Source organism: Sinohyriopsis cumingii, chromosome 11 (genome assembly GCF_028554795.1).
Source record: "Sinohyriopsis cumingii isolate HCF-2022 chromosome 11, ASM2855479v2, whole genome shotgun sequence".
Classification (NCBI taxonomy): Eukaryota; Metazoa; Mollusca; class Bivalvia; order Unionida; family Unionidae; genus Sinohyriopsis; species Sinohyriopsis cumingii.
Genome location: NC_142971.1, coordinates 18,228,341 through 18,300,429, shown reverse-complemented (window position 1 = coordinate 18,300,429; position 72,089 = coordinate 18,228,341). Strand labels below are relative to the sequence as shown.

Sequence of the window (72,089 nt, the reverse complement as noted above, 5' to 3'; positions counted from 1 at the left end):
GCGAAAAATTTACCAGCGATGAAAGAATCACCGATGATAAATTGCGTTGCTGAGCGCGTCATCGAGCACATGAAAAATGCTCGTCGCGGATCCGGTCTAACCCAATTGAGATTAGATAAAATTAATTCATGGGCAAAGACAGTTGTTGATGGCGCATCAATTGACGATGTTGCTGCGCTGAGCAAGAAACTTAAATTTCCTATTACGGTTAAAACGCTATCGGGTGAAATATTATATTCTTCACCATATAGTTCTCGAGGAACACCAATCGAAATCGTTGATCATAATTCACATGCGTGGTCGCAGTCAGTGATGATATTCCCGAAGGATCGTGTTGTTAAATTCTATCCCGCGGAATTTTCCACGGATGGCGCAAAAGACAATTCTGATGCAATGTTCCGATATATCAAATTATTAGCCAAGTCTGATCCAATATCGGTTTGGTTATTTTCTAGCGAAGAAAGATACGATCAATTTATCTTGCCACGCGGAGATATTTACCGTAATGAAATACTGCATGAAGCGATGAAAAATATCGCGGAGAAGTATTCATCAAATCCAAATCAGTTGCTGACAAATTGTTTTACTGTTCCGTCTGTTGCCGCTCATGCTGCTAGAGAAAGAAATTCGTGGAAACCTACAAAGAATGAGTTTCTTAATGATATTCAACTTAGCTGTATCGAATATGGCCATGGAGGATTATGGAATACCAAATATTATTTCGAAGATATGATTTCAGTTGATATGAGCGCGTGCTATCCTGGAAGTTTCCTCGGATATGGCGATTGTGCGGATTACTTTGCTAAATTCGGCCATCCTACCAGCGAGATGACAAGAGTGGCAATCAACGGACCATTACCCGATTTTGTCATGACCGGATTCGCTCATGTTACTTCGTTCGAACTTGCTGAGAATTTACATAGGATTTGCTATATTTGGTTTGGTCGGCATTTATCTCAACGCAAATGGGTCCCTATAGTGCTGTTGAGGTATATGTTGAATTCATCGATGTTACTATCGCTGATGGTGAGTGAAGCGATTATATCCTATAGGAAACAAACTGAAGTGTGGTTACCCACGGACTGCGAGAACGCGAAAGATATTGGAAGAAAAATCATTGGTAAATTCACTCAAGGAGGATCAGTTGATCATAAACACCGACACGCTAGATTATTCATCAATGATGCTGAGATGGATTTTATTATTGCCGATACAGTATCGCGTGGAATATTCTGCAACAGAGAAAATATTATTATTGATGGAGAAAAATTAGGAACAGTGATAACTTATCTCGATGGAGAATCGGCGCAGTATACTCATTTAAGATCATCGATGCTCGCTTATGTGAGTATCAATTTGCTGTCAATGATAAATAAATTTTCTGATATCGCGGTAAGAGTTGCAACGGATTCGTTTTATATCGATAAGAAATATCAGTGTAGATTGGAAAATTTAATTGCCAATGGAGATTGGGGAACTTGGAGAATAAAAAACGAAGATATTCTAGATTATTGCGAAGACGCTGATGTAGAAGATTGCGATAAGTTTCATAAAGACCAATGCGATGAAGTATCAACAGCAGCATCCGCATTTGATCCGATTTCACGAAATAAATTCGTTTACCTAAATGGTCCTGGCGGTAGTGGTAAAACAACAAGAGCAATAAACTTATTTTCAAATTCTGATATGATAGTGTTAACTCCAACTCACAGACTAGCGCGAGAAATAAAGCAGCGTGGTGTTAGTTCTTGCACGTATCACAGTTATTTCAAATATAGTGGTGGATTATGGGATCCGTCTCGAATGGGAAACAAATATATCAACAAGATTATAATATTTGATGAAATTTGCACAGTAAATTTAGTTATACTAAAATCATTCCTGAGTTGGCTAGAAGAAAAAAATACTGCAGTAATAATGTGCGGCGATCATGGACAACCTGATCCTATTGATGGCGAATCTCCTCATAGATGGCTTAGAAATTTTGTGGATTATTATGAAGAGATTGATGCTGATTATAGATCTAATGATATTTTACTGACTGAGTTTAAAAAAATGATTCGGTTGCAACCTAATAAATTTCAATGTGATGTGATGAGAAAAATAATTGACGAGACTTCGATGGATAATTTTCTAACTTTGTGGCGTCCAGATCATTTGATTGTTGCTAGTAGGAAAATTATTCGCGATGCTATTCAGGAAATACTATTCAAGCTTCACTGCGAGAAATTTCCAACGTTGCAGGTTCCGTTGTGCTATAGGCCTGCTGATACCAGAAAACAAAATATTAATGTTACTTTGCCATACGGAGAAGAAAAAATATTAGTTTTGAATGATATTATTTTCGTTGATATTAATCTTGTCAATGATGCGATAAATGCTGAAAGATCTCCATGGAAACTTGGATATGCAGCAACGATACACTCATCGCAGGGATTAACAGTAGATGGCCAAGTTTGGATTGTTGATGATAGAATTTCCTGGTCAAATTTAGTTTATCTAGCCGTGTCTCGAGTAAGAAAATTATCTCAGTTAGGTAGAATTAGATTTCACATTAACGAAGATGGCGGTAATTGAGTATCCTTTGGAATTACTTGTAGTTCCTCTTTGGTAAATCCTCGTTGTGGTGCTAATGAATCTAGAAAATAAATTGCTGGTCTTCCTGATGATCTTGTTACTGCCGATATTTTATGTGTTGTAACACTCCAGTTTGGATCGGTTGCTCTTTTTCTGCCACCCTCGGCTTCTCCTTCTTTATATAAATATCTAACCGTGACACTACCTAACACCGGCGAAATTATTGAACTTCGCTTTAGTGGTATATTTGTTTTTGTAATTGCAATTGCGGGTTTCATTGATATTGTTCGTGTTACTTCGTTATTTAGTGCGTTAATCACGTGAGGTAATCTTGTTACCCAATCGTGAGATCGTTTATCTTGGATAAATTCGCGCGCGTACTGATATCCGAATAATCGTTCTGCAAGAGTTTTATTGAATCTCTCAACGATAGCTTGATTGTGATGAACACCTACAATACCGCGACGGATTTTAACATTATTCTTTTTCATCAGTGAAGTAACCGCGCCAAGAAATTCTCGACCTGGATCAACCTGGAGAAGCTTCGGCCATGTTAATGGAGATCGTGAATAAATTTTCTCAAATGCTTTTGCTATTTCCGTTGCTGTTTTATTCGATAATGGTTCTGCTTCCTTGTACCTACTTGCAATATCAACAACCGTCAGAACATATTTGTATATAACTCCGTCAACGGTATCGTAAGGAAGAAACATAAGATCAGCCTGATGGACTTCATTAGGGACACTGACAGAGAAACTCGCATATGGTATTTTCTTAGGTGGAGGAAGATAAATTTGCCAAACCGCTTGCTTTGATAACCATAATGCAGCGGTGGAGTGTTTTACTTTTGCAGCCTTGGCGAGTTTGGCAATTGCTGATTTTCCTTTCCAGAATCCTCGCGGAGAATAATATATTTGCTCCATTATAAATTACCAGCACCTAAAACTAATTTACCTTTCATTGCTCCTTTTATCAACCAAGTTGCCAATTTTTCTTTGAATTTTTTATTAGGAATGGCGTCTATTGCGTGAATTAGCTTCACATCAGCGAGATGTCGTTGTTCTAAATCTCCACTGCGATATGCGAGATCGTGATAATAGCATGCGTTATCAATAGCATTTACTGGTTCTTCACCAGGATTTGGTTGATTATTATTATTAAGTCTTATATCTAGCCTTGTACCAGGTCCGCAATAGTTGTATCCTGGCAAATGTTTCTCTCCTGGATATTTCGCCCAAGGCAATCCTGGCAGATTTTTCATGGAGGCGGTAATGTCTCCTCCGGTTCTTCTATCTTTTTTTTTACGAATCTAAATTTGCTTGTTCCACAAACCGCACATTCGCCTTTGATTGCATTCCTGTTGTTGCGCGTAACGACTTCGATTGGATTTAGCGTAGCAGTTCGAGTGCGACACTTAACACAATATGAATCCATAATATTCTAATAACATGAATGTAATTGATTTTTCAGCCACGAAAAAACGCGAGCAAGTAAAACACGTCGACGCACTACCGAATTCGATTAGAATGATAATTATTGGACCATCCGGTTCTGGAAAAACTCAGTTATTGCTAAATTTGATAATGAGATGGCTAAAATGGGACAAATTGTATTTAGTTGCGCCGTCCGTAGATGATCAGCGATGTTATAAGGTACTGAAGGAATTTAGCGATAATACTGAAGATGGCACAATAGAATTTATAACGGATATCAATGAAACTCCATCAGTAGAAATTTTAGATGGCGATACTAATAATCTTGTTGTTTTCGACGATGTGATGCTGGATAAGCAAACTAATCCGGCCAGGATATTCTCGCGCGGCCGACACAAGAACACCGATGTGATTTACGTGACGCAGCGATATACGCAAATTCCGAAGGTAATTAGAGATAATTGTAATATTTTATCGGTATTTAATGGCGTTGATACTCACACACTGAGAAATATTCATCAAACTTGGTGCAACGGCGATATGGACATAAATAAGTTCAAAATTTTCTTTAGTCACGCTCAGGCAACACCGCACGGATTTGTCACGATTAATCTTCATGATCCACGTAGTAGATATCGAATCGGTCTTGATCAGATTTACTCATAAAATTGCAACCCAAATTCAATTACGGCAAATAAATTTTACAATACCCCCCCCAAAAAAGATGCCATTTTTTTTGTGTCCAAAAATGCAAATTTGGGGGGAATTTTTCGGATTATTTCGCGTAGGAGGCTTTATTTTTGAATTCTGAGGCTTCTACGGAAATTATTTGTCTAGAAGGGTTAATTTCGTCTGTGCCACCTGGTCTGTAGAACTTCCCTGCTGCTCATATCGCTCATCGTGCTTATGTCATAATTGAGCCGTGTCTTATGCACAGCTCTTTGATGAGTCATTGGGATGTCACTAATCAGATCACCAAATCTATTAACATAATAGCCACTTGGGCTAGCATACATGTCACCAAAGAAGGGTTCGTTTGGGTTCTCCCTCTGTTTTTCCAAATCTTCCTTTTTAAAACTCACCAACTTTTATAGTCAATAATCGTGCTGGATCCCAATAATTTCATATCTAACCATTTCCACAGACCTCAGCGAAATTGCCCTTGGTTGACAACTGCATTCTAGTGATAATATTAGTCACCCTGACATTGCTGATTTTCTCTTGGCCAAATTGATACTGAAACAGAAGTTCATTTCGGTCTAGCCAAATAAGGTCAATTAGCGCGGACAGATCGTCTTTGGTGGCAAATGTCTATGTGTCCAACGCAGTAATCCCCATGATCCGGTGACGTCTTTATTGTCGATAGATATAAGTGATTTTTATATATTACAGCAGTTTTAATTGCTGCAATTAAGTGCCAGTGAATAATTGTCGCCACGCTGTAAACTGACTCTGCGCAGCAACGGGATTAATTGATTTTGTGATCACATCTAGCGCTGAAATGGCTTCCATTTACCATATGGTGGATCTGTGACGGTTTGTGTGGGCTGCATTGACAGCCACAAGGCGTTTTGGAGGCTCGCTGGCTAGCTGGAGACATTTATGCCTTGTCTGACACAGTTGATAAATCTTTCGGAACGGCGCCATCGCATATGAATCAGAACAAATAACCACGCGTGGATCTATCGAGCATGCGACCAGTTGGTACCAGCGCTATCATTGAAATCTAAGTTGTTTATTCACGTTTCATTTGGCTTTGGCAATCTGGTAATTGATCGCGCATAAAAACACCCTCTGAAGTATTTTTTTCTATGCGCCATACATAGTTAATCAAAACTCGACGACGAATCAGTTGCTTCGTCGCCACTGGTGAGTTTTATATTTTAGATGATTTCATTCCCGGGTCCATCACGTGTTGTTGTCTTAATCTCAATCCCTGGCCTCTTTTTCTTCGTTTACGGACCAAAACCTAGCGCCGGCTGGGAACTACTCTCCCCAAGGAAACCCCGTTTCCCGTGGCCTTTTTCAGTGCCAGTTATCAACAGCAAATGCTGATGCGGCGATGAACCCGGGTGACGCGGCGAGAAGTGGAAACAATGCGCCGGTTTCGTCATTATTTGGCGTGTTATTTCCACTCCAAACCGCTTTACTGAAGTGGATCATCTTTTGCTCCATCAGCAAAAAATCTTTATAGAGTATCTCCTTGGTGGGAGACGTTACTGTCAGCAACAATGGGTCAGAGGCAATAGAGCTTCCGTTCTGATAACTGCTAGCAACAGCATCACATGTAAGATTTACCGCGATCATCGATGTAATGTCAACGAATCCAGGTGCTACATGATGTCCATCGCTGCCTGGAAATCATCAAAGATTAGTTTCCCAACGTCACCCGGCTCCTAACCAATCATGGTCCAGATCGAAGACGTTCCACTGTCGATGCGGTACCCCTCAGATAATATTTCAATGGCGTTGGCTCGTGGATTGTAATAGCAATCTTGGAACCTTTTCCTGTGATATTTTATATACACCACATTGATCACGTCAATTTAGTGAACATCATCTGTGATTTCAACGACATTCTAATCGAGCGGAGCGATTTATAACGATTTATCGCCCCTGTCGTTGTCAGCTCCAGGATTCTTCGAATCCCGACACGAAGAAACAACTGAATTATTAGCTGGTAAACAACCAAATGGCGCCGATTGAATATTAGGTCAACTGTAATACTCACGTTGTTGCGCTATGTCAATTTCGAACGCATGTCTGCTATGTACAGTAATCGGTTTGTGAAATATAACATGCCACTTTGGTCCTGTCGTTGACACCGACACCATCGTGGTGGTGCTTGGAGTTGTATATGCAATTATACGGTCAAGTCATGAACTTAGGCCTGCGGACTACCTTATATTCTAATTGTATTTGTGGTGCTGGTCACGGCATACAATCACGAGGTGACTTTAATCACTGTAAACAACATCATTGTAGAATGATTTATCAATCACCTAGTTGATTACACTGGACAACAAATTTTTACAAAAGTCATGTTACTGAAATAAAATTAGTCAATTCTTATCAATTTTTATGTGCTGAACACGAATATGACAGTCAAATTGCAAAATTGGCTCTAGTTTTTTTGTAATCTGCAAGAAATTAATGTTTACATAACGAAATGCATTCCAATAGTAAAAGGTCAACTGTAATAGCCTACCTATAGAAAATCAAGTCATTGACTACATCTTAGATTTCTTCGCCTGTCTCTTGTACAGCTGTTCGGGAGCATCTCTGAGGAGTGTCCAGCAGTAGTCAGCCAGCATTGTAGTGGACCATTTTCCCTGGTATCTTTGTTCCATTGTTGCGATATCTTGATGAAAACGTTCGCCGTGTTCATCACTAACAATACCACAGTTGCTAGGAAAGAAATCCAAATGGGAATGAAGGAAGTGAATCTTTAGAGACATATTGCAGCCAAGTTTCTTATACTTCATCAACATGTCTTCTACTAGTTCCTTATAGTTTTCTGCCCTAACATTTCCGAGGAAGTTTGTAGAAACTAGGCGAAAAGCATTCCATGCTTGTTTCGCGTCACCTTCCAGCAAGTTGTTGAACCGGTCATCTTTGAAAAGCTCTCGAATCTGAGGACCCACAAAAACTCCCTCTTTAATCTTTGCTTCGCTGAGTCGAGGGAATTTTTCATGCAGGTATCGGAATGCTGGCAAAGTCCGGTCAATGGCTTTCACGAAGTTCTTCATCAAACCTAGTTTGATGCGAAGGGGTGGTAGCAAGATTTTCTGAGCCTCAACCAGAGCTGGGTGTTGGATATTCTTCTCTCCAATGGCTACATTCTGCCTGTGAGTCCATTCCTTCCTCATGTAGTGCATTTCCCTTGCTCGGCTATCCCACTCGCATAAGAAACACATGTATTTTGTATATCCTTGCTGCAGTCCCATTAAAAGGGCAACTACCTTCAAATCACCACAGAGGTGCCAGCTGTACTTGTTATACTCAATGGAATTCAGTAGCTGCCTTAAGTTATCGTATGTCTCTTTCATGTGGACAGCATACACTACTGGAATAGATGGAAGAATGTTTCCATTGTGCAAAAGCACAGCCTTGAGACTCAGTTTCGAAGAGTCCACAAATAGTCTCCATTCTTGTGGGTCATGAGTGATTTTTAAAGCATTCATGAGGCCCTCAATATCGGAACAGAATATCAGATTACTTTCCTTTCTGAAGAAAGGCTCCAATTGCTGGTGGCGCTTTCGATATGCAGTAATTGTGACATCTTCTTCTAGAAGATTCCATTGTTGGAGTCTTGATCCTAGCAATTCTGCCTTGTTCTTTGATAAGTCCAAATCACGAATCAGGTCATTTAGTTCTTCCTGTGTTATTCTGTGTGGGGTTGATGATGCACCACAGTGAAAATCTGGATCACTGCATGCTGATGGACCAGGAGAAGAACAGGTCGACTCACCTTTGTCTTCGTCAGATGAATCAAGAGAATATTCTGCTGGAGGTTCTGGAATAGGAAGTCCCTCACCATGTGGAACTGGTCTCAATGCAGACGGAATGTTTGGGTAGACTATTCTCGACTTCTTTCGCTTCGTTATTCCGCCGGAAAGAGGAGGAACCAAGCAGAAGTAACAGTCATTTAGGTGGTTGCTTGGCTCTCTCCACACCATTGGGACTGCAAACGGCATTGATGACCTTTTGCAATTCAACCACTGTGAAAGCAGTGTTGTACATGTAGCACAGCATATATGCGGAGCCCAAGGCTTGTCTTGGTCACCAACCTTGCATCCGAAGTAAAGATGATATGCCTTCTTCACTTGAGAATTGATACTTTTCTTCTGGTTGGCAAATGTCACTTCCCCACAAATATAGCAAAAATTGTCCGCGGTATTAACACACTTTCGAGGCATTACTGTTCTTTATTGTACGTAAATGGATAAAATAATAAGTTTTATGTAACAGTAGCTTGAACTGTCTCGCACAATGTCTAAAATATTTTAAATGCTGAACCTATCTGATTGGGCTTTATATAGTACACTGCTTACGTCAGCTTCAGCAGCCGCCTGGCATTAGTATAATAGGCCTACACATGTATAGTACACTGCTGACGTCAACTTACTTCAGCAGCCGCATGGCATTAGTATTGCATTGCATCAGAAAATGATGCAATCAACTGTGGATGATGTGAGCATGATGGTATTATGCAATGTTACATCATTATTCCGGATGTTGCTGCAGTCCTACTGGAGAAATTTACACAGTGAAACATATAAAATGAGGTATATGAATATCTTCAAAACGAGAGCCAATACAAATTTTTCACGGTTATATTCGTGTTCGGCACACCAAAATACTACAGATTAGGGCCTTTTCAAGTCAGTAATGATTTCACTGTTGACCAGTGTTAGCGCAAAATAGACATGTGGTTCCATGACGCATCACGTGTACAAACTCCGACACATATCCGTTGCTTCGTTGATGATATCGTTGGAGGTGTTACCGTACTTCCATGCCAGTGTTTTCTTCGAATCACTTGGCTGCGCTTGGTTCTACCGTAGTGGATGTGGATGGATATGGGTACACTGAGGTTGGTGTTCGACAGCGAACTGCTCGGGGGGGGGGGGGGTGCGTCTCTCATAAATTCAATCCAATTTCGATCCGCTTTTATGTGGTAAGCGCTTGTCAAACTTATTTGCACCAATCTTCGCATGACTTGGGGTTTCTTTTTCAACCAATAAATGCTGACTTAACAATACTCTTTCCTGGCAAACTCGAGCGTGTTCTCAGAGGTTTTCTAGCGTTCCAACTCGTTCAAATATTGTCCTTTTGTAGTTAATTTTGATCTATACTTGGGTTGCTATCACGCTCCTCCTTGCGCGCTTCCTCGCGTGTTTTTTTCTCTTCTCTTCTAACTTATCAATTTTTTCTCTGATTTGCTGTGATATGTTTACTGTCCCAAGGGCGGCAGTGATTTCCTCGGCACTTGGTATCGCTTCAACGTCGCCTAGAAGATGCTGTAGCGGTTGAAGAGCCGCTGCAGTTGCTCCTACTGCAGTGGCAATTTCCTGCCTCAGTAAGATCGTCACGGGCTGATTGACGGTATTGTAATTGCTGCTTGACGGAATCACGTTGGTGAATATTGCTGTAACGTCGCCAAGCACTCCTGCAATAGTCGTTCTGTTCGATTCATCGCTAATATTTACTAAATTCATCTTCAACTATTTCACTGAATATATTTTACCAATGCCAATCCGCCGGCGTCATCGATATGATAACAAACCTATGCCGGTGGCCATAAATGGCCGGTTGTGCATGTGAAAAGAAACGTTTGAACCGAGTTTTATACCCCATGTCGCCAGAACACCATTTGGGATGAATATTGTGAGCGGGGTTATATTGTATTTACATCATGACATCGTGGTACACCACTAGGTTATTAATATCTCTGTTGAGATATTCAACTGACGGTGGTTCATCAACATCACTGATTTAGACTCACAGGAAGTTATAATGTGCCTGGTCATCTGAGGATCGCGCCATAAGATTTAACATTCCTCATCGGATAATTCTCATAACGATGTTAAGTAATAACTGAGTTTTACCAGACACAGATGTTCCTACTATTAATCGTGCGAATACTTTTTGGCAGCTGCGTATGATGTTTGACCGGAACGATGGCCGTGGGGGTGGGGGGACTCGGGGGTGGGGGTGGGCGCCGGTTCTCGCTGAAAAGCCAACTATATGAAACTATTTGTCGGACAGAAAACTGTCTAAGCCAATGAATTGACTGTTGCCCTAATGATATCAAATGTCCCTAAGTTTATATGGTCTGCGATTTGTGTGTGTGTGTGATTTGGATTTTTAACGTAGCTTTAACAATTTTTCAGTCATATCGCTACGATGTCTGCAGTGTGGCAGTTTTTAGTGATGTCTAGCACTGGGGCATCATCCCGCAGACATGTGGCATGATGTCCCACCCAGTCACATTATCCTGACACCAGGCGACCAGCCCTAACACTAACCTCTTAATGCTGAGCGCCAAGCGAGGCAGCTGTTAGTACCATTTTTGTAAGGCTTTGGTATGACTGGGCCAGGGATCGAACCCACGACCTCCCGCATCCGAGGCGGACGCTCTAACGACTAGGCCACCAGAGCTGTTGTCTGCGATTTAAGGACTACAGAAACAAAGTAGACACACGTGTAGTCACCACGAACAATAAACAGCGGGGTACATGTGCGCGAAAGAAATATAAATTCACTTTGGCCGCCAACAAGTTGGCTGGTGATAATATTTCGGCGGACATAACTGCGACATCTCAATCACGTTGTTGGGTCTGCTAGGAACTACATCCAGCGCCCACACGTGGGTTTGTCCGTGAGGAATTACAAGTGATAACAGTAGATACCTAGTTACCTCCAAGGTGGGTCATGCAGCAGCAGGTCGCAAGTCCGCAAGACGCTAGCTCCTCGACGTCGGTTGCATTTGAGACACGTCAGCGCTAATTTACGGCTTAGATTACCTCGTTAATCAGTACAATCTACGATAAATTGTCTAGAATCACCAGCGGAGTAATCACATAACATTTTGACGTTGCATAGTTGGCTATGATTGTTTTGTTGTTGGCCAAAGTCGATGATGAAATCCACGGAGAGATCACTGCGGTGAGAAATCCTATTTTGTCCTCTTATGTCGTCACAACGTCGGTAAGATATTTTATTTGCGCCAGTAGCTTCTCGTGGGTCGGTGGTTCTTTCCGTGGTTTTCCCGGATTCTTTCTCCACCATTAATACTGGCCGCCATGTATAGGCTATCGTGTGCTGAAAAATGGCGTTAAACCCTACAACAACAACAACAACATATTTTATTTGCTATCATGGTGCGAATTGTCTGCAGCACAGTAACTTGTAATCTAGGCGCCTGTGAGGAAATAGTGTTCTGGCCGCGTGGAAATCGCCATCAATGGCTACTCGTGATAGTTGTGATATGTATTCGAGTCGCGATACGGCGAGATATACGATAGTCGATAATCCAGAAGCACAGAGGAGTTTAATACCTGTGAACTATGAACCGTCCTTGCGTATGCAAGACACCACACATCTACAAAACGGTACATTGACTATACCATTGAGAACCAGCATGAGCGTCGTATTTTATCCAGCTGGCTGGCCAAAAGCAGCCATTTCGTTTATTGCCACGTAGACATTTTGACAAGTATTCCCTTTTCGATAGAGTAACGTTCATTATGGTATTTTGCACAGTGAAGTTTGAAGAACTATTCATGAACTTGTTTTCGAGAAACCACGTTCAAATCAGGTGAGGTCCACGCAGCGTTGAAATCATTCTAAGGCGATTCTGAAATCGACTCATGCATTTATCACACTGTATTTTGTCGGATCGCAAGCGTATTTTCACCTTCAGTCGTCGTAGTAGTTCATCCATGGCACGATATTTAATCAGTTATCGTGTGTGTTCCTCAAATCAAGCAGATACAGTGTCAGTATAAACATTTTAAAGGCTTCATTTATTAATTTCTGTGCATTTTTGTTATTCACCAAAGAAAGACTTTGTAGCTTCTATAAACTAATATCAGCTTAAAAGATTGGGAATAAATCGAGTTTGGAGGGCTATTTATTGTCAGGGACATTTTTCTATTGCCGAATCCAACATTTTTCGATAGATGATGATATCCCTTCTTTTTAACATTATTAGCACACATTTCAAGTTCATTAATCAAGCATAATTTTCCTTAAGCCTGCTATGTCAAAGAGTCTGTCTGTCTGTCTGTCTCGTAATGTATTCGTAAAAGAATGAAATTTCATTTCTGTCTCTATCTTTAACCGATTGTGCAGTTTATTCGGAGGAAATCGTATCGTACAGAATACAAACATTTTCCAGTTCGCAATCATGATTGCTGCCTTCTGTCGCTTCAGCTACTTTTGCAAGTGTAATTTTAAATCTGAAATCCGGAGGAATTGCTCGCTGATAGGTCGAAAATGATTAATGAGAAACTTGACGTCCATTGATATTATAAACGTATTTCCAATAACTATACAGCTTATGTGCTATTATAATTTCTTGAAACTATGAATATTATCTTACTGTTCAGGTCAGTATGTAAATTGTTGTAAACTGGCTAAAACTTGGTATTACGAGCTGGACAACTTATAAATATCCACCGTTGAGGACTGACCAACTCTAAATAGCAATAGTTTTCACAAGTACATCATCTATCAGTATCCACTGTTACCAACTGGAAACGTCAATAGCTTTCAAAGGTACGTCATGTAACAGCTGGCGGATGAGGTTTCGTCGCACGGTAAATCGTGTTAGCAATATATATTTTTGCAGCCGAAATCTTGTAACTTAAATAGCTAGAAAACTATCGAATTGAAGTGTAGTGCTACATTTTACCTAAATTATAAATAGTGTTTATTCGAGTTTTACGTTAGTAACTACAGTGATAGATATGTTATCAGATAAATGCCACTGTGGTATCACGCAGTCGTTTGTAAATTGATTAGGCGATAATAGAATAACAAACATTAAAACTTATTAAATGTCCTTATCTTAAACAACATTTTGAAAACCAAATTATATATTGATCATTTAAGAGTGTTGGGTAAATTGTTTGTTTATAGATGATTACGTCAACTTATTTGTTTAATATTAATGTGTTTAATAGTTGCATCATTAATCAGAGGTGTCACCAAAGCAACGATTATTGCATAGTGTATAGTACGCTATTTGAAAAAGTGCATCACAGCAGCTCCCGCAAAGACGAGTATTAAAATTAATGATTGTCTATTTTATGATCAATATTTTGCTGACGTTTGGAAAGTGTCATGTCAGAGACAATTTGAGGCACAGTATAATTTGGACACCACACAGAAGAATTGGATAGCTGTGCCAAACACATCACCGTCATCACAGTTCTTTGTCTCTGGATAACTTTCTCCCCAACTATGTCTTCGTTTTAGCCTTTTACTACTTCAGATAACTTATCAGCCTTAACAATGCTGTATTTTGTTACCTCAATATAATTGTCTAAACCGTTGTTACATCACATTTTGCTACCTATTTTCTTGACAGTAACACGGGTGTTACTGTATCAAAAGTAAAAATGTCCCCAGCATGGTCGAGCTTAATAGCAGAATTTTGTAAACATTGTTGACTTTATTATCATGTTTTACTCTGTCATGATCTATCTATCCTAAACTTGATAGCTCCATTAGGTTTTCACGAATGTCTGAGACTTTTATGACAGACTGAGTAATGGATGTTCTGCTTTCCAAATGATCACCTAAAATGCTAATTAAATTATACTTTGATCTAGGCTGGCTATTCTCTCATCTGTAAGTCCGGTACTATCTGAAAGATAAAATGATAGCCAGCCTGCTTGCTTGTTGTTGGCACAACATTGCCTGCTAAAGAATTAATTTCAAAGGCTACAGTGTTTCAACGTATTCAACAGTAAGTTTTAGTATGTGTGATATTTACATTTATAAGCAGATAGCACAAATGTGATGGGCTTAGCGACAATATGGTGTACCGTCCGTTGATGTTCTTCTGGTCCATTATGGATCAAATAGTTGTTGTTTCCCTTGATGTATCTGCGGTTATGATATGTTGGAATTTTAACATTTCTTACTTGATATCGAATTATTTTGGAATATTTCAAAGGTGTTGTCATTTGATTTAAACACACTATGACCGAGTATTTTTACAAACAGAAAGCAGTTTGCGGATTTGGAAATATACGTGAAATTTATACTGATTTCACAAAGCAGGACCAGTACCTGGCAAATTTTTAATGTCAAACGCCTGTATGAAATATCTAAAACAGCTGTCATTATCCACACTACCCTATTTACTTGATTTTACCAAAATTTCATGTCACAGTGACATTCATCGATTAATCAGTGTCAAATTTTAAACTGGAGTTTTACTAATATGTTTTGTGCCTTGCATATAGGAAACACAATTTTCAGAGTAGGACATTCATGTTGTTAAATAGTTTTGAAATCATTCAATGGAGCGTTAAAAGAAGTTCAATATCTTTTAAATATAATTGTTTAACGGAGCTTTGAAATGAGGTAAATATTTTTTAAATGTAATGGATTAATGGAGGGTTAAAATGAGTTACTTGACAAGAACAAAGCGCTGTACTTGATAATTATTTGAATCTCAAGCCTGGTTCTCTATGATAAAGAAAAAATAATTTCAGTGAGGCTGTACAGGTAACGTTGTTGAACAATGTTATATTATTACATATACATCCAATATGAAATTGGCTTTTCTCGTGCAAACACACTGATCTTCTATTTAGCATTTTCTCATTCACATTGCACTTTATGTGGAATGTTTTCTTTAACCTATTCATTTTGTACATTTCTCATCCACATTTCTTTCCTTTCGATAACCCAATCTTCGCATTCTTTTATCTTCTATTTGGATTTTTCATTTCCTATATCTGGCTCTATCCATTGCATTTTAGACATTTTAGAATTGACTGTATCATCTTTTTGTGTTTTCAATTAATAAATATAATATCTCTTTGAAACCAGAATCTTCGAAGTCTCTGTATCTACATACTGTGAAAATGGTTTTTAATTCATCAAAATGTAAACATTTTACGTCATCAATCAACTTTAATGAATTTTGTGGTAATTAATTCCACGAACATACTCGGCAGCTTCAGTTGCAATAATAGATGCAATACGTTATCGTTCATCCCAAAGAAGGGTTTTGTGCATCCCAGTGAATATTTTGTTCATCCTCAAACGTACCTAATATCACAAGTATGTTAGGTTCTTTTTGCATTTCTTTGTATCCGTATTTTACGCTCATGTGAAAAGTTTTGTACCGTTTCTGTATTAGCACAGCAGCTCAAAAAGCCCATTACAATCAGATATTTGTTTTTTCTATTTTGTATTTCAGTCGATATCTTTTTCATTGTTTCTAAATTGAACGTTCTCCACACTTCATGATGTTCATGTGTCATCGATTCAGATATATCGTGTGCTGAAGCACAATAGAATTTGCTATTCTGACAGTATTAATCTAGCCGTTGCCTCGAAGGGACTCAATCCTTGTGCTGTAGCTTGATCGTCGCCAAAGGATAGGTATTTCGAATGAATATTGTCATCAGTCTTCTCTACAAATGACATTTGCAAAATTTGATATCATTTTGTCTTACAATCACAAATTGTTTGTCAGCCTTTTGGAATGTCACTCGTATCAATGCTGCGATTTCAATCCATTTTAAACAAGTCAGTGGATTTTTATAAATTGTTGTATCTAACGATGCAACCTGTTTTCAATACTATGTCACGCCTTAACGAAAGAATATACTTTTTTTCAGCGAGATATTATAATTTCACTTTTGAATCTGGTTTGCATTGACTGATTTTCAGTATGATATTGTTGTCTATCGTAACCAGAACTCCTCTACCTTTAACAACTTCATGCACTTTTTAAGCGTGATACTGTTGAAACATGCTTCGTTATTAATGTTATGTTTGATATCAGAACACCTGAAACACAAATCACATACAGTCTTGTATTTTGATTTAATCTTATCACACCCTCATCTTCAGACAAGTGTTATCCTACAGAAAGAAGCAAGTTTCGATACATTCACCTTCGAAATCTTTTCAACTCTGTTTATGTCTTTTTTTGTTGTTATATGGAAATAACCTTTTATATACAACGTGCCCTCATTATCCTTTCCCTTCAAGTCTTTCAATTTGTTAAATATTTGATCACGTACTAATATTTGTCTGGTCTCAAATATTTCCTCCGTAAAATTAGGAGGGTGTTCCTTTAAAAAATATAGCTTTTCATTACGCGAATTTGGCTTTTTTCCAGTTTTGAATGCAGGAGTTCTGTATGTATCAGTGGTCAGCGAACCAAATAGACTAATCAGTTGTGATAAATTTGTTCATAGCCGCTTCGACTGGAATCAGCTCCTTTAATGTGTACTGAGTAATATTTTTTAATTCATTAGACTTAGACTTTTATATGTCGAAATCTTCTTCTAAAATGCTCATATATTAGATCGCTCAGTTAACTATACTAACTCTACGTGTTCAATGTTCTTTCCGTTCCGTTTGAATTTCTCCTCACTCATTTTACATTTGTGTAAGCAACTAACAGAATAGCAATGAAAGGATATTAAATATTGTTCTTTGTTATCACTTTTGAGTCGGTAAAAAACATCCAGGGAAAATACTTTATGCTTTAGAAATTTATTGTTCTTCAGGTGTTATAAACAAGTCAACAAAAAGACCTCTTAAAATACTTCAGTTACTTTCAAATATTTGCTACATTTCTTTAATCCTTCCAAACGTATGAATTATTTCAGATTTATGGTCATCTTTTCCGTAAACATGGTTGATCATATAGTGTATTGGGTCTCCATGTGCTGTTTTTAATCTACATTCGCTTACCTTTTATTTCATCTTTATTTTAGTCAAATCGTTATAAACTGACCTCGTAAAGTTTACAAGATATTTAAGATGGATTGTAAATTATGTTGAATACGAAATTTGCGTATTTATAAATATCAAATTCTTCTTTCTTAATAATGCGATATATTAATTGTCTTGCAATCAGCAAGAAAGAATCCATATAATAATCCTAAAAGCCAGCAATATGAGCATTATTGATATATAATTATACTATTTTATAAACACAAACCAAATCTGAGTCTGATCACATAGAAATACATGGCAAAGCAATGTCCAGTGGAGGAAATACATATGTAATAGTGCTTACAATAATATAGCTGTTAATAGAAGCAATATTTTGAGGTCACTGCTGCTACTTCCATTTATATCTTTACTAGAGCCATCACCAAAGCATCAACTCCCACAAAGCTATCTATCATGCTTTAAACCACAAGTTATAATAGCCTAATTATTTCGGCTATGTTGCGAACTTTCCCATATAAAATGTCCATCCCTAATTACCTCCACGCTTTATCTTGGGCATATTTCAATACTCGCAAACCATCCATCCGTTGTTCATCAGACTATCTATCTGTATGTGACTCTGCTTATTCCTAAACCACTAGAAGTGATTTCATTCATGTTGATACATATTTTGCTCAGTCATGTGGTGACCATCGCCTAAATAAGTATACCTTTGAGTCTCTCTCATGATATCTCGAGGGGTGGGGTAATCAAAAGTCAAACATACAGATTGCAATTACAGTGACAGTTATAGAACATTTTGTGCTTAAACGTGATACGCGTAGTAATAGGAGGGGACACTGCATGCGTGACAGATTTTGGGTTATGACCTCTTTCTCATGATCGGACGAAGAGTGGGGAGGGGGTGTTTAAGAACACGCTTAAAGAGTCAACATGACAACTGGTGAACGCAGTTACAGTGGGGCTCTTGTCACCGCCAACTTTAACAAAGATTTAAGTCGAAGATTATAAATACAGGTGAAATATTACCTTCAGGAATGTAGAACGATGCCACCTGATGTTCCAGAAAATATCCCTCGGAGGCATCGTTTACCTCTACCAAATATCCACGTCAAAACTGCAAAATTGCTGAAACAAATTATGACATATATAATAATGAAAACAATCCCAAAGTATCTCACAAGAAAAATACTGATATGCCATAAGACTCTTAATTAATCAATAACAGAAGTAAAACAATAAGTGAAATAGGTACCGTTTCAAGTATACAGGAAGAATTTCGACGCTTCACATCAAATCGCCTTTTAAATTACTTCTGCGTTAGTCCTACCAACAAGTGAACGTTAATGTGTCGTGAATAATATGTATGTCAGAACAGAGGCCCTTGGTTTCTGAAGTAATTTTGGGTAACTGTTCAAAATCGTAGAACTTTATAAAATAGTATGAAAATATAGAACAAATGCAATAGGAAGTTTCATGGGTAAATATGACATATCGAGGGGTGGGGTGATCAAAGGTCAGACAGACAAAGTTTGGAATTATAGTGAAAATTATGGAATATTTTCTGACTCACAGTGATACTCATAGTAAAAGGAGGAGGACACTGTATGTCTGACAGATTTTGGGTTACGACCTTTCTCATAATTGATGAAGGGAGTGGGTCAGGAGGTATTTAAGAAAAAATAAAATGTATCGCTATGACGACCAATGCATGCAGGTACAGTGAAGCGTTTCTCACGGCTAGTGTTAATAAAGATATTGTTTCCAAGATTTTAGCTAATGGTGAAATATTAGCTCCAGGGATGTTGAATAAATGCTAGTATCTTCAAGCTTATAGTCGAGCGGGACGACTTTCAGGCAAGGAATTTCCTAGCCATAGCAGGCATTTAGTAACCTCTCTTTCAGGTAAGGGATTGCCTAATTATATTAGGCATTTTACTGCATGATATAGTATAAAGCATAATGGTCATATTATGGAGTTTAGATATATTGCAAATAAACATTTTTCAATGAATTCAAGTAAACTGTGTATTATAAAACACAGATATAACCATATGAATTTAATATTAAATATTATTAAAATACCTACCTTGGGAAGGTAACTCCTTGAAAGAAAAAGATACAACCTAACTTATCAGCTAAAGGTTACATGACTAGGATTCGCGTTCAACAAAAATGCCATTTTATAAATATATAAACATATTGATTAAAACTTTTTACACTCGTCTCCTAGGAATGGTTCTTGTAAATATGTTTAATGCTTATACCAGTTGCTTGATGATTTAAAACTCTTTTTGAAAACTGAACAGAGAGTAGTAGTAGTAGTAGTAGTATAAAGATATGATGACGATAATACTACTACTACTACTACTACTACTAATAATAATAATAATAATAATAAAATCGTTGAAGCTTGCGTTAACACTTACAGCAGCCTGAAGCCATTCTCGCTTGTCATGACTCAAACGATAACAGGAGTTTCCGTGGTGAAACCATCCATCGCCACACTGTCCGTATGCTGTCAAATACAAATATATATCTACATTATAATACAAGAAAAATACACTCAAATAGTCGAAGATTTGGACTTACATTGGCAACGTGTTGCAGAAAAGACAACAAAAATTCAAGCCATCAGCACAACTATATATAATGCTGCATAAGAAAGAAAAGTTTTCCTATTTTCCTATCAAATTAGCGCCTTCCTAATGGACAATAAAATACAAACACAATCTCGCACGCATAATTTCGAGTGAAACATAAACATTTATATGATTAATAAAAGTCGTAAAACCTGAAAAGTAAAAGCTACGTTAGTATATATACATCAAACTGCCATAACTGTTGTCTGTGATTTGTATGAATTAGGAGTACTTTGTTTTTTATGGTTGAAGTATATATACATCAAACTGCAATAACAGTTGTCTATGACGCATTAGGAGTGCTTTGTTTTTTATGGCTAAAGTAGATGTAGATCAATAAATGTACAATAAATATTAATTATCAATATTAAGGTCGTAAAGTTACATGGGATCAATAAAAGGATGATTGTGTATGTGTATACAGGACTATCGTTCGGTATCTCTCAAATATATACAAGAACCTAATTAATCAAGCGAACGATGAATATTACACAAGTCAAACTCCCAGATCATGCGTGCATGGATGTATGTAATTATTAAATTATAAAGCGAAATGTTTCAATATGTTAGATCACTTTTAACAATATCTAACTGATTTGTAGTAGAAATATTCATTTTCATACGTTCGCAAAACAGTGAATGACATGAGCTCATCCTCGTCTTTAAATGCTTAACATAAAATCTACACTGTCTGCATTGATCTCTTTGATGACCTACTTACACTTTATATGGAATGATATAGATGACGTAACACGATTTTTGTGTTTGTTCTACTACCCTTGTTGCTGACATAACACAGTTATGATCTTCCCTATCAATCATAGACATGCAGAGAAATTTACCTCCACATAAGTGTTCTGATAAATTGCATGTATATTGTCTCTAATTCTAGTTGTCATCGGAACCAAGCATGTCCTGCCATGGTATAATACATATTTATTTTCTCCATTTTGTTAATTGCTAATAAGTTATCCTTATCTTGGCTTCAATATTACGGATTTCAATGAAAATTTGCCAAAATCTTGCGTCATGTCTATGCTCCGTACATCTTGAGTAGTCGCTCTAAAATTGTAAAGAGAATTTTTTGAAATGTATAAAGGCTTGTATGTAAAATAGTTGTCTTAAGTGTAATATATTTTTATTTCTTAAAATATGTATCCAGTGTTTCGGTTAACTGGAGTTTTAAATTGGATTGAAGGAAAATAATTAGGCGCAATGCTTGTTAATTTCTTGAACATAAAGCCCATTACGTAATCGTCACACATTTTCATAAATAGAATAAATCAGAAATATTCTCTTGTAATCGTTCGCACAACTTCTCTTCATATTCTTTACCTCTCCTTTACATATATCCATTTAGGTGATTTTTGAGTTCTTTTCCATATCCTACCATACTTACTATTAATAATTTACGATTTATATTATTTAATAATAAGCCCTCAAATGTTCATGTTGACTATTTTACATATATAAGCATTGCCCTCGCCATTTTCTGTTTATTCGATACATACATGCATACACACATACATGCACACTTACATCCATCCATCCCTCCCTCCATGCATGCATGAAGTTCCCTCGCCATTTTCCATTTATTCGATATATACATACACACATACATCCATCCATCCATTCGTACATGCATACATACACACACACATACATACATACATACATACATACATACATACATACATACATACATACATACATTACTTCAGCAAGACAAATTTTATCGAAATCGGAGATTCTTCCGCGCGAAGAGTTTTGGATTTCGGATGATTTTGTACGGAACGATCTTCTTATATATTCGAGGATTTTCCACTCGTTAAATAGTAACATATATAGTCAATGGGAATGTCCTGTAATCATAAACCGTCCTCTTACTCACTGTTTATAAGCTTGACATAAAAGCGATTACATACCAGAGTGCATTTATGGAAGACAAACAAATTCAATGAGAATAGTTCTCTTTTTGGTTGGTGTGGAATGGTTATGGTAACTAGAGCCATATGTAAAAGTAATGGTCATATAGGATTTATGATACTGCCCATGACAGTCTATTGTGCTTCACCCAATTTGCTATTATAAACACAATACAGAACGGTATGAACGAAGTCAACTAATACGTTCCATTTGAAGGTTATCTAGTGAGCAAGCTTAACCAGTAATTCATGATTATAAATCCCATTTGTTTTCTATTATATTTTATTTCTTGTATAAACATTTTACAAAATCGCAGCATTGTTCTTTTTATACTTCATCTTGTTGTAGTTCACGTTTACATTTCTTTGGAGACGTTTGTCTAGTTGGAATATTTGTAGAAATCAATTTGACACTTTCCGAAGATGATGGTTAGTTATACATGATTTACGATAATGCACATGACCTTGAACTATTTTCCTGTACATAATTTTGAGCATCTACCTTTCGTTGGCACCATGTAATCACTAATGTGCTGAGTTCCAGTAAATACCAACTACATGTGTGCGTATCATTGCAGTTATTGTATTTTAAAGTTTCCATTTAATTGCCATACTGAATTTACATGGCCCGAAGTTTCAGACATTGATATTAGTTGAAATAGTGATAAAAGGGTTGATATCTGTTAATATCCAGACACTTTCTTTATACTAACATAATGATATATATTGGAGGGCTTTGTCCTCGTGATATATTACCACACAGAGCCAACGGAAACCGTAATCCTACCCACACTTTATATGTTGGACATCTTAGTGAGTACTTGCCAGTCTTCAGGTATAGAAGACAAACAGCTGCGATGAGAACATTTAGGTTCATAGTTGAGTTGCGTAATTGCTTAATGAATCATGTAACTAGAGCCTTAGATAAACTTGAAGGTTGGGCATACACGATTTATGATAACATGCATGACCTTTGACCACTTTGCTGTACAATAAGATGATACAGCACATACTGCAGACAAAGAGATGGCATTCACCTATCAAACTCTAAATGACGAAAAGCTGGAACTTTAGAATCCATACAGAATTAACAAAATGGGGTTTATTTAGTAATCCCTCTTCCTCTTTCACACAAATATATTGTTATGACTCTATTGTCTTAAACTTAGAAATAGAAAAGAGCGAAAACCAGCAAGTTTTGCAAATTTCAACAAATATATTATTTCTCTAGAACATAAAGAGAAATTTTAAAAAGAAAACATACAATACTGTGAATTAAATCCCAAGTAGTCATAAAAGTTATATTACAAGTACAGCAGCAGGGAGGGTGAACAGACCAATAGTCGAGAAACGTCCAAATGTCGAAAATAAGCCTTCCTACAAATGATCGATAAAAAGAAAAGCGTCGACAGATTTAAAAAAGCATCGACGTTACTGAGAAAATCTCTCCGGGGTTTGTCTAATTAATATTACCCAATTGCCGTTGGTGACTTTTTCTAGTTTATTATGCACGCGGTTTACGCAATTACGTCTTCGCGAGGACCCGCCCTCCCTGCTGCTATATTAATTAAATCATTATGTTATAATAAAATGGTACATCCGGAATCTCATACTGCAAGGATAGCTCGAGAACGATTAGAAGCAATCAAAAAATTTCTTCCTGTTAGAGACTCATTAGAAAAAACTTGCAAGCGCAGCAACAATCACAAGTTGAGTACGAAGAAGACACTAAAAGACTATTTAAACCCGTCACTACAGCTACTAAGAAAGCTTCAGCGGCTGTTGAAAAAACTATATGGGGAGATATTGCGGAAGAAGATGAGAAGAGGAAAAAGGGTATTTTTCCAGTATTGGAACAAACTGCAGCGCATACTGAAAAAAATAGCAAGAAGAACCAAATAAACAAAAAAGATTTTACGAGATCTTTCAACTGATATAGCTGCAGCTCAACCTCCACCCGTTGGTGAAGAAATACTTGAAGGTATTGGAAAACTTCGTACTGAGATAGGTGATATGAAAGATCGTGAATTAATGAAACCAGAAGAAGAGGAATATGATGAAAGGGAAATGATTATGCTGAGTAATAAATTTACCAAGGAGGGTATTAGATTCATAAGAGAAATTAGAGATATTGATACGTTATCAAAACTTGCAGCAGAAAGTAAACATAAAAAAGAAAAACTTTTAAAACCTGAATATAGTTCCGCTCGTATTAGTAATCCCGAAATCTGGTATAAATGGTTATATCGTATATATTACAATAAAGACAGAGTTTATTCTAATGATGAGGTATATAATGATTATCGCAGGAAAATAAACATGCATCTTGTAAAAAAAAGAATCAAAATTATCACAGTCTCTCAGAACAACAAGAGAGGAAGAAGAAGGAGCAACTGGAAGTGGTCTAAATATTCTGACACAGCCGGAAAATAATCTTGTTTGTCCTGATAATATCCTCAATGATGTGTCACAGTTAGAAGTTCTTATAGGAGGAAAACGTGCCGGAAATAACTCAGCAGAAATAACCAATGAAGCAGCTGATATTTGTCGGCGATTATTTCAGGGTGGTATCATGGATATCGGTGTTTACCGAGAACTTATAGATGAACTTGTTGATGATTACAGTGACTAGTTGTTAGATAAATGATAAATAAGATAACATGATCGTACACAATAATCATCGTAGACCTGTACAGGTCAGAGCAGTAAACTCACGAATACCAATCTACGGAGCACTTGGCGATGTTGTACGGGGATTATTCACAAGGATAGCTCCAAAAGTAGCACCTGTTGCAAAACAATTATCGATGAAAGTTATTGATATTGTACGTGAAAAAACTCCTGGTGCAATTGTCAATGTTGCTGGTAAGGCGTTCTTGGCGATCAAAGAATAACTACCACGATTAATGCGAAGAAGATCACAACCAGTAAAATTGCCAGGTACTGAAGTGATGCCAGCAAATGTCAGTAAAATAATAAATCAGGCTGCAAATCAAAAACCAGCTGAATTATTTGAAGAAGCAGAAAGAAATATAACAGCAAATTTAATAGCAGGAAGCGGTCTTCGTCGACGATGATAATTTAGATCACCATTTGGAAAAATGGTAATTATAATAAAATGTTTAAACGTATATCCGACTCAGCTTTTAAAATGGATGAACCGGTCATCAAAGATGAATCGGTACGTGATTATCAATTTTATTCCTATGACGCAAGACAACCAAATCAGCGGGGGAGAATCGAATTACAGGTTCAGGATACAAGTAGATATTTCTTGCCCGCTGAGGCGTTTATTGAAGTAGAAGGTAGACTTGTAACGAATGTTGTAGCTTATACGCCATATGGTGCCAATTTGCGTGTTGGTTTTGTCAACAACGGGATTATGGCACTGTTTGATACCGCCACATACATGATTGGTGGCAAAAATATTGAATCAGTTCAGAAGGATATTGATGTTGCTACAACAATAATTGGTCTAGCGAGATATTCTGATGATTACACAAGATCAGAATGATGTTTGCTAAGGATATTACCGACAACGCAGATCATGTTCAGTATACTAAAATACGGACAGCACAGGGTACTGCAGTTGATCCACAACCAGTTGATTTTGAACACGCAGACAGACCAGGTGCTGCTTTTGATATTATAGGAAGTGTTAATGCAACTTACAACTTAGGGTTTGCAACACGCCGAGCAGCGTTGTCAGGAAATGATAGAAATTTTTCATGTGCAATTCCACTGTCTCATATCTTTGGATTTTGCAGAAATGTTAGAAAGGTTATCTTTGGAGCTAAACACACAGTTGTGCTCGTAAAAAAATGTGATGATAATGATGCAATCTGGCGAGGTGCTGGTGTTGCTGATGGTAAAGTAAATATAACGAAGCTTTCATTGTGGATGCCAGTAATGATTCCATCTATTGCTGAAGAACAAAAATTACTCTCTTTTGTGGATCAAGGCAGTAAATCATTGTTATCATGGTTGACAGTAACCACAGATGCTACTCAAAGTTCTGTTAATGGTTTATTTACATGGCATATAGCATCACAACAAGGTGTTTCTGCACCACGGCATATTTTTATTGTGATGCAAGATAATGCTCGGACGAATAATCAAGAACGTTCATATATGATATTTGACAAACTTGGAGTTAATGAAGTTTCCTTGCGGATAAACGGACAACAAGAACCAACAGAGAATATACAACTAAATTTTGATCAAAATCACGTAGCGCATGTATATCATCGTTTGATGTCATTTATGGGACGTGATAAAAACCTGGATACTGGGCTGCAAATATCATAGGTAGATTTTACAACATTATATCCGATTTATTACTTTTCGCTGCAGCATCTTGGTTTATCCAAGCAATCTGTCGTTGATATACACTTTCGAGCTCGTGTTACTGACCCTCCTCCTTATATAGCTGGTCCACCCCTTATTCGCGGCACCTACAAAGCAATCGCTGTTATACTTAGCAATAAAGCAATGTTACTTGAAGGTGGTAGTGGTCGAATGAGAGTCGTTGATGCACCAGTGGAAAATCTTTAATCATTATTTGGAGCGTGGTAAATATTTATCATAAAATGTCATACAGTCATGTTAATGTTGTTCTGACTCCAGGTCGGATAAAAAAATTACAATCAAAAAGCGCCTGCAAATGCGGAACAAAAATATCACTAAAGCGAGATCAAATTTCTAGTGGCGGTCCAAACAAATTATCGTTGACAAATAACCAGATCAAACATCTTAATAAAGCCCTAGAATCAAAAACCGGGGTTAAATTTCATCTTTCTCCGAGCGCCATCAAGGACATGGTTAAAACAGGTGGTATTTTTCCACTTCTCGCGGCTATTCCAGCGTTAATAGCTGCTGCTGCTCCAGCCGTAGCAAAAGCAGCCGCGTTAGGTGCTGTTGGAGTAGCTGCTGGAATGGCTCTAAAGAAAGCAACAGGAAAGGGATACAAAAAAGGGCGCGGCCTAAGATTGCCAGGATCTCGTTGGGGAAGAGGTCTGAGGCTTCCAGGAACACGTTAGACGTTCCAGCATCAAATTTTGATTTACTTAATACTGCTAAACGATTAAAAATAAAAAACCTCAGAGGTGTTTTTATGCGAGATCAATTACCGAAACAACCGAACAAATTCGAAACAGGTATTTTTAATCTTGACTCAAATTCAGGACCAGGTACTCATTGGGTATCATACGCGGTTAATCTACGTGGAATCGTTTATTTTGATTCATACGGGTTAGCTCCACCCATTGAATTTATCAAGTATGTTGCACCACTTCACGCGCAAGTTTGGTATTCAACGCTACCCACACAAACAATGACAGATCCGCCAATATGCGGCCGTGAGGTAATTAATGTACTTAACGCTATATCAAAATCATCCAAACCACCACATAAAGTCGTGCATGATTAAACAAGCAACCGCTTCGTTGCGCGTAAAGTGTTTTAAACAGATCTTAGATCTTATATAATGGTTGATATTTACGGAAGAAGATCTTCCCGCGTTAAGAAAAAGTCCGGCGACGTTGATCTGTCGAAGTACGCGACTAAAGATGAACTCGCTGATATCATGAACCTGGCTGGAGATGACCCAGATGAGATCGTTTTTTTTTTCAGGATTGACATGGAAAACTAAAACCAGCAATATCAAATGGAATGATATAATTCGACGAGTACTTGACGCAGTTACGGATAATATCCCTGTGTTTACTGACAGCGGAAAAATCAGGGATTCGAGTATATCGTTTACAACTATTAGAGATCAAATTACAGCAAGTGTTGCTAATCGCGTGAAAAATACCGGTGACACAATGATGGGAGAACTCAACATGAACGGGAATAAGGTAGTAGTTTTAGCGGATCCATCATCCGACGAAGACGCAGCAACAAAAATGTACGTTGACGTCAACTACAACACCGCAGATGGTAAATTATCCACGTTTCGGGCCGAGTATTACGTTCACGTACACGCGTTCACAAGATTTCGAAGAAACCATCAAAAAACCGATGAATCATGGATAAAATTTTTGGCACTCCGAATACCGTTGACGTAAAACTATTTGATATCAAGACGAACATCGACACGATCAAACAAATACAGCAAAACATCGTAGCGGCGATTCCTGAGATCGTTAATAAAACCAGTTTGATTAAAATGCCCAGCGGGGTTACTCCCGGGCATATTACCAACATAGCATACACAGTATCATCTGGATTCGCAACATGGTCGCAGCAGAATAATACTATTAAATATACCGCAATAGTCACTGGCGTGTACAGGCTATCTGTGTTCAGTGCTGAAAAATTTGAAATATTTACAACGGATCCTTGGCGTCATTCTGATTTCACAAATCAGGACCAGTACCTGGCAAATTTTTAATGTTAAACGCCTGTATGAAATATCTAAAACAGCTGTCATTATCCACACTACCCTATTTACTTGATTTTACAAAATTTTCATGTCACAGTGACATTCATCGATTAATCAGTGTCAAATTTTAAACTGGAGTTTTACTAATATATTTTGTGCCTTGGATATAGGAAACACAATTTTCAGAGTAGGACATTCATGTTGTTAAATAGTTTTGAAATCGTTCAATGGAGCGTTAAAAGAAGTTCAATATCTTTTAAATATAATTGTTTAACGGAGCTTTGAAATGAGGTAAATATTTTTTAAATGTAATGGATTAATGGAGGGTTAAAATGAGTTACTTGACAAGAACAAGGCGCTGTACTTGATAATTATTAGAATCTCAAGCCTGGTTCTCTATGATAAAGAAAAAATAATTTCAGTGAGGCTGTACAGGTAACGTTGTTGAACAATGTTATATTATTACGTATACATCCAATATGAAATTGGCTTTTCTTGTGCAAACACATTGATCTTCTATTTAGCATTTTCTCATTCACATTGCAGTTTATGTGGAATGTTTTCTTTAACCTATTCATTTTGTACATTTCTCATCCACATTTCTTTCCTTTCGATAACCCAATCTTCGCATTCTTTTATCTTCTATTCGGATTTTTCATTTCCTATATCTGGCTCTCTCCATTGCATTTTAGACATTTTAGAATTGACTGTATCATCTTTTTGTGTTTTCAATTAATAAATATAATATCTCTTTGAAACCAGAATCTTCGAAGTCTCTGTATCTACATACTGTGAAAATGGTTTTTAATTCATCAAAATGTAAACATTTTACGTCATCAATCAACTTTAATGAATTTTGTGGTAATTAATTCCACGAACATACTCGGCAGCTTCAGTTGCAATAATAGATGCAATACGTTATCGTTCATCCCAAAGAAGGGCTTTGTGCATCCCAGTGAATATTTTGTTCATCCTCAAACGTACCTAATATCACAAGTATGTTAGCTTCTGTTTGCATTTCTTTGTATCCGTATTTTACGCTCATGTGCAAAGTTTTGTACCGTTTCTGTATTAGCACAGCAGCTCAAAAAGCCCATTACAATCAAATATTTGTTTTTTCTATTTTGTATTTCAGTCGATATCTTTTTCATTGTTTCTAAATTGAACGTTCTCCACACTTCATGATGTTCATGTGTCATCGATTCAGATATATCGTGTGCTGAAGCACAATAGAATTTGCTATTCTGACAGTATTAATCTAGCCGTTGCCTCGAAGGGACTCAATCCTTGGGCTGTAGCTTAATCGTCGTCGAAGGATAGGTATTTCGAATGAATATTGTCATCAGTCTGCTCTACAAATGACATTTGCAAAATTTGATATCATTTTGTCTTACAATCACAAATTGTTTGTCAGCCTTTTGGAATGTCACTCGTATCAATGCTGCGATTTCAATCCATTTTAAACAAGTCACTGGATTTTTATAAATTGTTGTATCCAACGATGCAACCTGTTTTCAATACTATGTCACGCCTTAACGAAAGAATATACTTTTTTCAGCGAGATATTATAATTTCACTTTTGAATCTGGTTTGCATTGACTGATTTTCAATATGATATTGTTGTCTATCGTAACCAGAACTCCTCTACTTTTAACAACTTCATGCACTTTTTAAGCGTGATACTGTTGAAACATGCTTCGTTATTAATGTTATGTTTGATATCAGAACACCTGAAACACAAATCACATACAGTCTTGTATTTTGATTTAATCTTATCACACCCTCATCTTCAGACAAGTGTTATCCTACAGAAAGAAGCAAGTTTCGATACATTCACCTTCGAAATCTTTTCAGCTCTGTTTATGTCTTTTTTTGTTGTTATATGGAAATAACCTTTTATATACAACGTGCCCTCATTATCCTTTCCCTTCAAGTCTTTCAATTTGTTAAATATTTGATCACGTACTAATATTTGTCTGGTCTCAAATATTTCCTCCGTAAAATTAGGAGGGTGTTCCTTTAAAAAATATAGCTTTTCATTACGCGAATTTGGCTTTTTTTCCAGTTTTGAATGCAGGAGTTCTGTATGTATCAGTGGTCAGCGAACCAAATAGACTAATCAGTTGTGATAAAATTTTTCATAGCCGCTTCGACTGGAATCAGCTCCTTTAATGTGTACTGAGTAATATTTTTTAATTCATTAGACTTAGACTTTTAAATGTCGAAATCTTCTTCTAAAATGCTCATATATTAGATCGCTCAGTTAACTATACTAACTCTACGTGTTCAATGTTCTTTCCGTTCCGTTTGAATTTCTCCTCACTCATTTAACATTTGTGTAAGCAACTAACAGAATAGCAATGAAAGGATATTAAATATTGTTCTTTGTTATCACTTTTGAGTCGTTAAAAACATTCCAGGGAAAATACTTTATGCTTTAGAAATTTATTGTTCTTCAGGTGTTATAAACAAGTCAACAAAAAGACCTCTTAAAATACTTCAGTTACTTTCAAATATTTGCTACATTTCTTTAATCCTTCCAAACGTATGAATTATTTCAGATTTATGGTCATCTTTTCCGTAAACATGGTTGATCATATAGTGTATTGGGTCTCCATGTGCTGTTTTTAATCTACATTCGCTTTCCTTTTATTTCATCTTTATTTTAGTCAAATCGTTATAAACTGACCTCGTAAAGTTTACAAGATATTTAAGATGCATTGTAAATTATGTTGAATACGAAATTTGCGTATTTATAAATATCAAATTCTTCTTTCTTAATAATGCGATATATTAATTGTCTTGCAATCAGCAAGAAAGAATCCATATAATAATCCTAAAAGCCAGCAATATGAGCATTATTGATATATAATTATACTACTTTATAAACACAAACCAAATCTGAGTCTGATCACATAGAAATACATGGCAAAGCAATGTCCAGTGGAGGAAATACATATGTAATAGTGCTTACAATAATATAGCTGTTAATAGAAGCAATATTTTGAGGTCACTGCTGCTACTTCCATTTATATCTTTACTAGAGCCATCACCAAAGCATCAACTCCCACAAAGCTATCTATCATGCTTTAAACCACAAGTTATAATAGCCTAATTATTTCGGCTATGTTGCGAACTTTCCCATATAAAATGTCCATCCCTAATTACCTCCACGCTTTATCTTGGGCATATTTCAATACTCGCAAACCATCCATCCGTTGTTCATCAGACTATCTATCTGTATGTGACTCTGCTTGTTCCTAAACCTCTAGAAGTTATTTCATTCATGTTGATACATATTTTGCTCAGTCATGTGGTGACCATCGCCTAAATAAGTATACCTTTGAGTCTCTCTCATGATATCTCGAGGGGTGGGGTAATCAAAAGTCAAACATACAGATTGCAATTACAGTGACAGTTATAGAACATTTTGTGCTTAAACGTGATACGCGTAGTAATAGGAGGGGACACTGTATGCGTGACAGATTTTGGGTTATGACCTCTTTCTCATGATCGGACGAAGAGTGGGGAGGGGGTGTTTAAGAACACGCTTAAAGAGTCAACATGACAACTGGTGAACGCAGTTACAGTGGGGCTCTTGTCACCGCCAACTTTAACGAAGATTTAAGTCGAAGATTATAAATACAGGTGAAATATTACCTTCAGGAATGTAGAACGATGCCACCTGATGTTCCAGAAAATATCCCTCGGAGGCATCGTTTACCTCTACCAAATATCCACCGTCAAAACTGCAAAATTGCTGAAACAAATTATGACATATATAATAATGAAAACAATCCCAAAGTATCTCACAAGAAAAATACTGATATGCCATAAGACTCTTAATTAATCAATAACAAAAGTAAAACAATAAGTGAAATAGGTACCGTTTCAAGTATACAGGAAGAATTTCGACGCTTCACATCAAATCGGCTTTTAAATTACTTCTGCGTTAGTCCTGCCAACAAGTGAACGTTAATGTGTCGTGAATAATATGTATGTCAGAACAGAGGCCCTTGGTTTCTGAAGTAATTCTGGGTAACTGTTCAAAAATCGTAGAACTTTATAAAATAGTATGAAAATATAGAACAAATACAATAGGAAGTTTCATGGGTAAATATGACATATCGAGGGGTGGGGTGATCAAAGGTCAGACAGACAAAGTTTGGAATTATAGTGACAATTATGGAATATTTTCTGACTCACAGTGATACTCATAGTAAAAGGAGGAGGACACTGTATGTCTGACAGATTTTGCGTTACGACCTTTCTCATAATTGATGAAGGGGGTGGGTCAGGAGGTATTTAAGAAAAAATAAAATGTATCGCTATGACGACCAATGCATGCAGGTACAGTGAAGCGTTTCTCACGGCTAGTGTTAATAAAGATATTGTTTCCAAGATTTTAGCTAATGGTGAAATATTAGCTCCAGGGATGTTGAATAAATGCTAGTATCTTCAAGCTTATAGTCGAGCGGGACGACTTTCAGGCAAGGAATTACCTCGCCATAACAGGCATTAGTAACCTCTCTTTCAGGCAAGGGATTGCCTAATTATATTAGACATTTTACTGTATGATGTAGTATAAAGCATAATGGTCGTATTATGGAGTTTAGATACATTGCAAATAAACATTTTTCAATGAATTCAAGTAAACTGTGTATTATAAAACACAGATATAACCATATGAATTTAATATTAAATATTATTAAAATACCTACCTTGGGAAGGTAACTCCTTGAAAGAAAAAGATACAACCTAACTTATCAGCTAAAGGTTACATGACTAGGATTCGCGTTCAACAAAAATGCCATTTTATAAATATATAAACATATTGATTAAAACTTTTTACACTCGTATCCTAGGAATGGTTCTTGTAAATATGTTTAATGCTTATACCATTTGCTTGATGATTTAAAACTCTTTTTGAAAACTGAACAGAGAGTAGTAGTAGTAGTAGTAGTATAAAGATATGATGACGATAATACTACTACTACTACTACTACTAATAATAATAATAATAAAATCGTTGAAGCTTGCGTTAACACTTACAGCAGCCTGAAGCCATTCTCGCTTGTCATGACTCAAACGATAACAGGAGTTTCCGTGGTGAAACCATCCATCGCCACACTGTCCGTATGCTGTCAAATACAAATATATATCTACATTATAATACAAGAAAAATACACTCAAATAGTCGAAGATTTGGACTTACATTGGCAACGTGTTGCAGAAAAGACAACAAAAATTCAAGCCATCAGCACAACTATATATAATGCCGCATAAGAAAGAAAAGTTTTCCTATTTTCCTATCAAATTAGCGCCTTCCTAATGGACAATAAAATACAAACACAATCTCGCACGCATAATTTCGAGTGAAACATAAACATTTATATGATTAATAAAAGTCGTAAAACCTGAAAAGTAAAAGCTACGTTAGTATATATACATCAAACTGCCATAAATGTTGTCTGTGATTTGTATGAATTAGGAGTACTTTGTTTTTTATGGTTGAAGTATATATACATCAAACTGCAATAGCAGTTGTCTATGACGCATTAGGAGTGCTTTGTTTTTTATGGCTAAAGTAGATGTAGATCAATAAATGTACAATAAATATTAATTATCAATATTAAGGTCGTAAAGTTACATGGGATCAATAAAAGGATGATTGTGTATGTGTATAGAGGACTATCGTTCGGTATCTCTCAAATATATACAAGAACCTAATTAATCAAGCGAACGATGAATATTACACAAGTCAAACTCCCAGATCATGCGTGCATGGATGTATGTAATTATTACATTATAAAGCGAAATGTTGCAATATGTTAGATCACTTTTAACAATATCTAACTGATTTGTAGTAGAAATATTCATTTTCATACGTTCGCAAAACAGTGAATGACATGAGCTCATCCTCGTCTTTAAATGCTTAACATAAAATCAACACTGTCTGCATTGATCTCTTTGATGACCTACTTACACTTTATATGGAATGATGTAGATGATGTAACACGGTTTTTGTGTTTGTTCTACTACCCTTGTTGCTGACATAACACAGTTATGACCTTCCCTATCAATCATAGGCATGCAGAGAAATTTACCTCCACATAAGTGTTCTGATAAATTGCATGTATATTGTCTCTAATTCTAGTTGTCATCGGAACCAAGCATGTCCTGCCATGGTATAATACATATTTATTTTCTCCATTTTGTTAATTGCTAATAAGTTATCCTTATCTTGGCTTCAATATTACGGATTTCAATGAAAATTTGCCAAAATCTTGCGTCATGTCTATGCTCCGTACATCTTGAGTAGTCGCTCTAAAATTGTAAAGAGAATTTTTTGAAATGTATAAAGGCTTGTATGTAAAATAGTTGTCTTAAGTGTAATATATTTTTATTTCTTAAAATATGTATCCAGTGTTTCGGTTAACTGGAGTTTTAAATTGGATTGAAGGAAAATAATTAGGCGCAATGCTTGTTAATTTTTTGAACATAAAGCCCATTACGTAATCGTCACACATTTTCATAAATAGAATAAATCAGAAATATTCTCTTGTAATCGTTCGCACAACTTCTCTTCACATTCTTTATCTCTCCTTTACATATATCCATTTAGGTGATTTTTGAGTTCTTTTCCATATCCTACCATACTTACTATTAATAATTTACGATTTATATTATTTAATAATAAGCCCTCAAATGTTCATGTTGACTATTTTACATATATAAGCATTGCCCTCGCCATTTTCTGTTTATTCGATACATACATACATACATACACACAAACATGCACACTTACATCCATCCATCCCTCCCTCCATGCATGCATGAAGTTCCCTCGCCATTTTCCATATATTTTCGATATATACATACACACATACATCCATCCATCCATTCGTACATACATACATACATACATGCATACATACATACATACATACATACATACATACATACATACATACATACATACATACATTACTTCAGCAAGACAAATTTTATCGAAATCGGAGATTCTTCCGCGCGAAGAGTTTTGGATTTCGGATGATTTTGTACGGAAAGATCTTATATATTCGAGGATTTTCCACTCGTTAAATAGTAACATATATAGTCAATGGGAATGTCCTGTAATAAAACACCGTCCTCTTACTCACGGCTTATAAGCTTGAAATAAAAGCGATACATACCAGAGTGCAGGTATGGAAGACAAACAAATTCAATGAGAATAGTTCTCTTTTTGGTTGGTGTGGAATGGTTATGGTAACTAGAGCCATATGTAAAAGTAATGGTCATATAGGATTTATGATACTGCCCATGACAGTCTATTGTGCTTCACCCAATTTGCTATTATAAACACAATACAGAACGGTATGAACGAAGTCAACTAATACGTTCCATTTGAAGGTTATCTAGTGAGCAAGCTTAACCAGTAATTCATGATTATAAATCCCATTTGTTTTCTATTATATTTTATTTCTTGTATAAACATTTTACAAAATCGCAGCATTGTTCTTTTTATACTTCATCTTGTTGTAGTTCACGTTTACATTTCTTTGGAGACGTTTGTCTAGTTGGAATATTTGTAGAAATCAATTTGACACTTTCCGAAGATGATGGTTAGTTATACATGATTTACGATAATGCACATGACCTTGAACTATTTTCCTGTACATAATTTTGAGCATCTACCTTTCGTTGGCACCATGTAATCACTAATGTGCTGAGTTCCAGTAAATACCAACTACATGTGTGCGTATCATTGCAGTTAATTTATTTTAAAGTTTCCATTTAATTGCCATACTGAATTTACATGGCCCGAAGTTTCAGACATTGATATTAGTTGAAATAGTGATAAAAGGGTTGATATCTGTTAATATCCAGACACTTTCTTTATACTAACATAATGATATATATTGGAGGGCTTTGTCCTCGTGATACCGTAATCCTACCCACACTTTATATGTTGGACATCTTAGTGAGTACTTGCCAGTCTTCAGGTATAGAAGACAAACAGCTGCGATGAGAACATTTAGGTTCATAGTTGAGTTGCGTAATTGCTTAATGAATCATGTAACTAGAGCCTTAGATAAACTTGAAGGTTGGGCATACACGATTTATGATAACATGCATGACCTTTGACCACTTTGCTGTACAATAAGATGATACAGCACATACTGCAGACAAAGAGATGGCATTCACCTATCAAACTCTAAATGACGAAAAGCTGGAACTTTAGAATCCATACAGAATTAACAAAATGGGGTTTATTTAGTAATCCCTCTTCCTCTTTCACACAAATATATTGTTATGACTCTATTGTCTTAAACTTAGAAATAGAAAAGAGCGAAAACCAGCAAGTTTTGCAAATTTCAACAAATATTTTATTTCTCTAGAACATAAAGAGAAATTTTAAAAAGAAAACATACAATACTGTGAATTAAATCCCAAGTAGTCATAAAAGTTATATTACAAGTACAGCAGCAGGGAGGGTGAACAGACCAATAGCCGAGAAACGTCCAAATGTCGAAAATAAGCCTTCCTACAAATGATCGATAAAAAGAAAAGCGTCGACAGATTTAAAAAAGCATCGACGTTACTGAGAAAATCTCTCCGGGGTTTGTCTAATTAATATTACCCAATTGCCGTTGGTGACTTTTTCTAGTTTATTATGCACGCGGTTTACGCAATTACGTCTTCGCGAGGACCCGCCCTCCCTGCTGCTATATTAATTAAATCATTATGTTATAATAAAATGGTACATCCGGAATCTCATACTGCAAGGATAGCTCGAGAACGATTAGAAGCAATCAAAAAATTTCTTCCTGTTAGAGACTCATTTAGAAAAAACTTGCAAGCGCAGCAACAATCACAAGTTGAGTACGAAGAAGACACTAAAAAACTATTTAAACCCGTCACTACAGCTACTAAGAAAGCTTCAGCGGCTGTTGAAAAAACTATATGGGGAGATATTGCGGAAGAAGATGAGAAGAGGAAAAAGGGTATTTTTCCAGTATTGGAACAAACTGCAGCGCATACTGAAAAAAATAGCAAGAAGAACCAAATAAACAAAAAAGATTTTACGAGATCTTCCAACTGATATAGCTGCAGCTCAACCTCCACCCGTTGGTGAAGAAATACTTGAAGGTATTGGAAAACTTCGTACTGAGATAGGTGATATGAAAGATCGTGAATTAATGAAACCAGAAGAAGAGGAATATGATGAAAGGGAAATGATTATGCTGAGTAATAAATTTACCAAGGAGGGTATTAGATTCATAAGAGAAATTAGAGATATTGATACGTTATCAAAACTTGCAGCAGAAAGTAAACATAAAAAAGAAAAACTTTTAAAACCTGAATATAGTTCCGCTCGTATTAGTAATCCCGAAATCTGGTATAAATGGTTATATCGTATATATTACAATAAAGACAGAGTTTATTCTAATGATGAGGTATATAATGATTATCGCAGAAAAATAAACATGCATCTTGTAAAAAAAAGAATCAAAATTATCACAGTCTCTCAGAACAATAAGAGAGGAAGAAGAAGGAGCAACTGGAAGTGGTCTAAATATTCTGACACAGCCGGAAAATAATCTTGTTTGTCCTGATAATATCCTCAATGATGTGTCACAGTTAGAAGTTCTTATAGGAGGAAAACGTGCCGGAAATAACTCAGCAGAAATAACCAATGAAGCAGCTGATATTTGTCGGCGATTATTTCAGGGTGGTATCATGGATATCGGTGTTTACCGAGAACTTATAGATGAACTTGTTGATGATTACAGTGACTAGTTGTTAGATAAATGATAAATAAGATAACATGATCGTACACAATAATCATCGTAGACCTGTACAGGTCAGAGCAGTAAACTCACGAATACCAATCTACGGAGCACTTGGCGATGTTGTACGGGGATTATTCACAAGGATAGCTCCAAAAGTAGCACCTGTTGCAAAACAATTATCGATGAAAGTTATTGATATTGTACGTGAAAAAACTCCTGGTGCAAATGTCAATGTTGCTGGTAAGGCGTTCTTGGCGATCAAAGAATAACTACCACGATTAATGCGAAGAAGATCACAACCAGTAAAATTGCCAGGTACTGAAGTGATGCCAGCAAATGTCAGTAAAATAATAAATCAGGCTGCAAATCAAAAACCAGCTGAATTATTTGAAGAAGCAGAAAGAAATATAACAGCAAATTTAATAGCAGGAAGCGGTCTTCGTCGACGATGATAATTTAGATCACCATTTGGAAAAATGGTAATTATAATAAAATGTTTAAACGTATATCCGACTCAGCTTTTAAAATGGATGAACCGGTCATCAAAGATGAATCGGTACGTGATTATCAATTTTATTCCTATGACGCAAGACAACCAAATCAGCGGGGGAGAATCGAATTACAGGTTCAGGATACAAGTAGATATTTCTTGCCCGCTGAGGCGTTTATTGAAGTAGAAGGTAGACTTGTAACGAATGTTGTAGCTTATACGCCATATGGTGCCAATTTGCGTGTTGGTTTTGTCAACAACGGGATTATGGCACTGTTTGATACCGCCACATACATGATTGGTGGCAAAAATATTGAATCAATTCAGAAGGATATTGATGTTGCTACAACAATAATTGGTCTAGCGAGATATTCTGATGATTACACAAGATCAGAATGATGTTTGCTAAGGATATTACCGACAACGCAGATCATGTTCAGTATACTAAAATACGGACAGCACAGGGTACTGCAGTTGATCCACAACCAGTTGATTTTGAACACGCAGACAGACCAGGTGCTGCTTTTGATATTATAGGAAGTGTTAATGCAACTTACAACTTAGGGTTTGCAGCACGCCGAGCAGCGTTGTCAGGAAATGATAGAAATTTTTCATGTGCAATTCCACTGTCTCATATCTTTGGATTTTGCAGAAATGTTAGAAAGGTTATCTTTGGAGCTAAACACACAGTTGTGCTCGTAAAAAAATGTGATGATAATGATGCAATCTGGCGAGGTGCTGGTGTTGCTGATGGTAAAGTAAATATAACGAAGCTTTCATTGTGGATGCCAGTAATGATTCCATCTATTGCTGAAGAACAAAAATTACTCTCTTTTATGGATCAAGGCGGTAAATCATTGCTATCATGGTTGACAGTAACCACAGATGCTACTCAAAGTTCTGTTAATGGTTTATTTACATGGCATATAGCATCACAACAAGGTGTTTCTGCACCACGGCATATTTTTATTGTGATGCAAGATAATGCTCGGACGAATAATCAAGAACGTTCATATATGATATTTGACAAACTTGGAGTTAATGAAGTTTCCTTGCGGATAAAGGACAACAAGAACCAACAGAGAATATACAACTAAATTTTGATCAAAATCACGTAGCGCATGTATATCATCGTTTGATGTCATTTATGGGACGTGATATAAACCTGGATACTGGGCTGCAAATATCATAGGTAGATTTTACAACATTATATCCGATTTATTACTTTTCGCTGCAGCATCTTGATTTATTCAAGCAATCTGTCGTTGATATACACTTTCGAGCTCGTGTTACTGACCCTCCTCCTTGTATAGCTGGTCCACCCCTTATTCGCGGCACTTACAAAGCAATCGCTGTTATACTTAGCAATAAAGCAATGTTACTTGAAGGTGATAGTGGTCGAATGAGAGTCGTTGATGCACCAGTGGAAAATCTTTAATCATTATTTGGAGCGTGGTAAATATTTATCATAAAATGTCATACAGTCATGTTAATGTTGTTCTGACTCCAGGTCGGATAAAAAAATTACAATCAAAAAGCGCCTGCAAATGCGGAACAAAAATATCACTAAAGCGAGATCAAATTTCTAGTGGCGGTCCAAACAAATTATCGTTGACAAATAACCAGATCAAACATCTTAATAAAGCCCTAGAATCAAAAACCGGGGTTAAATTTCATCTTTCTCCGAGCGCCATCAAGGACATGGTTAAAACAGGTGGTATTTTTCCACTTCTCGCGGCTATTCCAGCATTAATAGCTGCTGCTGCTCCAGCCGTAGCAAAAGCAGCCGCGTTAGGTGCTGTTGGAGTAGCTGCTGGAATGGCTCTAAAGAAAGCAACAGGAAAGGGATACAAAAAAGTGCGCGGCCTAAGATTGCCGGGATCTCGTTGGGGAAGAGGTCTGAGGCTTCCAGGAACACGTTAGACGTTCCAGCATCAAATTTTGATTTACTTAATACTGCTAAACGATTAAAAATAAAAAACCTCAGAGGTGTTTTATGCGAGATGAATTACCGAAACAACCGAACAAATTCGAAACAGGTATTTTTAATCTTGACTCAAATTCAGGACTAGGTACTCATTGGGTATCATACGCGGTTAATCTACGTGGAATCGTTTATTTTGATTCATACGGGTTAGCTCCACCCATTGAATTTATCAAGTATGTTGTACCACTTCACGCGCAAGTTTGGTATTCAACGCTACCCACACAAACAATGACAGATCCGCCAATATGCGGCCGTAAGGTAATTAATGTACTTAACGCTATATCAAAATCATCCAAACCACCACATAAAGTCGTGCATGATTATACAAGCAACCGCTTCGTTGCGCGTAAAGTGTTTTAAACAGATCTTAGATCTTATATAATGGTTGATATTTACGGAAGAAGATCTTCCCGCGTTAAGAAAAAGTCCGGCGACGTTGATCTGTCGAAGTACGCGACTAAAGATGAACTCGCTGATATCATGAACCTGGCTGGAGTTGACCCAGATGAGATCGTTTTTTTTTCAGGATTGACATGGAAAACTAAAACCAGCAATATCAAATGGAATGATATAATTCGACGAGTACTTGACGCAGTTACGGATAATATCCCTGTGTTTACTGACAGCGGAAAAATCAGGGATTCGAGTATATCGTTTACAACCATCAGAGATCAAATTACAGCAAGTGTTGCTAATCGCGTGAAAAATACCGGTGACACAATGATGGGAGAACTCAACATGAACGGGAATAAGATAGTAGTTTTAGCGGATCCATCATCCGACGAAGACGCAGCAACAAAAATGTACGTTGACGTCAACTACAACACCGCAGATGGTAAATTATCCACGTTTCGGGCCGAGTATTACGTTCACGTACACGCGTTCACAAGATTTCGAAGAAACCATCAAAAAACCGATGAATCCATGGATAAAATTTTTGGCACTCCGAATACCGTTGACGTAAAACTATTTGATATCAAGACGAACATCGACACGATCAAACAAACACAGCAAAACATCGTAGCGGGGATTCCTGAGATCGTTAATAAAACCAGTTTGATTAAAATGCCCAGCGGGGTTACTCCCGGGCATATTACCAACATAGCATACACAGTATCATCTGGATTCGCAACATGGTCGCAGCAGAATAATACTATTAAATATACCGCATTAGTCACTGGCGTGTACAGGCTATCTGTGTTCAGTGCTGCAAAATTTGAAATATTTACAACGGATCCTTGGCGTCATTCAGCTGATAAGTGTTCTGGAGTTGTATCTGTTGTATTAAATAGCGCAAACGAAGAAACATTTATTCTGGAAGCAGCTGATAAGAAATTAACCGCAACATCTTACGGGTGGTGTTTGGAATTTGAAGCTGAAACACCTCAATTGGTTACTGCATAAAATATAATGAGTACCTCAATCGACGTTCAGAAATTTAGGTATAATCAAGCGTGTGAATGGCAGACATCGTTAAAAGATCGAGTGGAACAATATACGGTAAAAGTAAAGAAATATCGACGACGACTAGTTATCGTTGACGTGATCGTTTATTCAGTATCCGCTGTTGTTGCTGGAACCGGTGTGATATTATCAGCGGTGACAATGATGGCACCAGTAGCCGTAACTATTTGTATTTCAGCAGCAACAACTATTGCAGGTGTGCTTAATATCATTGCAAAAAAATATGCACCTGCATGAATGAAAAATTATCCGATTACATGATACAATTACACACAGCGACGGTCGCATACTCGAAGTTATCTTCGTTGTTTTCAGCAAGTCTCAGTGATGGAATTATATCTGATTTTGAGTTTTCAGAAATGATTAAAATATACAACTGCGCTGGTATTAAAGGTACGAGTATTAATAATGACGGAGCTACTGCAGCAGATCGTGACAAACACAACCCCGCATAAGACCACGATGATCTCGGTAAGCTCGACTAATCCCGAATTTAGTGTTAATTTTCCAACTGCGATTCACGCAAATGAAATCGCGTTAGCACAATTACGAGTATATTACAGCTGGCCAAACATCAGAACGAAATAATTTGATGGTATACCAGCAAATAATTCACTTGTATATGCTAATAAAAACAAACCAGATGGAACACCTGACTGGAACGTTGTTGGAATACCAACTGGCAGTTATGAGATCGAACAAATCAATGAGGAATTTGCTCGTAGAATAAAATCAATAACAGGAAAAGAATAAAAAATATCAATTAATATTCATGAGCCGACGCTATCTTCTGCGGTTGAAACAAACTCGCCTGATTACGTCGTTGATATTTATGAGTCCACGATAAGATCCGTACTAGGTTGGCCTGATATTGTTGCAGTGCATGAAGGACCACCAGAACCAAAATTAATTGATTTTATCACTGACGATGCCAAGTTTATAGCAACTCCAGAATACCGAAATTTGTATCCATGGACTGGTAGGGATACTCATATTATTCATCGTGATGGTAAAAGATATCCTATGGTACCGTTTTCTATCATTGAATTTGGTATAACAACTTAACTAATATTGTTTATGAAAGAGATTTCAGATCAAAGGCTAACGAAATTAAAACCGAATACACAACTACATTAACGACATTAGCACGTTTATTTAAAAACTTTATCCTGGAGTATCCTAATATCAATCTAAAACATCAGATCATTGCAACGATACAACATTTAAATCAAATTGTATTAGATCTTAAATACACTAATCAGGCTATTATTGAAGTAATAAATGCTAATAATTATATAGATACAGAAAGAAAAAGGATCAAACAAACATATATTGATCATTATACAATAACTGAAACGGATTTATTAAATTTTACACTACCAGGATTTGAAACCGGCGAATTAATAAGATCACTCAACGATATTATCAATAAAAACTTTCATGAAATATTAGCTGTGTGGAGAAAAATAGCCCCACAGCAACCGTTTTAAGATATAATAATGATCCATATGGAAGCGGCAAGCATGTATCCCCCGGAATCGTTAATATAACATCGACAATCGCGGTTAATCTAGTTTGTGACGTAATCGATGGCAGCTATCAAATAGATCTTGGAAAATCAAATCTGGCTCAACAAGGATACATCTTATACACGTTCACACCACAAGTTCCCCCTGGCGATTTGATCTTGCAAGTACCAACCAATCCTGTTTATCTACGTACACATAATCAGTATTTGTCACGAATACATTTCAAACTCTCAGACCACATAGGACGATTAATTGACTTGCGTAATGAGGATTTGATTGCCAATCTACATGTAAGATCTTAAATACTTTTATCGTAAGATTTCTGTCTTAAAGACTTTTATCGTAATGATTTTTGATCATAGATCTTTGATCAGAAACATTTTATTTTATCAGAAACATTTTTATTTTATCATATAGATCTTTGATCTTAATATTTTATTTTATCAGAAATATTTTTATTTTTTCTGAAATATTTTTATTTTTTCTGAATTATTTTATTTTTTCTGAAAATGTGATCATTTTACATAGTTCTGAGTACCAACTAGCCCATCAAAATTACGAAATTGATTGGTTTGCATGATTCTGAGTACCAACTAGCCCATCAAAATTACGAAATTGATCATTTTACATGATTCTGAGTACCAACTAGCCCATCAATTTCAGAAAAAAATAAAGATCAAAGATCTAAGATAAAATATATAATATTTCAGAAAAAATATAATATTTAAGAAAAAATAAAATATTTCAGAATAAATATATAATATTTGAGAAAAAATTAAATAAAGATCAAAGATCTAAGAAAAAATAAAATATTTCAGAATAAATATAATTTCAGAATAAATAAAATATTAGGATCAAAGATCTGCACGTGGTCAGCGTTGACAGGGACCACAGTTACCGAAACTTTCATTTTCGCCAGAATTATTTTGTACTACTTCACCAACGAAGTTACTCGCTAACATAATTTGTCTTAATTGTTTTATACGAGTACCACTTATTTTATTTTTTTGCCTCGTACTCGTGGGATAACTCCAATCTAATTTTTTCTACTGCAGAAGAGAGATGGGCGAGTTCCTTCACTTGATCTTCTTCTATGGTAGCTAGCGACTGAAACATCGCCGCTTGAATCTGTTTCATAAACTTGTATTCAGGTGATAGTGTGTGTATTCCCTGGTTCCTGCGTTCTTGTAAAATTTCAAAATCAGAAACTATTTTTTCTGGATTTAGTTCATTAGATATATTAATTCCATCTTTTTCCAATTTTTTAATAGCAACAATTACATCATTAATATTTTCGTAGTTCATTATTTAGCATATATTTATTTAAATAAAAAAATATATCTTCGTGTTAGCGAGCTCAAAGGATGTTTCAAGGACGTCACAAACATATATGATGAATGATTGAACTTCTATTCGAGTGTTTTAGCAAGTTCAGTAAGTATGCAATGAATGAAATCTTCATTAAGGACGGCACAACCCAAGAACTCGTAGCTTGCCACCGCATTCTACCAAGTTCAGCGGGCACACATAATACTATCCCCTATGAGAGCCCCTAACCCGTCAAACAACGGTCTAGAGGCCCAAGAAGGAGGACAGCACAAACATATATACAATGAGTGAATGAACCTCTATTCGAGTGTTTTAGCAGGTTCAGTAAGTATGCAATGAATAAATGAAATGAAATATATACAATGAATGAAGGACGGCACAAACATATATGATGCCATTTTCTACGCATAACAGAACACACACCCCCAATAATCAGCCCGTGGGTGATACAAAACATATATCAACCACCAGTGACGTGTGGTTGGAGAGGTTCTGTTATGCGTAGAGGGGCTGGCGGTGCCCCAATCAATTATAAAAATCGCTAATATGCGTAACCACCGACGGTTGTCAGTCGTGGGATTCGATCCTGATACCGTGAGTATCACGGCCAGATACGTTATCATTTGAGCTATTAAAAACCAACTTAACAATATACGTTTCAGAAGTTATTATATAGCTACAGATCGGTTTCTGAACAGATTGTAAATATTTCTGCATTAAAACAGCGGTTTCTGAATAGATTGTAAGTTTCTGTATTAAAACAGCGGTTTGTGAATAGATTGTAAATACTTGTGCATTAAAAAAACAGCGGTTTGTAAATATGTAAATGAGAGCAGCGTGTCCTGCCAAGATTTCTCGTAATAGATTGTAAATATCTGCATTAAAACAGCGTGTTCTGCCTTGATAAAATATATGTACATGCTACCACTGCATTATTAAACGTTTTTACCTGCAGATCGGTTTAAATACTTGTGCATTATGACAGATTGTAAATATCTGCATTAAAAACAGCGTGTTTTGCCTCGATTTCTCATAATAGGTTTAAAAATAGCTCGCTATATTGTATGATGGGAAATTACGTTAATTTTTTTTATTTTGTGAGCTAAAAACCATAAATATCTTTCTTTGGTATTAATTATTGATATTAATTACGACGTAGATGATTAATTAACTGATTACGACCATAAAGATAAAAAATTTACGAAGAAAACTATATTGCAGAAGTAATCTCCCTTTCACATGAGTCAAAAAATCAGTAGCATAAGGGGGAAATACTGCCTAAAGGGATAAATAATTAAAAAAATAATTAATAAATATAATCATACGTAATTACTTGATAATGATGATAGTTTATCTCACTAACAATATTGGAAGGTGATTTTCTGTTTATATTTACTGGAAAAAGTGGATTTGGTTATATTTTCCGCGACGTATTTTACCACACGCGAGTTAATATCAAAGTATTTCGCAGCTGAATACATCGATTGAAACGTTTTCTCTTCGCCAGTTTCTATATTTGTGGATTTTACAGCCCTCCTTACAATTGTTCTGTCAAATTTACCAGTATTTCCCCGTGCAGATTCTCGCTCTGTGTAACAGCTTGAAAATTAGATAAATTATTGTCAATTTTCTCCCGTTGATGTGATCGATCACAAGACCGTCTTTGATCAACCCAAAGCAACACTCGTATGTGAAACGATGACAGAGATAAGTTTTCTTCCTAATAGTAAACTTTAGATATCCAGTATTACTAATAACACCAACTGGTCTCTTCAACCTGCAATTTCTGATCATACCATCAATATTTGATTCGTAGTTTGTTGTTATAGGATGCGGGACAAATTTATTTTGCTCCATTATATAATAATATCATTTGTTTAAATCATAATTTGTCTAAAAACTTAGATAATCCTCCACGGATTTTATAGCTCCGTCACTGACATCATTTTTGTATCATAATATCTTTTAAGCTCTCTGTATCGTTTACCACCACAACACGCACACAAATCTGTTTTAACTCGTAATCCAACACCACATCGCAGACATGGTATTGGTCCTAAGCTTCCACGGTGAACGTTTTGCATGTGTTGTCCGCAAAATTCCCTTTTACAGGATTTATTGCAACGAGTCAATGAACCCACCATGAGCCATTTGCATCGAGACATTGTATACATAATATTTTAATTTAGATACTTGTTTGAAATACAATATTTTAATTTAAATACTTGTTTGAAATATAATATGAACGAATTCGATAGATTATCCCGAATCAAGCCTTGGAGCGTAGATAAATTTAATCTCGACAGAATATCTCCTGATTTACCAATAAAACATCTAGTTGATGAGAAAAACAAAAATTTGATTAATAAAATTCACGACGCTAAGAAAGAATTTCACGCAGATGGTGCATCTCATGTCTGGTCAACGTTCAAGATTATACGCGACAAAGATATCATTAACGCTACGATGAATGACAAACGAGCAGCAATTATCATTAACCATCTTGATAATTGCAAGTATCTTTTCAGAATAAAATTTGTCGTGTTGACAGAAACAGATGATTGGATTATGCATGACAAATATGATCCTGTCCACGGTGATAAAAAAAAACTGTCATACTAAGTAGAGATTCCAAACTAGGCCTCGTGACCGGTATCCTGTGACCGCGGTTATTGATGGAATCTATGTGATAAATGAAAAACCTAACTTTGATAAACTGGCGCCGATGAAATTTTCAAAAATAAATTGTGTGGCTGAACGAGTAATAGAACATTTTACAAACGCGGCCCGTGGAAACGGTCTAACGGATAAAAGACGTAAAATAATAAATATGTGGGGCGAAACGGTTAAATATACCGGGGCGTCTATCAAAGATGTCGCTGAGTTAGGAAAAAGATTAAAATTTCCAATAACCGTAGCGACGATGACAGGAGAGATTTTGTATGAATCGAAATATAAATCAAAAGGAGCTTCGATCGAAATTATTGATCATAACGCACACGCGTGGACTAACGCAGTAACAGTGTTTCCACGAGATCGAACCGTTAAATGTTATCCCATAGACAATTCTGATGGAGGTATGTTTGATTTTATTAACGAAATAAGTAAAATCGATCCTGTGTCAGTATGGTTATTTCAGAGTTTTAGCGACGAATCATGCATAGAGGAAAAGAATAAATTTGATCAGTTTGTAAGACCAAATGGTGTTATTTATCGAACAGATCTTCTCCACGAAAAAATGAAAAATCTTGCACTGCAATATACTGATGACACTGACGAACTACTGAGCAACTGTTTTACTGTTCCGTCAGTTGCGGCTCATTTTGCTAGAAATAAAAATTTGTGGAAGCCAACTCGGTCTGATTTTCTCAATGACATAATATCTAGTTGTGTCGAATACGGACACGGCGGACTATGGAATACTAAATACGATCATAAAGATGTTATTTCAGTTGATATGGTTGCATGTTATCCGGGAAGTTTTCTTGGATACGGAGATTGTTCTGTGTACTTTGAGCGATTCGGTAATTCCGACGCACGAGATGACACGAGTATCTATAAAAGGACCATTACCGGATTTTGACCTAACTGGATTTGATTGTATCGAGTCATTTGAAATGTCTAAAGAGCTCCATGCGATTTGTTATACCTGGTTTGGAAAACATTTTTCAGAAAAAATGTGGGCTCCAATAGTACTGTTACGGTATATGCTCGATTGTTGATTGTAAGTGAAGCAATTATATCATACCGGAAACAAACCGAAGTTTGGTTACCACATTCGGATGAAACCGATTCAAAAGATCTTGGTAGAAAAATAATTGGCAAGTTTACCCAAGGAGGAGCATATGATCACAGACGACATTGTACAAGATTGATCATGGACGATGCTGAGTTAGATTTTATAATCGCTGATACAACGAACAGAAATTGGTTTATAAGTCGAGAAATGGCTTTCTTGTCAAATGGAGCTAAATTAGGTACAATTGTAAGTTACATGGACGGTGAGTCACCGCAGTATACTCATTTAAGATCATCGATGCTCGCGTACGTTTCGATAAATCTATTATCGATGATAAATAAAGTTTCTGCACTCGCTGTCAGAGTTGCTACTGATTCGTTTTATATAAGTAAAAATTATTCAATACTATTAGAAAAATTAAGCATAGGCACTTGTGCATTGTGGGGTTCGTGGAGAATAAAAAAGGAATATATGCTCGATTATTCCGAATCCGCTGATGTTGCGGTTAAAGATATTTGCCTGATAAAATCAGGCAGAAATAATCAGATATCTTCTGCACCATCGGTATACAATCCAATAACTAGACACAAAACGGTTTATCTAAACGGACCTGCCGGTTCTGGTAAAACCACTCGGGCGATCGAACCATTTCAGAACTCGGATATAATCGTGCTGACACCTACACACAGACTCGCCCGAGAGATGAAACAACGAGGAGTACAATCGTGTACTTATCATAGCTTCTTCCGATGGAAGGGTGATGCATGGACATCTTTAAGGATGGGCGAGAAATACATTCCAAGGATTAAAATATGGGATGAAATATGCACGGTGCCGTTAGAAACATTAAAAACGTTTCTAGACTGGTTGTTAACAAGAAATACTCCTGTGATAATGTGCGGCGATCACGGTCAACCACCACCGTTTGTTGGACCATCTCCACATGATTGGCTGAAAAATTTCGCTGATTACTATGAAGAAGTATCTGATGATCATAGAGCGCTTGATGCAACTTTGAAGGAGTTTAAAAAATTAATCAGACTACAACCGAATAAAATTCAGTGTGAAGTAATGCGTGGAATAATTCCAGAAACACCCTTGAACGACTTTCTATAAACGTGGGGACCAAATGATCTGATAGTTGGAAGTAGAAAGATAGTTCGTGATACACTTCAACGAGAGTTATTTCAGTTACAACGAGAAAAGTTTAAGACACTGCCAGTGCCCTTGTGTTATCGACCAGCAGATACGCGACGGCAAAATATTGACGTTGATATACCATGACAGACCGAGAAACAGAATTTAGTATTAAATGATATTATCACAGTTGATGTTGATGTTGTTGAAGATGCATTATCGTTGAACAAATCTCGTGGACACTAGGATATGCAATGACAATACATTCATCTCAGGGATTAACTATTACCGATACATTTGTTTGGATTAATGATGATCGTATGGAGTGGTCAAACCTAGTTTATCTCGCGGTGTCTAGAGTCAGAAAATATCTCAATTGAGACGAATTATCCTGGACGAGTCAGTGACTAGTGATGATGTTGACGGTGACATAATAAGAAAAAAATTAGCTGGTTATAAACAGTGCGATAAAAAAAATAACTGAGAATTTGATCTAGACACTGACGTTGTCATTGCGCTGAAACAACAACAGAATAATAATTGTGCAAGTTGTAATTGTATAATGTTATGGAGATATTCGAGTAATAATCTAAGACAATTTACCGTAGATAGAAAAGATAACAGTCGCGGTCATACACGCGAAAATATCATGTTGACCTGTCTTGAGTGTAATTGACGTAGAGGAGCTATTTAAGTGATCGCGGTGGTAATTGCGTGTCCTCGGGAATTACTTGTAATTGTTCACGTACAAATCCACGTTGAGGAGCAGTTGAATCTAATCTGTAGATTGCGGGTCTACCTGAGGATCTTGTTATGTTAGATATCTTATGTGTGGTAACACTCCAAATAGGATCAATCGCTCTTTTTTTACCACCTTCGAGTTCACCGGGTTCATATAAATACCTGACAGTGATATTACCTAATACTGGTTGCGCTGAAAAATCACGTCGTTGCATGGTTATACTCTTTTTTGTGACTGCGTTAATAGGTTTCATGTTAGTCGTTCGAGTTACTTCATTATTTAACGCGGCTATCACACTTGGTAATCTTGCAACCCATTCACGAGATCTCGTATCCTGAATAAATTCCTTCGCATATTGATATCCAAATAACCGCTCAGCGAGTGTTCGATTAAATCGTTCAACAATTGCCTGATCACGATGAATCGCAGTATGTCCTCGTCGTATTTTGGTATTATGTTGTTTCATCAGCGATGATACTGGATCAAGAAATTCCTTGCCAGGATCAACCTGTGGCAGCTGTGGCCATCGTAAACCACCTCGTTGATAAATTCGTTTAAAAGCATCGGCTACCTCAGATGCTGTTTTCGTTGATAGCGGTTCTGCATCTTTATATCTACTTGCAACGTCAATGACAGTTAACGCGTATTTGTATGTTATTTGACGTCGACCAATTTTAACGGTATCATGTGGTAGAAATAATATATCAGCTTGATAAACTTCATTAGGAACACTGACACTGAAATGTGCAAATCGAATTTGCTTAGGTGGTGGTAGATAAATTTGCCATATTGCTTGTTTGAATAACCACGCTTTAGCAGTAGAATGTTTAACCGCTGCTGCATCAGCAAGTTTACTAATTGCTGCTTTATCCTTCCAGTATCCAATTGGTGAATAATAAATCGATTCCATTTTATATATTACCAGCCGCTAGCGCTAATTTACCCTTCATCGCGGATCTTATTAGCCAATTAGCCAATTTTTCTTTGATATTTTTATTTTTTATAGAACTCAGCGCATGAATTAATTTCACATCTGCAATATGCCTATGTTGTAGATCATTGCTTTTATACGCAACATCATGAGCATGACATGCTTTATCAATAGCATTTATTGGTTCCTCGCCTGGTTTTGGCTGATCTTGATTATCAAGCCTGATATCGAGTCGAGTACCAGGACCGCAATAATTATATCCTGGTAGATGTTTTTCTCCTGGGTATTTAGCCCACGGAGTTCCCGGTAATTTTGTTAATTTTGCTGCAATATCACCTCCGCGTTGCTTTTTTTTTAACGCTGACTTTGCCCCTGAATTATCACCGGGAATAAATTTAAACTTCTTTGCACCACACCGCGTACACTTACCCGTAACCGCTGATCTATTATTTTTTGTGGTAATAGTTGTTAGTGTATCCGTCGGGGTACACGTCCTGCACTTCACACAATATAAATCCATAGATATTTTATACAGCATGTATATAATTGATTTCTCAGCGACCAGAAAACGAGAACCTGTTAAGCACCATCCGGCGTTACCGAATTCAATTAGAATGAAAATAATAGGACCATCTGGAAGTGGAAAGACGCAGTTGTTACTTAATCTTATAATGAGATGGTTAAAGTGGGATAAATTGTATTTGGTAGCCCCGTCAGTTGATGATCAACGATGTTATAATGTGCTGAAGGATTTTAATGAAAACGCGCAAATAGATAAAGATGACAATGTTATCGAGTTTATAACCGATATTGATGAAGCACCATCAGTTGATTCCATAGACGGATTTATTAATAATTTAGTTGTATATGATGATGTGATGCTGGACAAACAATCAAATCCAGCCAGGATTTTTTCTCGAGGTAGACATAAAAACACCGATGTTATTTATGTTACTCAACGATACACACAAATACCAAAAGTGATTAGAGATAACTGTAATATTTTAGTTGTGTTTAATGGAGTTGATACACACACGTTGAGAAATATTCATCAAACTTGGTGTAGCGGTGACATGGATATAATTAAATTCAGAAATTTTCACAAGCGCAAGCTACTCCGCATGGATTTCTAACAATAAATTTGCACGATTCTAGAACAAGATATCGTATTGGACTTGATAAAATATTTGGATAAATTAATATAGCAGCAGGGAGGGTGGGACCTCGCGAAGACGTAATTCCGTAAACAACGCGCATAATAAACTAGAAAAAAGTCATCAACGACAATGGGGTAATATTAATTAGACAAACCCCGGAGAAATTTTCTCAGTAACGTTGATGTTTTTTTTTTAAATCTGTCGACGCTTTTCTTTTTAAATTTGTCGACGCTTTTTAAAAAATTTTGACGTTTTTCGACTATTGGTCTGTTCACCCTCCCTGCTGCTAGTCCAAATGTATGAAGTTTCAATCGAATTCAAGCGGTATTCCAATTATGTTCTAATATTGAATGTTTTGATGTGCCAGTAGTCATGAATTTACTTATGTGTCATTGTCCTGAAATGTGGTCCTGTGTTAACAGTCTTTTGATGGATGACATCAATACAGTACAATTTGTTCTTGTCTAAATTCACTATAATTCCAAATAAATATTTAGTCAAAGAATATTGTAGAGCACTTTGTAACTCATTGAATAAAAATGTGAGTAAATAAATCCACCAAAAATTAAAAACTGAACACAACAAATTTGTTTTCTGCTTCAGAATGAATAATAATAATTTAACAAGATTATATACCCCTCTACTTGAAAAAATTCGCAATTATCAATTTCTCAAAATAGTCTGTCAACTTAATACGAACTTTCCACACACACTCACACACACTCACAGACACACAGACACGCACGCACACACACACACACACACACACACACACACACACACACAGAGGAATTCATACGGTTGCCAAGTTTCGTAATGCTTTCACAGGAAGAATATGCTATCCAAGATTCCTTCCCTTGGACTTGTTGAATTTGGATGCTGTCGGGATTTAGTTTTAACTTTACATGTGCTTTATGTATTCATCCATTCACTGATTATTGTGATAAGACATATTTGTAAGGATAAGGGTTAATCTTTGCTGTCTTCTCATTCTAAGGATCAGCACACCTGGTACATAATTTTTTATTGCCAAAAAACGACATTCAAGTATAATTCAGTGCGGTTTTAATAGTGCATGAAAGGCCGAGACTCCATTACAGTTTGAAATATTTTCACATCGAGGAACGTTGCTGACTTTACGGTATAATATTAGCATGGTGGCATTGCTAAATTCCTTAAACAGTGATTGGACATTATTGAAATTTGACACGTTAGTGATCGTATATCAATATTCATGGACTTTAGAGGAAACCGATTACGGTTCAACTCCACGTACGAAAGATAAACCTATAGGTCAATTTTTCACAGCCTGTTTGGTACGAGTAACTACTAAACTCGACTAATCATAATGCATATGAAAGTATGAAATCGACTCCTTTTAGTCCAAATTTCTTTTTTCGTCACTACTGAATCAAATTTTAAACGATTATCCTCAATATCATAATAAATTATACCACACTAAAAGATTTTTAACAACACCTAAGAAGAAGCGAATAAATTAGAGACACATATCGCACATAAATATATAATCAAATTCATCATAATCACTTTCAACCATTTTTCAGTTGTTCAAACACAAAAATGAAAAAGGTCGTTTCGGTGACAACTAGTGTCAGGAGTATATTTAGGTGCAGACATTGTCTTAAATCTATCAGCCTTTATGACTTACTAAAAGTTCTAAACTTCATTTTCTGCTGACTTGCTCTCGGTACAGGCCATTGTGTACAGCTTTGCTATTGATACAGGCATTAGTGAACATCCTTGCTATTCGTACAGGCCATACCGCAAGTCTTGTTATTGGTACATGCCATAGTGTACAGCCTTACTATTGGTACAACCCATAGTTTACAGTCTTGTTATTTGTACAGCTCATAGTGTAAAGGCTTGCTATTGGTTCAGGCCATAGTGTAAAGGTTTGCTATTGGTACAGGCCATAGTGTACAGCCTTGCTATTGGTACATGCCAGAGCGTACAGCCTTGTTATTGGTACATGCCATAATGTACAGACTTGCTATAAACGTAGAGATGCATTTACACAAAATTCTGAACTACACTTTCTGCAGACTTGCTATTGGTACAGGCCATTGTGTACAGCTTTGCTATTGATACAGGCCATAGTGAACATCCTTGCTATTGGTACAGGCCATAGCGTAAGTCTTGCTATTGGTACAGACCAATTATAGCCTTGCTATTGGTACATGCCAGAGTGCAAAGCCTTGCTATTGGTACATGCCATAGTGCACAGCCTTGTTATTGGTAAAAACCATTGTGTACAGTCTTGTCATTGGTACAGCTCATAGTGTAAAGGTTTGCTATTGGTACAGGCCATAGTGCACAGCCTTGCTATTGGTAAAATCCATAGTGTACAGTCTTGTTATTGGTACAGCTCATAGTGTGAAGGTTTGCTATTGGTACAGACCATAGTGTACAGCCTTACTGTTGGTAGATGCCATAGTGTACAGCCTTACTATTGGTACATGGCATAATGGACAGCCTCGCTATTGGTACAGCTCATAGTGTAATGGCTTGCTATTGGCACAGACCATAACGTAAGGGCTTGTTATTGGTACATGCCATATGGTACAGACCTGCTATTGGCACAACTGATAGTGTAAAGGTTTGCTATTGGTACAGGCTATAGTGTAAAGGCTTGCTCTTGGTACAGGCCATATTTTACACCCTTGCTAACGATACAGATCATAATGTTCAGCCTTGCTATTGATACAGGCCATAGTGTAGAGCCTTGCTAATTGTTAACCCTGCCAACGACACAATTCATAGGTTACAGCCTCGGTAATGTTCCAGACCACAATGTACAGCCTTGCTATCGGTAGAAGCCACAGCGTACAGTCTTGTTATTGCAACAGGACATAGTTTATAGCCTTGCTATTTCTACAGGCCAGAGTTTACAATCTTACCTATGGTATAAACCACATCTTACAGCCTTGTTAATTATATAGGCCGTAGTTTATTGTAAAATATTGTTTTACAAAGATAAATCATTGGTATCTATATCTGGATTATAAACTAAAACCGTTTTTCAGACCATAATCTGTGGTAAATATTTATCTAGTAAAATAATGCCTAGATGAAACCCGAAACAATTTGCTCTCATTCATCAGTGGCATGAATACCATTTCTTTACTTCGATAAACCTCAATAGACGAGACTGTATTTACTTCAACCTAAACATAAGTGGTCCGGTAAATTAAATGATTTTCAAAAGTTCCACACGTAGTGATGGTCTATTAAATTGAATTTTGAATTTTCCTTTCATGTTCTTCTATCGCTTGACGGGATATATACATCATTGTTTCAATTTTCTTCATAAGTTTGTTTAAACTTCAGATAATATACTTTTGGTCAAGCGATGCCATCCAATTAACAAACCCAGCTTAAAGATGGACCAAGTCTTTTCTCAAGAAATGCGTTTTTTAAAGTAAATGTTTGTGTTAATACGAGAAGTGGCATTGCCATGCATCTGCAATGTAAGTACCTGATATTCTAGACCCTCCTCGCGGACTACTAATAGGTGTGAGCAGTCCAACGCACAGGTGTCAAATCATTGGTTTTAGAAAAGAACTGATTGTCCGAAAGAATAAAATAGGTCATGACTGGAATCTGAACTGCAGTAGAAGTGATAAAATTCACAAAATCGGGATAGATAAATGGTACTTGAAGAATAATCAAGAGCAAATGTATCTATGTTCCCAAGGATAACAAGCAATGGGTAAGTAATAAAAAAGCGTGGTATAGGTTGTATACGTTCTTCTTTTATCGTTGTTATTTTTCGGATGTTTCTCTTCATAAATATGTTATTTTTTGCCTTGCTTATATCACTAATATGCTTTGTCCACGGAGATTGATTCCCAAATACTCTGATGAGTCTAATGATATTAAGGTGGTGCAGTGTAGGCACCATGGGGTCGGTCAATTTCACTTTTCTGTATGTTTTTAGGATGAGAAATGTGTCTATTTGTGATGAAAGATAATTTCTCTTTCAGAAAGGATGTAGCAGAAATCAATTTGCATACGTTTGGACTCGCCTGCTATGTTCTTAATGACAAATGTTGTAAGCCCGGAGTTGGAAGGCTTACTTTTTGCGAAAGGACTAGACGATTCACACAAATGGAAATCAGTAAACCCAATCAGGAGAAAACACAGCCAAATAGGATTTAACGGACTGTAGTGGATACCTAAATGGAACAAAATGTAATCTCATGGACCCATATGCAGAGCCAAATAATCCCAATTCTGACAGGGGTATATCCCAAAGAATAAGTCCGTAACCCGTTCATATTGTTACGACTTAAATAAAGGTCTCAGAGTAAAATAGATTTGTTTATATTTCATCTTGTGGTAAAAGAACATTGTGATACTTCAGTGAGTGAAAAAGCTACAATTTGAACTATACTTGTTTTTCTATAAGATGACATAGATCCGACATGCACAAAGAAAAAGAAAATCTTTGTTTTATTATATACCAAACTTGTCTCTGAATCAAAGTTTTCAAGAGCAAAGTCATTCTTCAACACCCCACCCCATCCCACTCTTCACAAGTTACCCTTACTTTTTCTCGCATGTATTCGCTGCAAATTTGTGTACACTGTTTTACCTTATCTGAGTAAAAAAGCAAGTCTAATTAAAAAATCAGCTCACCTAAAGTTTTGCATTGTTCTCAAGATAGTCAAAGGAACGTAAGCTAAGAATCAAGATGGGAAATTTTGTGTTGTCATATGTGAAAATAATAATGATATATTATAGAAATATTATAAAATATGAAAAACATTTCACCAATAATATTCTATAATTGATAAGAAAGTTTAAAATAACATGCAAAGTTTCTTTTCATAGCGTTAGACCCAGTACCTTGCGATAGTGCAAGATTGCGGAGTACAATAAAATGCAGAAGAGTTTCAGGTACAGAATGCTCTGTATCTCCCTTCTGAAGGGGTATAGGATCTTTGATTAAAAATTATTTATGCATCAAGAAATAATAAAATTAACAAAATGGCCCGTATTAGAAGAATGATTCATTACTAATGTCATGCAAACAGTTGACACTTACACAATGTGTATATACACTGGACCAAACAATTGACACTTACACAATGTGTATATACCATGGACCAAACAGTTGACACTTACAAAAAGTGTTTATATCATGGACCTAACAGTGGACACTTACAAAAAGTGTTTATACCATGGACCAAACAGTTGACACTTACAAAAAGGGTTTATATCAAACATCACCATACCTTTCAGTTTCCGTTGCCATTTCCGTCAGCAGAATTTGCCAAAATCCTTTCAGAAGGTCAAATTTGGTGACATACCTTGCATTTTTAATTTTATCAATGCAGTTATCGAGGAATGTAGTATGTGGTTTCGGAACAATATACATGGTGAACTCCAATCACTTTAACTCGGCTCTATGAAATCATTCTCCAACAAATCCTAAATTTATTTTTTCAAGCATTCCTGTTTATAAGGGTTCATCATGTGCGAGTGTTGTTTCACAGGTGTGGAATTTAAAATTTCATGGTCATGGTAGATTTATTTGTTCTTGCAGGAATATCTAGAAATAAGTGCTCATATTCAAGTGATAACTGTTTTAGTTCATTGTTTTCTTGTTGTTGAGAATGTGAAAGTTTCTGGTCCAGATTATTAATTATTTTTGAATTTCGAAGACTTGTTACTCCAAAGTCAATAGGGTCCGATTGCAATCCAACGCATAAGTCCTCAGTGTGTGGGAAACGTACAACTAAATTAATTGCATGTTAAACCTGGCTATCTTTCTCAACATACTCCTTTAACATATTTATATGACAAAAATGTTTTTGTTTGTTTTTTGTTGTTTTCGTCTCCCACGAGTATTTATGATATAACTTAAATAATTAATTTACTTTCTTTTCAACAGTAAGGACCATACTACTTGGCCTGAAGAGGATTTCATTATACGGGCAAGAGAGACAGAACTCTAACCCCAGATTAAAAACTCCTATAATTTGTATTTTTATAATACCTTAATTTCATTTTTACTGAGTGTAGTGCAGATTAATTTTTGCAACCTCACAAGCCTTTGACAGTTTATATTCAGAATTGGAAGCATAATCGAAAAGATTAATTTTGGTATCTTCATTAGAAAGAAGTTTCACTTTTATCAACTTCATCGGTCTACGCACAGTATTCCAAATACCAGATCAACGGGACTGAATCCAAAAGATTCTTCACCTGAGAGCAAACAATAGCAAATGAATGTCTTCATCCCAGTCTTTACCCGTATCAAAACAAAATGAAGAAATCATATTTTTCAAAGTTTGAGGAAATCTTTCTAAATCATATTGGCTCTCAGGGTGATAGGCAGAAGACTTGAAAGCTTTTACTATTGGTTTTAGTTTTAATATTCCTCAAACGAATCGCCTCTGTGAATCTTGCTGACGCATACATTATGGTCAATACGTATTGGGTAAAGACTTGGTCTTAAGTAAGAAACTGACACAGACTATCATTATTCTGCTAATTAGTTTCTCAAATGCAGGAATAGGATGCAGATGAACCGTATATATACCTACCATTTAAGACGTGTGACAAGATCTGCAATATTTACAGAAATCACGTTTAAGGTTTGGCCAATAACAGTGATTAATGATCTTGTGATAAGGCTTATTAGTCCCTAAATGACCAGCCAAAGGAGTTTCATGGGTCAGACTAAGACATTTTCTGTCTGCACGATTTTGGAACTACAAATTAATAGTTCACTGGCCAATCTTAACAAACAGGTACCGCATGGGGGGGGGGGTCTCCATTTTCTCATAGAATCCCATTTTTAATAAAATAACAAACAGGTACTTCTGTGGCATCAGTTTCACTAATGTCCTTTTGAAACAGGAAATGTCAGGATTTTTTCCTGTTTGATGACAAGTGATTGTTGTTTGTCACCCTAATTAGAATAAAGAGAATAAGTAGTTAAAAGAGGATCACTGTGATCGATACCCATTGATTGATCGAAACGAGGAGTGAAAGTGACCTCATTAAAAGCCTCACCAATACATGTGTCAGCTAAAGGAATTCTTTCCTGATCAACATCATTCTCAAGAGCTTTCTTTCCCATAGCTCTAGTAACTTACAAGCTGGGTATAAATCAGGGAAATCGTTTTCAAATTTCTGATCCTAACAAAGCTTGTCAGTTACAAGTAGATTAACCACAACCTTATCTCCAGCTAGGTCATCGTAATAATAATAATAATAATAATAATAATAATAATAATTGAAAATGAGGACTTTGTATAGCATATAATCGTTAGAAGCTCTAAGCGCTTTAAAACATTAATCAACACCTATAACATAAAGAACATACATAATGATATGATTACAAAAATACAAACACCATAGAATTAGAAAACATAAAAATGCTGAAAATATTTAAGGTAAGAAACATTATTATGTCATTAATTTTGTTCTTGCAGTCGAAATAAATGAGTTTTATGAACACTCGTGAATGGGATCACGGTGTCTTTGTGTCTAAGTTCAGTGGGCAATTCATTCCACGTTGCTGGGCCCTGGTATGCAAAAGAAAGGCATCCATATGACTTCGTTTTCATAGTGGGAATAATGAGCATACGATTTTCAGAAGAGGAGCGTAAGTATCTTGCTGGTGTGTACACATGGCTGAGGTCGAATAGGTATGTTGGACTGGATACCGTCAGTGAAACGTAGCACAGAGAACACATTTTGTGATTGACTCTGGATCGAATGGATAGCCGTTGTAGGGTACAGAGCAGCAGCCAGGTGTGCTCTGATCGTGGTACTCTAAGTATGATCCAAACAGCTGTGTTTTGAAATTTTTGAAGTTTCTGGAGTAGATATTGAGATGAACCAGGCAGAATTGAATTACAATAGTCCAGTCTTGAAAGTGCTAATGAACACAGGTGTTTTAGTGGCATTAACTGAAACATATTTGCGAATGGAGCTTATCCGTCTCAGCTCAAGATATGCAGCCTGTTACATGCCATCCATTATTTAACGTCAGAAATGCACCTCTCTAAACCGTTGGATGGTAAAATCAACTGCAGTTGAGTGGCTAGATTTGTATATATGGGTGTCGTCAGCGTACAATTGGTGAGACACTGGATGATCTATGACACTAGAGAGCGGTTGAGTGTATAGAATGAAGAGATCAGGTTCAAGATCAGACCCCTATGGAACACCACAACATAGATTAACTGGGCTGGAGTGTATTCCATTTGCAGACACAATTTGTGTCCTGTTAACCAAGTAGGACTTGAACCACAGTAAGGCTGTATCATGAATGACAAATACATACTGGAGACGGTGAAGTAATATATCATGGTCTATTGTGTCAAATGCTGCAGACAATCAAGGAGGGTGAGGACTGTAATCTTTCCGCTATCCAAAGCAGAGATAATGCCATTAACAACTTTTAGAAGAGTAGTTTCAGCACTGTGGCAAGGGCGATATGCAGATTGTACATTGCTAAAAAGACTGTTTGAATTCAGATGAGATACAAGCTGGGATAGAACAACACTTTTTCCAGATTTTTTATATGAATGAGATAAGAGAAACTAGGCGGTAGTTCTTTAAATCATTATGGTCGAGTGTCGGTTTCTTCAGCAGAGGCTTTACAATGGCAGTTGTGGAAAAGGATGGGAATTCCCCGGATGAGAGAGAGGTATTAATAACATCAGTTAGTGAAAGAAATATTGGATCTAAGCACTCAAGCAGCAGTGATGTTGGAATTTGATCAAGTTCACGTGACTTTGGTGCACTCTTCATCACGATTGTACGTACTAAATCCATAGAGACAGGTTCTTTTGCTGCTAATGGTTGCTGCTGAAATTCTGTGTCCCAAATGCATGGTAACGACGAGTCAATTGAAATTTTGCTGTGAAGCCTAAATCCAATGGCTTGTCACAGAAGAAATTTGCAAACAGGTCCGGAAGCTTGACTGGAGAGAAGGTAGTTGCAAGTGGTGTACATTTGTTCCTTGACATTAGCTTGTTAGTAATCTAAAAGAGCTCTTTGCAGCTGGAACTTTCCATGATCTTAGTACTGTAGTTGGCTGATTTCGCTGCATGGATTATGTTTGTGACGTTCTTCTTAGCGGCTTCACACATTTGCTTATGAATAGAGATTCTGGTGGAAAGCCAAGTCCTCTCAGTTTTACGGCGGTCTCTATTAGCAGTGCGAAGCTGGTCCTTAACACAGCTATACCATGGAGAACACTTTAGAATTGATAATCTTCATTTGGTGGCTCGGGCATGTTTGTCGAGCAATGAACGCAAGCAGTTATCGAGTTGTTCTGCCGTAGGAGGTAAGCAAGTTGTTAGGTGTGCTTGGATGTCATGCATTAGTTTGGCTCTATTAATCATACGGAGGTTTCTCTAAGTAGCAAATAAGGGTGGAGGGTTAGGGATTGATTCGTCAAGATGGCATATAATGCAGAGGTGATCTGATGTAAGTTCGTGCGATACCAGGGAGGACCGTAGAATATTATCATCAGGTCTATGAAGAATCCAGTCTAAAATGTGACCATGTTTATGGGTGGGCCGATTAACTGACTGTTTGAGGTTGAACACATTAGTGGAATCTATGAGTTTTGATGTGTTTGGGTTTCCTGGACAGTCGAACTGAAAGTTGAAATATCCTAAAATAATCAGGTTGCCACCTATCGAATTTCCATACTCCAGGAGAATCGGAAACTGCTCCGAAAAGAGAGATTCAGTCAGCTTGTTTTTTTACTAGGAGGAGGACGGTATAGGCAGAAAAATGGACTGACCTTTGTTCCAGTTTGAGTGTGGTTAGGACTAGTTCAAACGATGTGTGGTAGAAATTGAAGGTTGTGGTGTGGTTAAGACGACACTGTTCTTACAGTCACGAGTCCTGAGACTAAGTCTGATGACATTTTATACACTTGAGAGGAACATTAACAAAGCCGCACTCTACTCCCTGAATAAAAACACTATCATTGGAAGAAGACTTCTCAGAAAAAGGCATGTTACCTGATAATAAAAGACTCTGAGACTGGGGTATATTAGACCAAACAAATGTAGTGCTTTCAATACATGACCGTGACCTTGACCTCTTAGAAATAAGATCATTTGGAATAGGTCTGTCCTGATTATGTTGCTTATTTTTTAATTTCTAGCAATCAGAAATAACGTATCCTTTCTTCTTGCAATAAGTATGCATATGAAGAGATAAGAACTTCTGATCAGTCTTATCAGAAACTCCAATGTAATTCAATTTTGGAGAATACCGTGGTAGCTCAGTTGGTAGAGTGCCGGACTAGTAATCAAAGGGTCCGCTGCCATAGCTCGGGTTGCTTGCCTTGGATGGTTTTGAAAAAGACACTTAGCTCTTGTTTTGGCATTATGCAACCAATAATGTGTTAAAACTGCCTGTAAATACAATGCATTGCATGGAATGAGCTGTGTTCGTTGTAGTTTTTGATTTTTTCGGATTGTACGTTTAGTTGGCCCCATATTTCCACTATTGTGCATGGGTGTCGTAGAATGCCAATAACACTGACCTTTATTGGAGCACGCCATAAAGAAAATAACCAGTGAAATGTTATACACAAAAAGGACATACAGTTAGGTAGGTAACATGAGGCAACAATTGCCTTTATGTGGCAGCAGTAGCAGATAGTAGTACTTTGCATCATAATTGCCAAGTAGTGACATTTTTTCACCGTTACCACACAGTGTGACTTAGATTACATTTGTATCACACTTGTATTAGACATCGTTAGAATTTCAGCAAATAAATATCTAACGAGTGTTAATTTTGCTACATTGAAGGAAAAGACTCATTTGTCTTTAAAAGGCAATTAAAACCTAAACAAAGAGATATATTATAGATGGATGACTACAGCGGCAGTAGTAACGCAATTATAGACGAATATATTAACAGAACGGATATGAGAATAAATGTTCAAAATTATTTAATATGCATCCGGAGATGATTGCCGTAGTCCAATGGTTTACGTAGATAAATTGGGTATCAGGATCAAAAGATTTCATTTCCAACATTCAAAGAAGAGAACAAGTTGTAGCGTATGGACTGGTGTACTTAGAAGACTTAAAACAATAAAAGACAGTTGACACTGACTTTTAAGAAAATGCTTTTAAAGACGCTAATGAGAACAAATAAAGAATCTGTAGAGAGCAAAATTTTGAAATACGTTAGACCACTTTTAATAATATCTAATTTATTTATTGCAGCAACATTCATCTGCATACATTCACAATAGGTGCATGCATGGAGTTCCTGTTAATGCTAATCATAAAACGGCATTATTTATCTTGAATTATTTCATATCCTACTGGAATGATGTAGACGATGTAACATAGATTTTGTCGGGTTTTTTAACTATCCTTGTTGTAGACATAGCATAGTCATTATTATCTTCTCTTTCATATGCTTGTACAGAAATTTCCCTCACCTAATATATTCCATGTATGTTGTTTCTAAGTGCGAGCACTCACTTGTTGTGATACCCATGTATCTTTGAATGCCTCTAATAGGCCTTTAAACTATAAGCATCCTGAATTATCATGTACCTTTACTTGATCGAGCAGCACGATTGTGTAAACCAAGACTATTACGCTCTTAGCTTTGAAAGCCTTTGATTTTACCTCCAAACAAACAAATTAAGCAGAGTTTGCTATTTGTTTAATGGCTTTTCGTAATCAGAAATTGGGAAAATTTGATTCGAAGTTATGAATCTGAGATTTCAATAATGCTTATATGAGCATTGCTTACACATTTCGTACCTTTCTCACCATTTTCCTTTTCTATTATGTTATCTAATAACATTTAAGAAAATTGATGAATTGTTAACGTTTATATTTTATCTTGTTGTGCTTCACGTTTACATTTAGATGGAGGGGCTTAGAGTTTTTGTACAAATCAGTTTTACATTTTTCGAGCATATACTTTTCGTTGGCACTATGTAATCACGTTTGTGCTGAGGTACCGTAAATGGCTCCTACATACGAAAACATATATTTTGTAGCTGTAGTATTTTAAAGGTACTATTGAATTGCCAGACTAAAATTACATTGCCTGACGTTTCAGACATTGATAGTAGTTAAAAGAGTTGATATCTGATGATACCCAGACACTTCCTTTCTACTAGCATAATTTGATATACTCGATGGCTTTGCCATCGTTATATAGTACCACAAAGAGCCTTTGGAAATGGCTGGTAATCATAAACCGTCTTCCTACCAACTTTTACAAGTTAGACATCATGGTGATCACTTAACCGTCGTCAGGTTTAAAGGACAAACAGGTGCAATGAAAACTTTGCTCTTCATTGTTTTGGTGTGGAATTCTTTAATGGTCATGCAGATAAAGCCATAGATAAAATAGAAGGATTGTCATACACGATTTATGATAAAGAGAAGGATGGTCGTACACGATTTATGATAATGCACATGACCATCTGTTGTGCCTCAGCCATTATGCAGTATAATAAGATGATACAGCACATACAGCAGGCAACAAGACAAAAGTCACCTATCAAAGTCTAATATTTTAAATTTTGAACTGTAGAATCCATACGGTATACACAAGTACTGGTTTTATTAAGTAACTCCGCTCCGTCTTTCACATAAATCCATATATACAGGCAACCATACAACAATACTCTCTAAGAAAATATCGACGTCTGTGTCAGTATTAAAACGAACGAGTCAGTTGTGCATTCGCATCTATTTGGATTAACATACATACATACGGCTATTAAGTTCGATAATGCTTTCATAGAAAGAATTAGCTCACAAAAGATTCCTTCCCTTGTATACGACGGATGTAAAGGCTGTGGATAATTGCTACTTTACATCTATTTTATTTATACATCATAAAACTGACATAAAAATTAATAATTACTGTCTTCTCCTTCTAAGGACAGTCACACCTAGTACAGAATTTTTTATTGCCAAAAAAACTGACATTCAAGTATAATGTAGTGCCGTTGTAATATATGCATTAAAGGCAGAAACCCCATTACAGTCTAAGATATTTACCATTCGAAGAACGTTGTTCTTTGTCGAAATCTAACTATCATGGTGGACATAATGGACATAATGGGAGTTTGACAGAACTATGTCAAAGATGCTGCCAGAACGCGCAATGCAGGAATCGCGCAAATTTGTACGAAATCGCGTGGATTTGGAGTGTTATGATCAGCAAGAACTCCTGCAAATTCGTTTAAATTCTCGCATACAGGCAAACATACAACAATACTCTCCAAGAAAAAATCGACTTCTGTGTCAGCATTAAAACGAACGAGTCAGTGGTGTATTCACATCTATCTGGAACCCTTGTGCACCTTGAACTATTTGCAGTATTATTAAACTGTTAACCCTTAAAGTACTTGAAGCGAGATAAGCCACAACATCGATAGAGATATAGTTGCGCCTGTCGCGACATATGTCTCGTTTCAGTTAGGCAACTATTTGCACATCTGGGTTATTCAGTTTGACATGAATGGTGTTAAACAAACTAAATTTAATTGGCACGCTGGGCCCTGGAAGAAGCGTTCTGTTGTAGTTTGAACCTTGCATCAAGGAAGTGTTACAAAAATTGTGTTTACAATACGGGCTATTTAGAACAGCAAAACACAAATATCATTCATCTTCAGGTGACGATTTTGTTCTGCAAATAATGGCTGATAATAGTGAGGATGACTTTGATTTTTAAAGTTATGAACTATATCAGATTACAGGAGCTGAGAAAGTGGTAATGAAGATAACAGTGAGTGAATTTGGACCATACAGTGATAATGGATATGAGTCTCAAGTACATCCTGGACCGACGCCATGCATGCAGGTCAACATCTCTTTAAGCAGTATTTCGAAATTAAATTTGCAAAAGAGAGAACACCAAACCTAATTAAAATACAGACAATTTTAAAGAAGAGTGCAATTTACATTTATTTTTTCAAGCAATTTTGGTTTGCGGGATCTTATGCGATAAACTATACAGCCCTACAAGGTTTAAGCCAAATAAATAGGAATCTAAAATGAAATTAAAAGATATTACATTCATCAAATACCTCTGTATTAAAAGGACAACATGGCACTGATGTACTTAAAACCTTAACATAGTGTTATATAGCAGATAAGAAATATCGCATAATAGTCAGCAAAGCACTGATTTAAGAAACTGAAATTTTGGCAGAGCTTATGTTAGTGAAAAATCTTATTTTGTGCGGAAGTATCAAAACGACAATACCAGTGGGCTGTGGAAAATTGTACATAACAACTATAAAGAACAGTTTCCCAGATTAGACCCATATTAAACACAGAAACAATCGCCAGCTTAATGCTTATACAACTGAAGATGACATCTTTAAAAGATGTTGACTTCAATAGAGATCTTTCAGAAGGGAGCAGGAAGAAAGAGCGTTGAAGAGTTAGGTACATACTGAACTTTGTCTGTTTCCTCACCCCCCTTCTTTTTCTACTACAGCTTTTTTAGTGGAAAGGAGAAGTCTTCCCTTTTAGATAAAATCCTGGCAGCAAATCTGCGTTGATCTTATATCAATTTTCATGGACTTTAGAGGAAGGCCAATCACCGTTCAACTCTAGATACCACAAGATAAATAAATTGGTGGTGATTAATTTTATTTTCCGTTTGCTTAGTACGGGTAATAGCAAAGTTCAGTCTGCTTGACTAATCAATGTTGATGTAAAAAAATATGCAGTCTACTGCTAAGTCTGTTGATGTATCACTATAACATAATTAAAATATTCCTATCTGAATTCAAATTAGTGTTCTGGTCCAAGACTATTATTGAACACTTTGTAACTGCAATGAATAGTAATTTGAAAAAATAAATTCACACAAAGTAAAACCTGAACACAATATAAGACTGATTATGCATCAGATATTAAGGTAATAATGAGTAATTCTTAGATAAACAAGATAATATACCCCTCGATGTGAGTTAAGTCACAATTATCATTTTCTGAAAAGGAAGGCGAAGGAAAGTTTCTATTTTAGAAGATTCTAGGGTCAGAATCAAGACTATCTTTTAACCCAAATTCAGGTAAAGATATTTTCATTAATAATGATCTGAATATTTAATCCACAATCATGAAGTAAAATTTAGCTGCGTATTAAGTTGTTTAGAAAAAAAATATCCCTGGTTAGGTAAACATTGAACTTGATTTTGGACATGGTCAAGTAAAATATACAGGTATACATAACATACAGTCATTAAGAAAGGCCAGCAAATAATATAAATTTAAAAAACCCACTGGAGTGTGATGATTAGTTAACAGACTTTTGATGTATCACAATAATATAATCCAAAATGCCCTTGTCTGAATTCACTATAATTCCCAAATGTTCAAACCCAGGGATATTTTGAGCACTTTATAATTCCAGTGAATAATATTTGTGATTGCTTTTATTGACCCAGATTGTGTTTTGGAGCATATTGTCTCTCGGACGATAACATTTTGAGTTCTTTGAGTTCTGCGTTGCTAAGGAGGTATTTTGCATCGTCTTTGGTTAGACAAACATTTGGTTTTGCTCCAGAAGTTGGTGTTTCCACTGGTACGATTGCACATCTGGAGTCCGCACACTTACTTTGTTGTGTGTTGTGCATTTGCATTTCGTCTCTTGCCTGTTTTCATTAAAAAAATCACAAAAGATAACATAAGAGAGCTTAATTGGTGTTGATAGTTTTTGAACATAGTCCTGTTATTCATTATATCTGTCAATGTTGTTACATAATCCTTTGTGATCTGATAGTTTAGCTTTTTGATCACAAATATGTTTCTACCTGTAATTTTATTTATCTGTCATGACACCAGTTCGGAATCTGCTACATTCCATCTTCGTAGGATCACTATCTTGATATATAGTTAATATGCAAACACGCATTCCGTCTGTTTTTCTGATAAACTATAGGATTTAGGTTTTCTGTTTCCATATCACTGTCTTCCTCTTCTAGTATGTGTATGCTTATTCACGTATCAAATTCATTTTAACGTCCTCATTTGTTATCGGACGTAATTTAAACGAGCATATATGTATATTCAATGACTGTGTAGATCCGAATTGCATTTTGACGGTTTATCTAAGTCATCACTTCAAGTGTTTAATACACATTTGAGAAAATAAAAGAACCAAAACAGTGTTTATTTTTGTACGTTCATAGAAGCCCTTTGTTTCTAACCCAATCAGGAAAATCTATTTATGAGCTTCCCCTGTGCGGTTTTTGTATAACGCAAATTATTAAATCCCGTGAAACACACCTGACTTGCATTCATTTATTTCCTGTCCAAATTTATTATATATAATGGCAATGATATATTCCGTTTTTCAGAACTTTTAAAACCGTGTCTTATAGTAAAATGTATGCACTCAACTCGCTCACCTCCCGGGTAGGTAGTCTTTTTCTGATCGTCAAGTCCGTTCTTTCTCAGTGTTAAACCCCCTATTTCAAGCTATGATCGTCTTTAAGTATGGTTAGATTTCCACTGAATAATTTTTTAAAAAAGCGTTATAGTCATTTAAATTTTGATTAAATGAGTCTTTTACTAATAATTATCTTTACATTTTCTCGGAATTGTGACTTAAATCACTTTTAGCTAGAGTGCGTACTTAAGGGGTCTCAGTTTTTTCTAACTTGTTGTAGCATTAATTTACTAGACATATCTTCATTTCGTCTCATTTCTTAAGATATATTTTCATATATATTTTATTGTTTAATTTATACAATGTGATTATCTCATACCGTATTTCACTATTTTACATGTGTATTGAAATAGATGACCTTTGACTTTCATCATTAATGTTCACAAAAGCCTGTCTAGGGGTTGTTATATTAGAAATGCACTAATTACATTCCCTAGAGGGAGGTCACATCTTCTATAATAGATATTCACCTCGCTAAGTGATTATACTTTGTGCTTGTCTATGATGCAAACATATTCACTATGTCAGACGGTATTAGCTGAGGAAGAATAATTACAAATCGAATGTTGAGAAGTGCGTAGTCAGAAACTAGTCTACTCCCGTTGACAAAGGAAAAGCCTCGTGTATAGATATTTTGATTGGGAAAACAAAGTTGTACAAGCATATGCATGTCGTTTCCTGAGTTACTTGTTCGTAGGAACAAGAGAAGTGATTCACTTATTATCAATGGAAGATAACAACGTGTGCAAAAACACAAAGATGATAACGTATTCTGTTTTAGGGATGCTATTCCAAACTAATTGTGGTTAAACCTCAAGTATGGTATTGTACTTTATTTTATGTATGATATATTTATTTACAACAACCATGGGCAACCTGGAACGCTTGTACCCAAAATTGTTGCCTTGGTCCTGAGAGTTCATATCGGAGTGGGAGAGGGTCTCTTTTCATTTACAATCAAAACAAATACAATGTACTCTGATATACCTCTGGTAAATAACTCTAACACCAGCTATCACCACCATCAACATGAATAATAATAATAATAATAATAATAATAATAATAATAATAATAATAATAATAATTAAAACATGATGACGATGACAAAGATGATTATGAGGAGGAGGAGGAAGAGGAGGAAAACGAAGAATTAGTGGATAATAAATGTCGATTTTGGGCTACTTATTAAATGTAAAACAGAAAGACAATTTTGATATGTGATGTGCCCAGTTACAACACAGTAAAAATGACTACAGACAAATTCAATATTCCAGAATTGGCATTTATTACCTAATCAGTATCATAGGTTCGTGTAGGGGTATATGAATATTGCTGGGACACTTTCGTACTCTTACGTGTAAGCAAAAAACACCTCCCAGTCCATCCTCGATAGTGACAGTTCAGCGTTGAAACACGTGTAGCACAATGAACTTCAGCAGCAGAGGGGGCGAACCTTACAAACTTTAGAAGGTTCCAAACGTCAAAATAAGCCTTCCACAAAAAGGATTAAACTGATGGAAAAAAAAAACAACTTACCGCGTTGAGGATTCCGGAGAGCCCCTCTCAAAGTTAGTTTTCTTGGAAACACATTGAGGGTGAGAATTGAACCAACTCGTTGTCGCGCCCTCCCTGCTGCTATTATCCAAAAATTGTATCAAGACCAACTCTGTATCTTGTTCTGGAATCATGTAAATTTATTGTCATAAATCCGTGCGGAGTAGCTTGCGCTCGTGAAAAGAAGTTTCTAAACTTATTTATGTCCATATCGCCGCTACACCAGGTCTGAGGAATATTTCGCAACGTATGTGTGTCTACGCCGTTAAACACAGCATGAATATTACAATTATCCCTGATCACTTTAGGTATTTGTGTATACCGCTGGGTTATATAAATCACATCAGTGTTTTTGTCTCTGCCTCTGGAAAATATCCGAGTAGGGTTCGATTGTTTATCAAGCATTACATCATCATACACAACTAAATTGTTAACAAACCCATCAAGATCTTCTACAGATGGCGCTTCATTGATGTCGGTTACAAATTCAATAACATCGTCTTCGTTTTCATTTATCGATTTTGCATTTTCATTAAAATCCTTAAGTACATCATAACATCTCTGATCATCAACTGATGGTGCTACCAAATACAACTTATCCCATTTGAGCCATCTCATTATCAAATTAAGTAACAGTTGTGTCTTACCACTTCCAGGTGGACCTATGATAATCATACTAACAGAATTTGGTAGCGCTGGATGGTGCTTGACCGGTTCTCGTTTTCGAGTTGCTAAGAAATCAATTATATCCATATCATATAAAATAATATGGATTTATATCGTGTGAAATGCAGAGCGCATACCCCGACGGATAAGCTAACGATTATTACCACAAAAAATAACAGGTCAGCGGTTACAGGTAAGTGTACGAAATGTGGTACAAAGGAATTTAAATTTATTCCCGGTGACAAGTTAGGGACAAAGTCAGAGAATATTAAAAAAAACAACCAAAAAAAAAATTAAAAAAAGAGGTGATATTGCAGCAAAATTAGGGAAATTACCGGGAACTCCGTGGGCTAAATACCCAGGAGAAAAACACCTCCCAGGATATAATTACTGTGGCCCTGGAACCAGACTTGATATCAGACTTGATAATCAGGATCAACCAAAACCAGGTGAGTATCCAATAAACGCTATTGATAAAGCGTGTCACGCTCATGATGTTGCTTATAAAAGTACAAACCTACAAGATAGACATCTCGCAGATGTGAAATTAATTCACGTGCTAAATTCCATTACGAATAAATCTTTTAAGGAATCATTAGTTAATTGGTTAGTAAGATCCGCGATGAAAGGTAAATTAGCGCTAGGTGCTGGTAATTGATTATAAATGAAGTCGATTGATTATTCCCCAAGAGGATACTGGAAG

General features: G+C 36.4%; 1 long non-coding RNA gene across 1 annotated transcript; it reads right to left on the bottom strand.

Annotated features, from left to right (window-relative positions):
* Nucleotides 1-32,058: 32,058 nt before the first annotated feature.
* LOC149787689 (uncharacterized) lies at nt 32,059-67,304 on the bottom strand. The gene is made up of 3 exons (XR_016424377.1): nt 67,163-67,304; nt 33,458-33,546; nt 32,059-32,165 (listed from the first exon to the last, which is right to left on the bottom strand). It is a non-coding gene; the product is annotated as an uncharacterized LOC149787689 (long non-coding RNA).
* Nucleotides 67,305-72,089: the final 4,785 nt, after the last annotated feature.